The 70,722-nt window shown below is 38.3% G+C and overlaps 5 protein-coding genes across 21 annotated transcripts; 2 read left to right on the top strand and 3 right to left on the bottom strand.

Moving 5' to 3' along the window:
• Positions 1-974: 974 nt before the first annotated feature.
• Positions 975-3,638, bottom strand: LOC131333001 (uncharacterized). The gene is made up of 2 exons (XM_058367301.1): positions 3,624-3,638; positions 975-2,006 (listed from the first exon to the last, which is right to left on the bottom strand). The coding sequence occupies exons 1-2, from the start codon at positions 3,636-3,638 to the stop codon at positions 975-977; spliced, it is 1,047 nt and encodes a 348-aa protein (XP_058223284.1).
• Positions 3,639-7,817: 4,179 nt separating this feature from the next.
• Positions 7,818-12,894, bottom strand: LOC131333193 (uncharacterized). Of its 12 annotated transcripts, none has more exons than XM_058367584.1 (12): positions 12,535-12,862; positions 12,264-12,358; positions 11,296-11,399; positions 11,088-11,204; positions 10,612-10,819; positions 10,302-10,456; positions 9,874-10,235; positions 9,666-9,765; positions 9,150-9,209; positions 8,831-8,914; positions 8,633-8,749; positions 7,818-8,356 (listed from the first exon to the last, which is right to left on the bottom strand). In XM_058367584.1, exons 1-12 carry the CDS (start codon positions 12,567-12,569, stop codon positions 8,051-8,053), a joined length of 1,743 nt encoding a protein of 580 aa, XP_058223567.1. In that variant the 5' UTR covers positions 12,570-12,862; the 3' UTR covers positions 7,818-8,050. The 12 variants fall into 12 exon arrangements, with proteins under 12 accessions (XP_058223567.1, XP_058223568.1, XP_058223559.1 ...); XM_058367585.1 differs by having other exon boundaries at positions 11,296-11,379; positions 12,535-12,831; XM_058367576.1 differs by having other exon boundaries at positions 8,633-8,914; positions 9,874-10,456; positions 12,535-12,618; positions 12,748-12,894.
• An 8,658-nt stretch (positions 12,895-21,552) lies between these two features.
• On the top strand, positions 21,553-28,575 carry LOC131333150 (serine carboxypeptidase 1-like). Its single transcript, XM_058367512.1, has 8 exons — positions 21,553-21,952; positions 22,841-22,948; positions 24,102-24,376; positions 24,813-25,064; positions 25,189-25,295; positions 27,082-27,177; positions 27,755-27,863; positions 28,387-28,575. Exons 1-8 carry the CDS (start codon positions 21,571-21,573, stop codon positions 28,528-28,530), a joined length of 1,473 nt encoding a protein of 490 aa, XP_058223495.1. The 5' UTR covers positions 21,553-21,570; the 3' UTR covers positions 28,531-28,575.
• A 15,832-nt stretch (positions 28,576-44,407) lies between these two features.
• On the top strand, positions 44,408-51,941 carry LOC131333149 (serine carboxypeptidase 1-like). Of its 5 annotated transcripts, none has more exons than XM_058367509.1 (9): positions 44,428-44,745; positions 45,960-46,100; positions 46,615-46,722; positions 47,223-47,497; positions 48,763-49,014; positions 49,948-50,054; positions 50,161-50,247; positions 50,639-50,747; positions 50,996-51,941. In XM_058367509.1, exons 1-9 carry the CDS (start codon positions 44,706-44,708, stop codon positions 51,140-51,142), a joined length of 1,266 nt encoding a protein of 421 aa, XP_058223492.1. In that variant the 5' UTR covers positions 44,428-44,705; the 3' UTR covers positions 51,143-51,941. The 5 variants fall into 5 exon arrangements, 4 of the variants coding, with proteins under 4 accessions (XP_058223494.1, XP_058223492.1, XP_058223493.1 ...); XR_009201738.1 differs by having other exon boundaries at positions 44,466-44,745; positions 45,651-46,100; positions 50,161-50,239; positions 50,996-51,036; XM_058367510.1 differs by having other exon boundaries at positions 44,466-44,745; positions 45,883-46,100.
• Positions 51,942-52,707: 766 nt separating this feature from the next.
• On the bottom strand, positions 52,708-57,406 carry LOC131333028 (serine carboxypeptidase 1-like). Of its 2 annotated transcripts, XM_058367329.1 has the most exons (8): positions 56,995-57,406; positions 56,219-56,326; positions 55,858-56,132; positions 55,515-55,766; positions 55,087-55,193; positions 54,854-54,943; positions 53,443-53,548; positions 52,708-53,022 (listed from the first exon to the last, which is right to left on the bottom strand). In XM_058367329.1, exons 1-8 carry the CDS (start codon positions 57,374-57,376, stop codon positions 52,879-52,881), a joined length of 1,464 nt encoding a protein of 487 aa, XP_058223312.1. In that variant the 5' UTR covers positions 57,377-57,406; the 3' UTR covers positions 52,708-52,878. The 2 variants fall into 2 exon arrangements, with proteins under 2 accessions (XP_058223312.1, XP_058223311.1); XM_058367328.1 differs by lacking the exon at positions 53,443-53,548 and having other exon boundaries at positions 54,854-55,193.
• Positions 57,407-70,722: the final 13,316 nt, after the last annotated feature.

Raw genomic sequence — 70,722 nt, 5'->3', positions numbered from 1 at the left:
TTCAACATCAAATCCTTAAAGTAGTTGACAAATTAGACCAAAATTCCAAGTCTAAAGCCCCTTTCCTCGTTAATTATGTTTGATTTCCTTTCGTGCTAGTCAGCCAACAACCAGACGATGTTGTGATAATTTAAGCCTTTAAGGTATGTTTATTGTATTTTATTCCATAAGATGGTGGTGATTTTTTGTATCCTTTTTGATAATTATGGTAACTACTAGGTCAGGTGATACTAGCACATATTGCTCAAAATCTTCTTTTCTTCCATATGTTTACGCAAATATCAAACTTTGCACCCTCAAATCTTCACGTAGAACTGGTATGTTCAGCTCACAAAAATTTCTTGGGAGCTCAATTTTTGTTATTTTATCTTATTTTGTTAGAGGGTGGAGTAGGAGGCGATTACTCTCCGGGAATGACTAGGGGGTCCAAGCCTGAGGTCAATCCTTTCATTTTAGTGGCCCATAATAAGCCTCTACCGTCGCACCAAGACGAGAGTAGAACGAAGTCTCTGTCATGTGGCATTGAGTTCATAAGGACTATTACCGCAAGGCGTGTTCGACCCCTTGAGTTCAGTTGCTTTGCCATCTCGTTTCTCGAAGAGATAATACAAGGTTCAAGGGTTGGTTAAAAAGAGGAAATGAACTTTTTTCTGGAAAGGGATGGCAATATATCTAGCTAGTTGGTCTTGTGATTCCTTAAAAATATTACCAAAAGATATTAAAAAAAACACACACACAATGCATTGGAATTAGGCTAAGAATAGGCTAAAAACCACTGTCACAATGCTTATAAGATCAACCCAAATGTTCATTGATTTTTAGTCTCCAATACATTCTGTTCTCATTCTAGAATTCATGCAATACTAAGTTCCTGAATGTGTGAGACTTCAAACATTCGCAAAGGGACGACGATATTTTCGCGACGAATAAAAGAAACAACATGAAAAGAAACTCAAATAAGTCTTAACAACGATTCATTTGCGCGAAAACCCGAAGCCATTGGCAAGTGCATGAACTGCAGGATTGAATGCCAGTCTCCCTAAAATCCCCTGCTTGTAAGGTAAAAACGTCTTCTTCTTCAAATCCTCCGAAACTGCTCGATTCACCGTGTAATGCATCTCATGAGCCGAAACACGTCCCCTTCTCCTCAAACTCGACCCCGAATCGGACCCCACTGCCGATCTCAAGCTCGAATACTTCACATTTTCGCGTCTCGTGAAAAAATTTGTGTATTTCCTCAGAGGATCCCTATCGACTGCTCGCCCTTCCGACGCGCTCCTGAACAAGAAGAAATCCTTCAATCTCCATTTTCTTTTGTTTTTCGAAGACGAAGACAACAAAGCCGGCGCTTTCGAAACGATTTCGCCAGTGTTTTCTGTTTTTTGTTCTTCTTCCCACGGGTACTTTGAAACCCTGTAAGGGGACACTGATCTTGCTCCTCTACAGCCCGAATTCGAGGATGTCGACAAAGAAGAGACTCTCTCTCTCCCTCTCTCATTCTCGCTCCTTTTTTCGGTACTATTTGGAACTGGTTTTCCAAAAGGGTCGAATTCTTTCTTCTTTCTCGGCGAGAAAGCGCCACGAATGTCAGATATCGGAAACCTCTTCCGAATCTGACACTCGTCCTTCTTGCCTCTTACTTTGACATGAGGTGGAGGCTTCAACGGCCGGATTTTACCGCAGTCGAAGAGCTCTTCGGCTGGGAGAATTCTCGATTTCTCTGTTTCCTCACTCACGTCGAACGCGAAGTCGTCCTCGCAAGCATCCGTTGGTTTCGATGATTTCGGCGTACCGGGTTTTTCTTCCCAGTCAAATGGGACTACTGCAACGCTCCTGCTTATTACGGAGACATCATCAAAATTGTTGTAGAACTCAGAAATCCGTCTGGGACTCGTGGGGGCACTTAAAAAGTGCTCGCCAAAGTGGTTTTTGGGTGTTGATGGAGCAGTACTCAAATATGGTGTCACTACTTCCATCTTTGTTTTCTTGGTCTCTGTATCTCCTTTCTTTTTGCAGGGAGAAGCAAAAAACCAGAGGCATGAAGACTCTCCTGAGGTAGAGGCTATTAAAGGAGGGAGAAAGAGAGGCTATTAAAGAGCAGAGAGAGAGAGAGAGAGAGAGAGAGAGAGAGAGAGCTGTGATCAGCTTCCATAGACTATAATAACCTATTTTAGGCTCAATAATCGTGGAGGGTTTTTTTTATATATGTTTAATCAACTTTTTTCCGTATTTTTAACTTTTGCGTCAATTTTTGTAAATGATTTATTGCAGAAATTGATATTTACACTCCTTTTTTGTGATTCACACTATTTTTTTTTTGCTTTTAGCAAAAAAAAAAAAAATGCATACATCAACACTAAAAAAAAAGAAGTGTGGATAACAAAAAAAAGAAGATGTGAATATTAATTCCCGATTGCTTTCTCTTGAGGAGATGAATCCAAAAAGTAAAAATTATGTTGCACATCATTTTTTTTTGAATAAAAATAAAAATAGCTCAAAAAAGTTTGATTTTTGAATTATTTTGTCTTGATTAAAAAAATAAAATAATTAGTTATGAACCTATTTTTTTTTACTTTTTAAATTTCTATTGCCGAGAAGAAACAGTAATCCACAAAAATTGACCCAAAACTATCAAATGAAAAAACAAATAAATATAGACAAAACATAATCTTCCAAGATTATCAAATCAAAATAAGACTATGCAATTATATTCACCCTTTTCAGACTCTGATTTTGTGGGCCCTTCTCAGGTCTACTAAGATGATATAAATTGATCACCTCATAGGACTTGCAAATTAAAAATATGTCCGGAAAAAGCTCCATAAAGAATCAACAGACACGACCAAATCCTATATTGTTATGTAAAATAGACAATTTATGTTTGGAATGATATTTAACCTTCCCAACCCCCCCCCCCCTCCCCCCCCCCCCCCCCGCCCCCAAAAAAAAAAAAAAAATCTTATTCATAGTCCTATTGATACCCAATTGAATTTCACAGACCAACATGTTTCTTTGTTGAGTGTCCTTCAAAGTGAACACTTTATATCGTCCAGGCCTTGAGTGGGCCACCAGAATACGAGTACATAATATGGAAAAGAATCAATAATAAGGTTAGTTCGGTTGATTGATGTGTTTACTCTTCATACAATTGATTAGGGTTTAGGCCGAAGAAAGTAGTTCTTCGTGAATTCTTTAGTCTTATCGTGAATGACTTGTTTTTGTATGAAAGTCGAGGTCCGTGTAAGCTGAACCGAGCACCTCTGCCATCAAAAAAAAAAAAAAGTTGAAGAAGATGGAAATTTTAAGGAGATGATCCCGATCGAGCCGAATATAATTGACCTGTGGAAAGTCTTAAAAGGCATGCAGTAAGCCGCCTTTTATTACTTTTGTTGCGATATTCTCCTGTTGTGGAGATTATGATTCATGTTTTTGGAGATACACATTAATTGTGTTGCATGCATGTTGTGCGACACACGTTTATGAAGCTGGGGCACTGGTGGGAGCAAGAGCATTAGTTATATTAAATTGGTGTGGGAGGGAGTACAATAATGCATTGCGTGCTGCAGTTGATCATCCATATGTGTCTTTACAACCAAGTTTTTTTGATTTCTAAAATTACGTACCTTGCAATCCACCATTTATATTTACGAGAAAATCTTATTCACGGAGGAGCTTTGAATAAGGTTTACTGCGCTCAATTTCAGGACGATCCGGATTAAAAACAAAACAATTAACGGGAATAGATAGTAATTAATGGATAATTTGTTACCGTTAATAGATTGTTTTTAATCTGGATCGTCCAAAACATTGTTGGATGGCTGAGATTGTACGAAGCCGGGAATAACTTATATATTCATAGCTCCGTCGTGAATAAGTTTCTCTCTATATTCACACGTTGGGTTGTGAACTTGTTGTTTAGGACAAAGGAGCAAATTTCGTCTTGGGATTGGATTGGTGGTAAGACCTGAGACTTAGAAATTTGCTTCCTCTTCGCTCCGAGAATGTTGCACGGAAAATAGATTCCCAATAAAAGTGGAGTGACGTGAAGTAAAGGAAATTAGTGGGAATTATTTTTTGTTTTTGTATTCTCTTAACAAGAAATGTTGCAGGAAAACTGAAATTCCTACCTCTTGGCAGGGCTATTTTGCAAGGTGAGTGGAAAAGTTGAAGTTATGAGTCCAACAATTTTTTTGGTAACTGAACACAGTAAGAATTACGGAAAAGTTGATTCTCCTTCCTTTCTTGTCCTTTCCGTGTAACTAAATAGGGCAACGATTGTTCTCCCGTCCTCGAGCGAGGGTTCTCGAGGGAAAAAAAAGTTTTACATCTTCTGAGAACAAAAAAGAATATATAATTTACAGTAACATTTTCTTACATTATAAACAAAATAAAATTTTACCGCCCCATAATCCACAACGTAGTTTAACTTAATATTAAGTCTGTGGTAAAATCTATCGAAATCAAGTTAGGATGTAAATTCTATCAAAACGATGAAGTTTTGGGGTAATGGACCTCTCAAAACAGTTTGTGGCCCAATGGTATTTCCTGGTCAATTTGTGACTTAATGGTATTTCTTGGTTCTTCTCTCGTGGGAGGTCACCATTCGAGCCCCATCAGGAGTGTTTATGGTTTAAGATTATGGACAACCTTTAAATCTTCTATAAACTGACTTACAAGTTACAACCCCACCCCACCCCCATCCCACCCCGGCCCTAACCCATCACTAGTTACTCCATTATTTTTGTTGTAATAAAAGAGAGGATCCAAATCCCAATGGGCTTCTTTTTGGGCTTCCCTTTTAGCAAAGTAGAACTCAGCGAAACAAGTTACTCCACAATTTGCAATTCCACCAGTGCCTTCCAAAAGTATCAGTACAAGTACAACCCAAGAAGCCCAAAATCACAGAAAGACAGAAGGCTGCAGGCAGAGAGAATCTATCAGTCGCTCTCGCTTTCAATTTTCACTCTACACTCTCATGTTTGCAAATTAATCTTAATAGCTTGAAATACTTTCGAAAAACACTCTCATGGTTGCGGTTGCGATTGCGCTCCTTCTCACACTCACATGCACATTTTCTAACTTAGATTTTGATCAACTGCAACAATCCCATAAACTTTAGTGTGAATACTTCATTTATAAATATACGAATAATCTAGTTTTTTGTTTTGGGTAAGTTAATAATCTAGTTAATTGTAGAATTATGATCTAACCTTAATTATATTTGTATCTTTCATAATATAATAGACAACCTAGTTTCAAAGCTATATATGCCAATATGCCATCTATTTTTAAACAAATTTCGAATAATCTTATTTTTTCATGGTTCTGTAGTGTCGGTCGATGCGATGCACATTACTTCGTGCTTGTTGCCTTGCTCCATTTAATAATTGTCAAGCAACGCATTGCATATGCACAACCATGTCTCAGTTTTGTGGGCTCATACACAAGTACGAAGCATGTTCTGAATACTTCAAACCACATTCTTTTGTTGGTTATTTTTAAATTTCATCTTTGTGAAATTTTTGGCCTTCTAACAATGACTTGACCAGCACTATGTTTTGCCACTTAAAGCGTGGCTGGATAGTGGTCACCCTACCCTATGGGAAAAAAACAATTTGTTCTTTCCTTTAAAAAAACTTGTTTGGTGGTATATGGGGGTAGAAACATAAACAATAATAAACCTTGGGACCATTCCTCCACGGTCAGCGAAAAGTAGGACCACTCAGTACTCCATTTGGGAATGCGACAAAGATAGGTTCCAGCCAAGACCCATCTGGTAGCTGAATCTTGCAAAACAGTCCCATATCCATGTGTACTAGTACTACTAAAGTACTAATACAACTAACAGTTATTAATTTTACTCGTACAAAGTTTTTCTCACATGCATGCTTTTCAATTCACTCGTGGGATCCGGGACATCGGGCCGGGGAGACCACTACGTGGCTCCATGTACTGTCGTACATTAATCACATGACATTTCTAGATCTCATTACATCTAGCCTCCGTTTGTTTGGACTGAAAATATTTTCCGATTTTCTTATGTTTGGTTGCACATAATACCCTGTAAATCATTTTTCTGGAAATGGACAAAAACAAATTACTTACTTAATTACCATAAGTTATTTTTACGGGTTGTGCTACTTCCCCTGATTGTTCCGATAGGCAACGATAATGGATTTGGTGGCTTATTAGTCACATGTGCCCAAACACCAAAAAACAAAAGTTCTATAAATCTTTTACATTTACACGTAAAAGATTTTCCATAAAAAAAAAGTTACGTTGTAAAGTATTTTACATCGAAACAAACGGAGCCTATGCCAGTTCGGACACATTGAGTACACTCCATACAGATATTATAAATTTTTACTGAATGTGAGTTGGGTCAATACATTTTTGATGTGATAAATTTTCTATCTAGTAGACTTAGAAATAAATGAATCACATTTAGTTACTAAACGACATCAATTAGTTGCGATAATTTTTTCGAATCAATCTATTTCGTGTTTGACTTAAGTGAGACGGCCAAGATACTTTGATCTATTGCTGTTTTAGAATGATCCAAATTGTTGGTCTTTTGTAACAAAATTAGAAGTATCCCCTTGCTAACGACTATGATTGTATTCAAAAGCTAGATCAGGGCAATATAAAGAGTCAAGCCTCATTCAAGTTAGAACACATCAAATTACTTGTCTGCTTATAGCCAATGGGTTTCTAGTTCACTGACACTTTCTCACCTCTTTCACATGAAAGATGAGGGTTTGATTCTCGCCAGGAGCATGAGTGCTTGCTTGATATGGTGGTTGATGTCCTTTGGGCTTGCCCTGCCAGTATGCCCCATAGTGGGTACACTGGCCTGCCCGAATTCTTGGCTATCGGAACCCTTCCCCATCCCCGTAGAAGTTGACTAGACATCTATCGAATGACAAAAAAAATTACTTGTCCCCTTCTGAAAGTTAAAATTCTCAAACAGAAAAAATATTGGGCAAACGAAGCATTACTTACTAGTGCGTACAAACTCTGAATGGTCCTCACAAGTCATAAACATGCTTCCTATACTGGGATGAAAATAGAGTGCTTTCAATGATTTTGATATTTTTGACTCAAAAATACAAAAAGAAGGAACATGATTACCAAACATGTTCTTGTGTCTTTCACTCAATTTCTTGATTGAGTTCCAATGACCGACAAACCAAATACTTATGAGACACTTAAATGCAGAAATACCAAGCTCAACCTGTCTTCAAATCTGTATCTTTTACTCAAATAAAGGCTTCGTTTGTTCCGATATGAAATGTTTTCCCGTAAAACATTTACTCATTTTATTTTGACTTTCATTTGAGGAGGGTGATGAGGAGGGGTTGGAGGAGGGGGTATTTTCTTGTTTAGATTTCCCAAATATTCTCGGGACCCACCGACCTTAAATGTTCAGACTAAAGCCATAGCTGACCCGGCCAGAGAGAAAATATCGGTCCGTCTCCATGTCGTGGGTTTCGTCACCAGGCCCCAACCGAAGTGCAAGATAAATTGGAGCCCCCTAACTCAACCATTTGGTCCCAACTACCAAACTCAAGTCTGGTGAGGGAGGAGCAACCACCATGTTAGCTGCTCCAACCACTTAGAAGTAAGTTTGCCTTCTTTATAACTCCTTTCTTTGTTTTTGTTTTCTGTTTTTGCTTTATGGTTGGTTGCTTTGCTACAACACATCTAGAGTCCTTGGTTTCTTTGATTCAAAGTTCAAACCAATAGCAATATTATTGAAACACAACCAGATATAGCAGAGGGTATACAGAGATGAAAAAAATAGGGGGCAACCAATGGAAAAGGAACTTCAAGAATTTGCTCCATTCATGTGCAATTCTTCCCCAATAACAAAATGGTTACAAAACCCATATGTGGAAGAAAGCATATCCCCAATAAGTCAAATTCCTTACAATTGGAAATGCATTCTGCATTTTTTCCATTACTATGCACTCTATAGCTTTGTACAATCACAGATCTTCAATTTACCCAAAACTGTAACGACAAAACTTCCGATGAATCAAAGATTTATTTACGCGAAAATGAGGTACCTGAAATTGAACTCATATGGCATGACCTTGACGAATTGCGAAAGAGGTTCGCCTTTTCCTCTCTCAAGGCACTTAATTGCTTCTTTTCTGAGTTCACTGGGTAATTGGAGGCATATCCAATCAAGAAATGACCCCAAGTCCTTTGAAAAATCAAGTAGATACCAATCCAAGAGCTTTGGGATCCCTAGCAACTTCATTTTTGTCGAAATACCAACCGCTGCCTGTAAATACTCTTTTTTCGCAACTTCCAGTTCATTTTCTACCTCAGATGCAGTGTACACTCTCACCTTCACTCAACAAACTTCACCAATCAATAACAGCAACATCATGTTTGTTAGCATAAACAATTAAACATATAGTACTCCCTTCGTTTCATTTTGTTTGCCCTTTTTGACAGTTGTGCCTTTTGTAAATTCAACATTTCAAAACTGTGCCATATTACCGTCAATGAATAAGTTGCATTTCTTGGATTACTACAAATATTCGAAATATTCTAGAGAAATATTTGTGGGACCAAGCTTGGATGATCAAATGCACCCTATCTACCACATGCATCAACTTACAGCGGGGGAGGACCAGCTTCCACAAGAGAGTGCAAACGTAACCAATGGCTCAGATAACTCCAATCCAAAAGCGCTGCAAGCTGTCATCTCATCGTTTTTTGTACCGTTTGCAAAGGTCTGGTGGGAAGTAATAGATAGGGTACATATATCAAGCAAATTCCTTTCAAGTGACATGGAAAGGGAAGGGGCTCCACTTACATAATTGGAATGGTAAGGTTGTCTGAGAATGAAATGTTCAATGGTCATTGCACCTACGAGGTGTCCCCCCACATTCACTGTTGCCTGAGGGGAAAATAAGTACAAATCAATTGGTTGTCGTGTTTATATCTCATACACCTAATTGACATGTAAAGTATGGTATGCCTATATATGAATCAATGCTGTTATTTGTTTCTAAACAACATGTGTTAAATTTGGAAAACTGAGTCGGTTCATGGAGTAAGTAAGCTGTAAAAATTATTAGGAGCCAATTGACTAAATGCGAAATAGTTGTTATCGCTTAGAATTCAGAATTTACCTTCCGGATCAATTCAACAACCATCTCAGGGCTAGCTGGTATGCCATGCTCTAGAAATGCCTGAAGCAATGAGATTTAAAATTAAATGGTTACTTCTTCTTTTAAAAAGAAACTACTCGTAAAGAATGCACAATAAATCAGAATGAGATTAGGTTCACTAGATACACAAACATGATAGATAAGGAGTTTAGGTATTCTGTCAAACCGTTTCCCCCATTTGTTTACATTTTCAATAACGGTTTTGCACAACACTTGTTTAAAGTCTGCACTGGGAAAAAAATGCCGTCTTCACATCCTAATCATTTTGAGAATTCTAAACATCTCTGAGATATTTTCTCCTTAAAAAGTTGGTTGTTTCCCAGAAAGAAACTCTCTCGAGTACAGGTTTCGAAATTATTCACCAAATAAGCCCTCTGTGTTTTTGGATGATAAGAATGGCAGATAGAAAACAAAAGCGACATCAAACAAGCCCTTAGTTTGTGGAATTGTAAGTTGATAGAGAGGTCTGAATCATACATTCATCACACAGGAATTGTAAGTATTGATCCAGAAAGCAAGCTTTTCCTGGTGGGTGAGACCCTTTAAGTTGACCGAGGCAAGTTTCCGAAGGAGAATTCTGGAACCCAAAGATAGAAGGATAGATAGTACTCCAAGAATATTAACAGAAAGTATGAGAAAATCCAAAACTGAATAAACGAATCCAATTGAGAACTAGAAGACTTACTTAAGTCTACGAACAAGAAACACGGAGTTTGTTTTTCGGGTTGGATTGATTGAGAGAGCTTCAACTGCAAATAAATGTTTATATGGACCAATATCTCTCCTTCCAAATTCTGAACAGATACCATACGGATCCTTAAACCCTGTTGCCTCCCAATCTTCACATGAATTCAACGCCGATAATGAGGACAAAGTGTCCCATGTAGATCTATTGTTTGAAGGGCTCATTCTCAGGAAAATGCTGGACAAACACTTGAGAATATCTTCCGAAATTTTAGTTGGATTTTCAACTCCAGGTAGCCTTTGACCTTGAATAGCATTAGTTGCGGCTTCTTCACGTTCATGGTCTATAATTCTTGCTTCTAGCTGGACAATAGAAGTTGTTCGTTCAACAATGCATAGAATTAAAATTTTCTTGACATCAGAACAAACCTGCATTTTGTTAGGATTTAAGAGTCTCTCTGCTGGTCTAGAGTCAATTGGAGGTCTCTTTGCTCGGGTTCTGACTGCTGGTGCTTTCGAATTGAGCGATTGCTTTTCCTTTGTGGAATTAGTGCATGGCTGGTTCTCTTTCTGTTGCCCGTCATCTAAAAAACGAAATGCAGCAGAACAAAAGCAAGTTTCTCTAAGGCTTGTTTTTCAGTTATGTGCCAATTAAAAAAAAAAAAGTGAAATTTCACATACATCTGGAAGGCAAGACAATAGAGTCAATAGGAGGTGCTATGAAGAGTTGGCAGACTACCTTTAGTTTTAGGGGAAAACTTGAATTGCTTCTGTTTAGAATTCTTCATTGGGAGGTCATAGAAATCAGCTGAACTTTCCAAGTTCCTCTTTGAGGAACAAATGAACACAGCTTCTTGATATAGTCCTTGGCGTAAACGCACAACCAGTTCTTCAAGCTGAACAACCTCCTCTTCCAAAACAGCCACTTCAGCAACAAGCTCCAGTGTCTAAGAGTATCAAAATTCACCATTAAAATCTCAATTGTTGCGTTAAAATTTGCAGCCTCATTGGACAAATCAAAAATATTGTGTCAAAATTAATCAAATTCGTCATGTCATTCTTCTTTTTGATGTCCCCACAACATTGTTTTCATGTTTATTGTCTTATATTCCCGTTATTACAGAACTAGTAAGTTTATACAAATTGCACATTTTATTCAAAAGTATAAGCATAAAACTATGTTAATCAATTGCATATAGTGAAAATTTTACTAACATAAGAAGGGAGATAAGGAGGAAGGCGAGGAAGGGTGCCCAAGGGTCTGGCGAAAGCCCTCAGCAATGCCCTATGAGCATTCTCCTCGTGTCGAAGCTTCTTCTTTAACTTATTGACCTGAAAATAGATGTTGATCTTGAAAATCCATACAAGAGAAATTGGTAGTACCGAAAAAAACGCATAGTTGATGAGAAGAAAGTGTAGATACATCTTGTTGCAATGCTTTTTTTCTCTCCCTTGTTGAGCCCCTGCCGCTTGAGGTAGCTTTCTCAGCATCCATTAGCCTCCTCCCCTGCATTTCCACCTTCTCCTCTAAGCAATCAAAGACATAAAACATACACTTGCTATTTCTTGAATAAGAAATAAATATTTTTGTACATGCTTTTTTTATTTTTCTCTCTGTACGGAATAAAATTTATACACGAAAATGCTTCATTTTTTTTTTCCTGAAAATTGACATGACTTTGAAAACAAAGCCGAAATTGTGAGAATTAAGGTGTAATACTCTACAACAAATGAAGAAGACTACTTTTTCTGTGCTTTTAAAAGGCACAGATCAGAAATTCTCGATAAGCAGGAACAATTAAAATAAGGAGAGGAGAATTAATCCAGTTTTCCCTAGAAAATTTCATGGCCTGGAAGTTGGGGACAAATGCAAAATCTTCCTCGTTTTAGCAGATTGAAATCGAAACCAAAATTTTCTACTTCCATTCAGATATCAATGCCTAATGTCAACAACATGACAAACTCCACGGCCAACGGCTTCTACACTAGAAAAAAGAAATGGTTTATCGATTAACCAAGAGGTTAACTTGGTGGTCAAGACCCGTGACTTCGAATTTGCTCCCACGTAGGTTCTCAGGTTCAAAGCCTCCAGATAATAATCCAACTCTCACGCTACCAATTCACGCCTCTCTAGTGGATGAGATTAGTCTTTAAAATTTGTTGCCCAGACAGGCTTTGCCCCAGATTGTAACCAGGCCTTGCTAGTGGCCGGTGAGATTAGTCTCTAAAAACTTGTTCCGTAGGTCCGGAGACTCTGGACACCTGAGTCATCGAAAAAAAGGCAACCATTCTCAAGAACACACAAAACATGCATCCAGTACTTCAAAAACCCAGCTCAAATTCCACATATTGAATGTAGAATTACAAAGTAGTAATTAACTGAGAGATTACTTTTTCGTGCTTCATTGGAGACTTCATAGACTCCAAATTCTTCCGAACGCTGGTGTTGTTCATCTTCAATTAATCCGCAAACAGCCAGGGAAATCCTATAAACAACACCCACGACAATATTGAATGAAATAAATGAATAAACATAAATACCCATATCAGGAATTATGCATTAATGGATGCATTGAAGTAAGGATTTCAGACATTCGGAGGAATTCTCTAATTCCATCCCAAAAAGACAAAAATTCTACTGGTATATTCGGGTTTTTATTACCTGAATTCCTCGATCTGTGTGAACCGAATCAACATAAGCACCAGGCCTAGGAGATATGAATATGGATAGTGTGCTCTGCAGCAGCTAAAGTCGTCAATGGAGGGGTATCAGATGGTTCAGAACTAGAGGAAGAGGATGTGCTAATAAATATAGGTGGTAAGTGTAGGTAATACAGTATGCATGTATCTGTTCGAGAGAGAGAGAGAGAATTACAACTGTTAACTGTACTTTCTTCTTCTTCTTCTTCGCCATACGGAAAATTTATTTAAGAGAGAGGGAGGGAGGGAGGGAGAGAGAGAGAGAGAGAGAGAGAGAGAGAGAGAGAGAGAGGCTCTGGAAGATAAATTTGATAGCTTTGTGGAGTTGAGATGATTTTTTTTTTTTTTTTTGGAGATAAGGAAAAGTGGAGATGATTGGAACATCCTGGTTTTTGGGTTCTTTTTCGACTCATTCTGACAATGAAGTGCAAGATGCGAAAAAAAAAGTGTTAGGAAATGCAAATGTTAATGTACAGATTCAGATATAGATATATTCACAATTGCTTCATTCGAATTGTGAGCTTTAAATTTATCGTACGAGACTCACATGTATCGATTGATTCTGGTTATACTTTTTCCGTCCCAAAGTGATACTCCTTCCGTCCCGGTTTGTTTGTTCCCTTTTTGACTTTTTGAGAGCGTTTGACCTCTCAAAGAATTGGCTATAATTTTCAATTCGTAATGTTTTTAATATGCAATATGGATCTTGTTTGATAGATCTCAATTAGTTTTATTATACAAAATTTTTAAAATCATAAAAAAATATTATAAAATATAAGATATAAGTATATTTTTGAAAGGCACGTATTTCGACAATTGGACAAACAAATTGGGACGGAGGGAGTAATTCCCTTTGCAAGACGTGTAATTTTTGGATTAAGAAATGAAGTACTTTCGTTCATAATTTGTTAAATTTTTCGCACGAAATTAAAGGACTAATCGAGATCTTTAATTTGGTGCGAAGAAACTCAAAAAATCAATGTGTGAAAATACTTCTTTTTAATTCAAAAATTACACATCTTTTCACAAGGAACTATCAAAATGGAACAGATGAAATATCTGTATTTAGATATATCCATCCGTACTCAAAGTTTAAGAATTTTTAGTAAGTGAAGTCAAAAATTACATCTACATGCAATTAGTGATCTTTTTAATTTGCAAATACAAAATGATGCATGATAGCTTTTTCGTGAAAAAAATGAATTTAAAGCAAGTTGAGACAATTTATAACTTTGCTATGAGGTCAAAATAGAAAAAAAGAGCTGAAAAATATCATAGTATGTCCTGGTGAAAAATCAAATCTAGCGGAGTAGAAATGGGTCAAGTGACTACACCTGTACCTTACTTGCGCCGCCCATAAACATACTGTTCCCGCTCACAACGCGACGTATGCAAAGCTATCAAAATACTTCGTATTTTATGTATGCCTTGTTTATATCTAAACTATCAAAGTAAAAAACTTTATTCATGTATCTAGCCATGTTGAATTACGGAAATGTTCTTATTAAAAAGGCTTACAAACTACAGTAAATAATTAAAAGATCATCACTATAGGTGAAAAAATGGGACCATTGGCATAAAGTGACAAACGAATGAGTAAAACTGTGTTCGGAGCTTGTGGAACGAGAAATTTTTGTGGTGCTCGGTGGATACTACATGGCCCTGCTCATGTTAGCTCAATCGGACCGTGGAACAGAAGAAAAGAAGAAACACCATAGAAGGGAATTAAAGTGAGAAATTACAAAGAAAATGTTGAGGAGCGGGAATCAGGTAAAATAAGAGGAACTCTTTGGGTCTTTCCAAAATATAGAATTAGTGTATGAGGTTCTGTAGTGAACAACCCTGTAGTGCATTCTATAGTGCGTCATTCGAGCCGTTCATCTCGGCAATCAAGAGTTTAAATATGTTTGTTAACTCTTATAGGTAAGAATATACTTTGATCGAAAAGAGTACTCCAGCGAATTTGAATCATCTATAGCGAAAATTGACGGTCCGAATGATCACTACACCCATATAATTACTTACTCGCTACAAAGTCCTCGGATCCCGGTCCGCGAGTAGAGAGTGAGCTGTGGCATGCTGATGGTGATCAGAGATTCATCAGAGATTCAGAATACAGGAGATGGGCTTTGTGGACCAAGCCTATTATTATTATATTAAGAAAAAGATAGATCACCCACACACACGTGACGGTGACTCCAAAAGGCCCATCGTTTATATTATTGGTTTCACTGTATTTCCCATCTTATGAAAATGAGATTACACTTTGATACTCAGCACCCACGAGAGGGTTAATTTTGATGATCCGATTTGGTAATTTTGTGAGGTTCCTTTGCCGATCAGCTACAAAAGAGTTTCTGTGCTTTTTGTCTCTTCTGCACAAAACAAGTCAATGCGCTGGCTGTGGTGTATACCCATGGATTTGCTTCCTTTTAAAATATCAAGTTTGAAATCTTTTCAGGTGCTAACAATTCTTAGGACCAATCCATTCACTTTGTGCCACCTTCACTTGGGCTTCCCGCAAGTGGGTGAGGGATTGGGCCTCAAAAAAAATTTGAGGTGTGAGTAAGTTGATTCGAACACCTGAGTTATTCTCCAAAAAATAATTTAACTATGATCGACGTATTGAGAAAGCAACAAGACACAATGCTATAAAACAATAGAGAAATAAAACCGAGAACACAAGTCATAGAAATTTTTACATGGTTTTTCAATTGTGTAGTTGAGTATACAGATGTAGGACTCATACCAATTTCCAATATTTATCGAATGAAGAATAAAAAGTACAAATTATATCGGCTGCTTATAACATGTACTCTCCTATAATGTATTAAGGGTATGTTCTAGCTTATCAGAAACGCTCCCTTAGTGCTCTCTCTCTCTCTCTCTCTCAAACCCCAGCAGTCACATATACTTTCTTCTCCCTTCCCCGACCTCCCTAGGTTCACTACCCTTATACGGGGGCGGGAGGGGAAGACTATGGGAGCTCATTGGCGTTCATAATTGATTGGAGTTCGTCTGATGATCATCTGAGTATTTGTTATCTTTTTATTGGCTAGCACTTTATTTCTTTTTTAGACTGCTAGGGAAATATGAAATTTCAACAAAATATGCGTTAATCAACATGCCTAAGTTGAGGTGAAAGATATCAATCGCCTTGTACTTTTCTCGTTTTTCTTAATTTGGGTTTGTCCTAGTATGTTGTTGGACTTATATCAATACAATATTTTTTTCTTTTTAGAAAGAAAAAGAAAAAAGATGGGTATGTTTTTTTTTTCATAAGAGATGGGTATGTTGATTACAGTAGAATAGAGGAAAGAGGTGGGCTCCTCGTTAGCGACCGAAGGAATATTGGCTACATTGGTGAAAATATGACCCTCCACCCGAAGCCCAACAACCAAAGCTGAAATTGGGGTAAGCCCACCTAAATGTTGATATGGACCGGTCTTGCAATTAATGGTAGGAAATACTCCGTACTTTTTTGTTTCTAAATAAGTGTTCAGTTGTGTTTTTTTATATTATTTTAAAATTAATTGTATCTTTCAATTTATGCCCTTTTTTTTTTTCAAAATTTTGTATAATTAAACTAATTGAGATATATCAAATAAGATTCATATTTCATATAAAAAATAATATATATACTTTAAAAGATATAAATGATTTTATAAGGGACGGAGAGAATATGTACCAGAAACTTTAAAGGTTGGAAATGATTGATAGTGATTGTTTTAGTCGTGGGTACAATATAAACAACAATCATCCATGTCCCAGATTTTGAGAAATTATTTGGTTGTCCCAGACTATTCGTCTTTGTGGATGTTAAGAAAGAGAGAGAGAGAGAAGAGTAAAAAAAATAGGAAATGGATATTTATTTCACTTACTTGCATAATTCAAAGAGAGGAGCAATGATGTGAAAGAACGAATCTTTATTGGTCCATTTATTTCTCATAAAATCCCATCACTTTTTGTAAGGAATCATAATCATTTCTTTTCTTCTTCCGATCCAAAGGGTTTTTAATGTTTTCAGAGATGGAGCATAAGCTATTTCTTCTTCTTTTTTTCCTCACAAAGTAGCAATTTGAATTGCTATTTGTGGGTCACCTGATGAGAGCGGAAACAAAGATGCATGCTATTACAATAGCTATATTTAATATTTTGTGCTATATTTGGTAGGCAGTTCAGCTAGGCTCGTTATGCCAGTTTCTTTATAGATATATAACGCGTGTTTTATTATTGAAGAAGGAAATTTGAAGCTTCATGTTATAATATAGCTATAGCTACACAAATATCATGCCATCGGAGATGCTCGAAGTCCAGCAAAAGTTCAGAAAGGAAAAAAAAAAAACAATTACTCCCCTGGAAAACCCATTTTATTAGACAGTCAAAACACAACGTAAGATGGATGACAAACCCTTTGGTCTTCAGAAAATGATAACTCAATGGTTATCAAATTTGTGCACCATATCCGATACGATATCCTAATTGCGTAGACCAGCTTATTTGTGTATTTTTTGCTATATATGATTTGGCAAGGTAGACGATAGTTTATTAGAGTTACTTTTGTTATTACGTTTATATTCGGTATGACACATCACAATTTATATCCTATCATACTGAAAGTCTGAAAATGACATAATTCCTACCAGGTACTATTATTGGTGGGATACTATTAACAGGGCTGGCCCTGAATTTATTTTTGGCGCAAAGCTAACTCAAAGATGAAGTCCTTCATAGATCTGTTTGAGAGGCTTCCTAATTAATAACTAGATCCAATCTCCCGGTCCCTGCGAATTAGGAAAGTTCCAAACAATTAAGCACAAATTGTTCTGCTGGTTCACCGGCCATTGATACTTCTAAGGTGCCTTTTACGTATGTAGAGCTTTTAAAAGTGCCAAAAATTGAGATCAATTCAAAAGCACTTCTATATCCTCAATGAAAAAATAATTTACTTGGTGTATCTATTAGTTTAATCTTCAGAAAACGATAGGCTTTCCCCAGTCGCCGATTCTCGCGATAACAGTGACGTCTCACGCATGGATACCATTTTTATCATGCTACTAACACATGGTACTTGGTGTATCTATTTCTCCTTTCCTTCATTATAATGTTCCGTTCGACATTGTCTGTCATTTTATATAGATCTTGGAAATTACAAAATCTGATTTATCTTACCTAAGCAATACTGTTGCAACCTATGGCCATAGGACCTTCTCTTTGATCACACACGCGCACACACACACAAACACGTATACTGATATACATTTATCTCATACGAACATACATTCCACCAGAATTCTTGTTCCGATCGACTAAAGGATCGATGAAGGCACTACAATTCATTTGCATGCTGCCATTGGTAATGCTAGTATTGGTAGCTGGTTGTTGCTCATGCTGCGATGGATACTTGAAGATCTCAGATGTTATGGTGAAAGACCGTAATGTGTCGGTGATTCATTGTGTAACAAAAACCTGGCCCTGGTTTTCAAATCTGGTAATTGGATTGTAATAGCTAGGGGCTGTGTAAGTTTTTCTGTTGTTCTGTTTCTTCCCCTGGCTTTTGGTTGACATCGATCTCTTGTTATCCGATATATGATTGTCGCTTGTATAGGAACCGATCTAGGTGGGATGTATGCCCGTGTTGTGATCTATGTCTCTCTCGCACTCGGTCCTTTTAATCTTTGTACCAATTTCTAAGATTACTAGTATTATTCTCATTTGCCGTTCAAAAGAAAAAATCTTGCTTTCTTCCCCATTGCTAGTATTGCGAACTAGATTGATAAATTTGTTGGTCCAAATAGCAATCTAATAGAGGGTGAATTGGGTTTCGCAAATATAATCACAAATTAGAAATAGTTATTGCAGCACATTGAGCACACTCAGACATAACACAATAGATTAAAGAGTCACAGACTCACAATAAGGTAGAGACTAAACTTATTCAAATCCGAGCACATAATTATAATGCAACGTTTAGGCAATCAATTACTCTACTTAACTTCGATATAAATAGATTAGTAATGCAATTTACATATGGCAAACAGAAAACAAAGAGAGTAGGGAAGAGAGAAATCAAATTTAGGGATCGATTTATAGTGGAGTCTGCAATTTCATGGCCTATTGTCATTGTATAATCTCCAATAGTTGTTACAATCCTTTAGTTTCGCGGGTTCTAGACTACCTTTACAAGAAGTGTTTTACTCTGAATCCACTTCCATCTCAACTAGCAAAGACTTTGAGCACTAGTCACAACTGATCAAAGGATTTTTCTTCCCAAAAGTCACTAAAAAATATGGATACCATTTTTATCATGCTACTAACGCATGGTACTTGGTGTATCTATTCTTGTCTCTTTCCTAATAGTAATGTTTCGTTCGACAATGTCTGTCATTTTATATAGATCTTGGAAAATACAAAATTTGATTTATCTTACCTAAGCAATACCGTTGCAAGTTGCAACCTATGGCCATAGGACCCTTCTCTTTGATCACACAAACACATATACATATATTTGATATCTCATACGAACATTCATTTCACCAGAATTCTTGTTCCAACTAAATTAAGGGAAGAATTACTCATGGCCGGAGTAATTTTTTGCGGTCAAGAGTAATTCTTCGCTACCTGGCCGTAAACTCTTGGCCGCAAAGAATGACTTTTGACCGTAAATTATTACTCATGGCCATGTAAAATTACTTTTGGCCGCGTAGAATTGCTCTTGGCCGCCAATAATTGCTAGAATTAAAATTATTGGCGGCCAAGAGCAATTATTGGCGGCCAAGAGTAATTTTACGCGGCCATGAGTAATACTTTGTAGCCAAGAGTAATTTTATTCTTCGTGGCCAAGATCTAGAGTAATGCTTTGAGGCCAAGAGTAATGCTTCGCGATCTGGCCGTGAAGAATTACTCTTGGCCGCAAAGAATGACTCCTGGCCGCAAAGAATTACTTATAGCCAACAAAAATTACTCTTGGCGGCCAAGAGTAATTCTTTGCTGCCAAGAGTAATTAATTTTTATCGGCCATGAGTAATTCTTTGTGGCCAGAAGTCATTCTTTACGGTTAAGAGTAATTCTTCAGGGCCAGATCGCGAATAATTACTCATGACCGCAAAATATTACTCATGACTGCGTAAAATTACTCATGACCGCTTAACATTACTATTGGCCGCATAAAATTACTCTTGGCCGCCAAAAATTTTAATTTTTGACGACCAATAACAATTTTACGTGGCCATGAGTAATTCTCTGCGCCCTTCACGGCCAGAAGAAAACTTGGTCATCTCAATATTGCTTGCCATCAAAATTGGTCATCTCAAGAAAACTTTATTAGATGTATGTCACATCAAATGATATGATATTTAAATATTTGTAAAACATGGTTACAACAATATACAGTCAAAGATAATCAAGAGCATGTAGAAAAACAAATTAATAACTAAGAAGATTGGTAAATCAATCAGTTTCAAGAGGAAAATTTGTTAGAATAACGTCGCGTCATATGATACTCATATATTTGTAAGAACTTGGTCAAAATAAACAAACAATCTAGACAATCAAGAGCATGTAGAAAAACACTAATAATTAAAATCAAAAGAAAATGGTCAACCAATCTGTTTCAAGGTTTATAGTTTACAGATCCTACTCCATTGACCTTACTCATGCATTGCTGACTATAAATTGGTGTTGTGGAGAACAATTTTTTAGAGTTATTTTCGTTATTAGAGTTATTCGGTGTGATCAGCGTGTCATCTCAACTTGTTCCGAATCATAATGAAAACTAACTGATTCTTGAACAATTAATATATAGTACCATTCTGGGAGGATATTTCTCCGTTGTAAACTTGTAGTTTTTCTTTTCAACCATCTTAGTCAATATTATAATGGAAGTTTCTCCTTAATTTTTTTCGCACTTGTTAGTTTAGTTTAAGACCGTAAGATTTTAAGTCCTCTTAATTGAGGCAATTTGAATCTATTTGTTACTTTGTCTTCTCCTTAAGCGTGGACCATCCAGTCGTTTGAAGTAGGTTAGATTAAGCGCGTTTACATTCTTTATAGTTGGGGCAGTTTCGCTCCTGGCCCACCCTGCGTTTTTTCGTCTGGCCGCGCTAGGCGATTTTCAGTTCACAGGCCAACTTCCGTTGGGGTTCTCTTTCTCCTGCTTCTAGAAGAAAAGAACTGCAACAGATTTACAAATTTGGTAGAATCATATTTGATAAAAGAGAATTTCACTCGTTACAAATAAACTTGGATTCAGATGAATATGCATCTCCAACGAAACATTGTTCGATCATATGAGTTTTTATAGATGAAAGTTTGGTTGAATCATATATATTTGGCAGAAGACAATTTCTCTAGCTTGATAGATACAAATAACTTTGTACAGATGAATATCCATCTCTAATTGAAAGTTTGGTCGAATCATATTTTTCTTTGATCCTCTGGTTGAATCATATTCGACAAGAGAGAATTTAATTCTCTTGTTACAAATAAAGTTTGTTCTGATGAATTTCTATTGATGAAAGCTTGGTTGAATCATATATATGCGACCGAATATAACTTCAGTTGTTAAGAAGAATATCCATGTTCGATCAGCTCGATCTAGGTGTGAAGGATAAAAACATTGAAAATTACATATTAATGAACATTCAGATGGTTAAACAGATTTGTAATATGTCCCTTTTTGTGAAGAAGAAGAATATCCATTCTCCTTTCCTATATACAGTAGAAATGTTTCGTTGATTCCTGTCTGTCATTTTATAATACAATCATTTGTTGAACTGACATAAGGTACTCTTGGAAATAATCACAAAATCTGATATGTTTACCTCAGCAATACCATTGCAACCTATGGCCATAAGGGGTGCCGGGTACCACGTGGCCGTGCCTGCTCGGCACCCAAAAATTTCTCGGCCATAAGACGTACCCTTCTCTTTGATCGTCTCTATATATAACATATGATCTCATAAATACATTCCACAGAATTTTTATTCCAACCAAAAGGATGAAGGCACTGCAATTCATCTGCATACTCTTCTGTTTCCAACATTTAGCCTTCTTCCCCATAGCTAGCACTGCAAACCAGATTGATAACCTTAACAAGTTGATCACCGAATCCAGGACATCCGAAAATCCCCCGAATGCAGAGCCATGGGCTAAATCAGGATGGGCAAAAGTTTATTCTCCGGTGAATGTCGGGAATCAATTAGGGACGATGGAAGGTGACAAGATCGATTTTTTACCGGGACAACCTGAGGGAGTGGACTTCGATCAGTATGCAGGTTATGTGACGGTCAATCAAACGGCTGGAAGAGCACTTTTCTATTACTTTGTCGAGTCACCAAATAACTCCAGTACTAATCCACTTGTTCTGTGGCTCAATGGAGGTAATTTAGTTCCTAACTTTGAGTTCTTGTAAATTTATAAGTCCGAAACTTATTTCGATGTTTTTTTTATTTTTCATAAACTTTTTGTTTAGCTTTTTGTCGTAATTTTTGGGGTGAATCGTTCATCTCGACAAGAAGAATTAGAACAGTATAAAAATATGAACAGATGTTGAAAAAATTCAAATAAGACAACACTTTAGAAAAATAAGGTAGTTTAATATTTTTTTCATCTTTAGTGAATTTTTTTTTCATTCCGTTATAATTTTGTTCTACGTTTTAGATTCCTCTCTTCAAGAAGAATGATTAATCCAAAATATATGACATGAATCTAACAATAATTTAGAAAAGACGAACAAAACACATAAAACGATAAAGAAAAATAAGTTTCTTCTATTGTTGGCCGAACAAAATAGCGCTCCCTCTCTCTCTCTCTCTTGAGCCAAGTAACATAACGTGCGTGCGCACGGGAGCGCGAGCTGACCCTTGAAATTGGCTTACAAAACATCCCAATCTATTAAAGTCTATGGCGCGAAGATTGAGAAAACGAATACTGAGCTCAAATTGAGAATGGCAGCTGAGAGCTTTCCTGAAAGATTATGTGACTAAGATTGAACCAGACAAACAACGAAAAAATGAGGGTCACGTACGGCTATCGCTGGTGGCGCAATGCAGACCCGCCGCCGCCCCTCTCTAACTAGAGCCCCCAATCCAAATGCTATAGGAGCTAATTGCAAACACTTTGCTCCTTCATCACCTAAATAAATTCATTTCTTCGCCCTTAAAAAGAAAAGAAAAGAAAAGACTCCTTCAGTCCTGTTAGAGCTAGTTTATAAAGCCTATATTGACAAGGGGGCGGTTGGTAACGTTTTCATTTTAATTTACTTTCAGGCCCGGGTTGCTCATCCTTGGGATATGGAGCCATGGAGGAATTGGGACCCTTCAGAGTCAACAGCGACGGAAAAACACTCTACCGAAATGAGTACTCTTGGAACAATGGTAAATTCTATTCTCTCTCTCTCTCTCTGTAAAGACAGACAAAGACAAAAACGAAAGAAAGCATTTTCCTCCCAGGAATGCTACATACACTACACATTTTCACTACACCATCCACTACATTTTTTATGGGACTCATTTCGGGTCCACCAAAAAATACAGAAAAATATCCATAAATTTTAAAATAATATTTTTGGGGGCCCTGCAAAAAATCAGCTTTAACCGGTATTGGTAAGTATTATTTCTAAATTTATAAGAGTGAAAATGCTCAACTGCGCAGTTTACAATATACGAACCCATAAATAATATTTATCGATACCCATTAGAGCTGATTTTTTACGGGGCCCCCTAAAATATTATTTTAAAATTTATGGATATTTTTCTGTATATTTGTTGGACCCGAAATGAGTCCTATAAAAAATGTAGTGGATGGTGTAGTGAAAGTATGTAGTGTATGTAGCATTCCTCTTTTCCTCCACTAACCCAAAACGTGGGTGAACATTATCGGAGTATTTTGTATGGACTACACATCTAGTCCTGCTTTGATGATCAAAACGTACATTTTGTGCAAATTAATTTTGGTTATTCTTGCGAAAATTAAACTCAGCCTTTATCCCGCTTAACTTTTACCATTTTTTCGAGATTTTGTCCTTATTAAAAAAAATCTGCGCTCGTTAGTTTTATGCTAAATTTTTGTAGTTTATTGATTTGTTTCGACGAGAGAAATCGGAAAAGTAAAAAATCTTTACTTGTTTTTGCTGAAAATTGGATATTTTCCAAAACATCTCGGTAGAAGTAACAACTTTTTACTTTTCCGATTTCTTTTGTCGAGATGAATTAGTAATCCACAAAAGTTGAACGAAAAATTAACATGAAAAAAATTTGAATAAAAACAACCTTCAAAAAGTTCTTTTAGCTGAGTGGAACTTCACCTCAGTTTGATATGAGTAAATGCTTGATATGAACATATATCCAATTTTTGGTCTAAATTTCTAGACTAAAATGTCAAAATATGACAAGTGTTTCTAATCAAACAATTACTAATATCAGGTTGAGTTAATATTTAACGGGATTGGTTAAAAGACTAAGTCGTACATAATTCTTGGCTCTGATCGCACCGAAGACGAAGCTAACATTGTAAGCAAAACGTTGGCAGTGGCAAACGTGATTTTCCTAGAATCCCCTGCTGGAGTGGGATTTTCATACTCAAACACATCCTCCGACTACAGTACCGTCGGCGACAAGAGGACGGCGGAAGACTCGTATGTCTTTCTTGTAAATTGGTTAGAGAGGTTTCCTCAATACAAGAATCGGGATTTTTATATTGCTGGAGAGAGCTACGGTGGACATTATGTGCCTCAACTTGCTTGCACCATCCTCTCAAATAACAAGATCACAAATCAAACAGTCATTAACCTCAAAGGCATTGCTGTAAGTTCCTCAATCCCATGTGCTCATTTTATTTTGGGACCTATAGTACCTTTATGCTCCGATCTACCGGTGATACCATTGCTCGATCAGGTGCCAAAACTGTTTTTAACCAATCCATGACCACGACATCTGGTTCTTGTTGCGTATCATTCAAAGGTGGTCGTGACGTTGACTTAGGCAGGATGTTATTGGTAAAACAAAACTCTGTATGGTATGATTATGTTACGCAAAAACCATATTTAATCGGGTATCAATATAGGTTATGGTGCAATTTAAGACTTTGAGTTTGGGTATGATAGTAGCAAAACATGGACCACACCAACCGGGTTGCGATATCCCTCATTCAATTGATTCGTTGGGCGTGGTTAATTAATTCGCATACATGCTTTAACATATGATACTACTTTCTTTATTATTTACAATGTGATTGTTGCAGATTGGGAATGCTTATGTAGATGATAGTACAACTCTCCAGGGGGTTTATGACTATTACTGGACACATGCCTTGAACTCTGATGAAACCCATGCTGGTATAACCCAGAATTGTGACTTTGTTAATGGTAATCTTACAAGCCTGTGCATTCAATATCTACACCAAGGAGGTGAAGAGCTTGGAGGTATTGATCATTATGACATTTATGCCCCACTTTGCAATTCTTCAGCTCCAAAAACTCCTTCCCCTGGCTCTGTAAGCCTCCTATTCATTTACTTTCTTTTTTTCTTCCATTATTTTAATTTTAATTAAGACACCATTTTAGTCAATTGAGTGGCAAAATTGATATCTCACGACGTACGTTTTTATATATAAACAGGTCAACAACTTCGATCCGTGCACCGATAATTATGTTATATCCTACTTGAATTTACCAGAAGTGCAAAAAGCTCTTCACGCCAAAAATACATCTTGGTCACCTTGCAGGTATATATACATGCATATTCTCTTCTAATTTGCTTACTTTTATTTATATATATATATATATAGCGGTGGAGGAAAAATTGGATTACTCGGAGGGGCTGGAGTACTGGGTAAAAAAATACTCATTATGGAATTGATTAACAATATTGCCAAAGCTCATGGAGGTGTATTTGTATTTCGCGGAATAGGCGAATGTATCCGTGAAGGAAATGATCTTTACAAGGAAATGAAAGAAACCGGAGCGAATGAGCAAAATATTGCAGAATATCGAAAGTGGCTAATATATAAATGTATAAAGAAGATTTTCAGTGTTGGGCGGGTACCATGCATGTGGTATCCTCTCGGAGCATCCGGGCCGTTCATTTCGGTTTTAGACGGCTCGGATTTAGAGAGAGAAAGTGGAGAGAGAGTGTTGGGGTGAGAGGAGAGAGACTGTTTCAATCAGGACTGTTCAATACAATTTTGGACGGCCCGGATGTGTTGCTCTGGCACCACGTCAGCCGGGTGACGTGATACCCACCTGGCACCCAAATATCTATCTATCCATGTATCTATCTATAATAATATAATATAATATCTATCAATATATTATAGAAATGTATTTTAGCCTCCCAAGCCTCCAAATATTCATTCCTAATTTTGTAGATTTCTCATTTTCTTTTAATTTTTGAAAATTGAGAAGTGGTGTGCGTTTGGGACGGGGAGACTGGAGAGAGAGAGAGAGGTGATAAAAAAACGTGGGGGAGGGGCTGTGAATAGTGGAGTGAGATTTTAGGAGATCGGGTTTGAGTTTTATTGGAGTGTTACATAAAATAAAAGAAGAAAAATAAAACAAGAAAGAGAGGGAGGACGTGGGTGGTTGGGTGGAGAGAGGAGGAGTTTTTCAGCGCCGAGCGGGTATTGCCGACTTGGCACCCGCTCCGCGCATCTGAACCGTCCGATTCACATTTGGACGGTTCGGATTAAAACTCTTTTTCTCCTCTCATCCAACATTTTCTCTCTCCTTTTTCTCTCTTTAAATCTGAGTCGTTCAAACACGTAATAAACTGTTCGGATGCGTGAGCGGGCACCACGTGGTACCCGCTCTTCACTGAAAAATTTTCCTCGAGAGAGAGAGAGAGAGAGAAAGAGAGGGAGTTATGTACGAAACAACAAATATTTTCACTCCAACGTTTATTTTTCCCATGCATCAAACAGAACACAAGGCAAATGTAGTTGTCTCTTCGTTAACAAATAAAGAGAAAATAACTGATGAATTATATTTCATTCTTATCACAGATATTAGCATTTGTGTCCGTTCGATGGACGAGATAAAATAAGCTACATTAATTTTTTCGACCCTGTGCATCGAACGGGCACAACGCTAGTAAATATACTATGTAAATGTAGTTGAAGTCAAAAACCTCTCAACCCTCAATCCTAAATTCCTAGAATTTTGAGTTTTTAAAAAAAAAAAAAAAGAATGAGAGAGAGAAACGGGGGGGGGGGGGGGGGGGGAGTTGGGTATGGAGGGAAAATTTTCACACACATATGTCTTTCAGTGCATAGAATGAGACCAATGCTAGCATGAATCGAACACGTGACGGGATAATAATATATTAAATAATTTTTTTAAGGAACTAGCATTGTACCCATTCGATACACGGGGCCGAATTGATTTTTTTATCCCGTACATCAAACGGGCACAAATACTAGTTTCTCTATATGTGTATGTGTCGTTTTCATGAACTATTTATTATATGCTTAATTTGTTGATAATGGGAACTCATGTGAATTAATTTGTATGCAGTAATGTAATAAATCAGAATTGGGCAGATAGCCCATCAACCGTTCTACCGACAATCAAGCAGCTCATAGCTAGTGGCATTAGATTATGGGTATACAGGTTAGTTAGCCTGGGTTTCTTTCCAACTCATGATGATAATAAACCAACATTCTCTCTTTAAAAAAAAATTAATAATAATAATAATAATAAAATCGTATTGCTTTGGACAAGATATATAATTTAGCTTGACAGGCCTAAAGCAACATTTTTTTATGAAAGAGATATTTTGAGTTTACTTTGCTAGTGAAGATATTTTTTTTATGAAAGATTATTCTGAGATATTTTGAGACTACTTTACAAGATAATTAAAAATTCGTATTGCTTTGGACAACATTTTTTTATGAAAGATATTTTGAGATTACTTTGCTAGTGAAGCTAACAATGGAAGTGGTGATCGAGTTTGACACTTCGATCCATTGATCAGATAAAAACACAAAAATATTTTAAATTCTGCATAGGGTCCAGCGCATGCATACACCGAAATAAGGTTTATGCATAGTCATGATCAAAACTAAAAAAAATACTAACGGGAGAGAGTGGATATTATGCATCAGTGCATGCACTATGCCATGTCATGGTCTTTTTCATGTATCATATATGCCGTAAATAAAAAATACTAATCCTCATAAACTTGCAGCGGCGACGTGGACGGAGTGATCCCAGTAACATCCTCCCGGTACGCGATCAACACCTTTAAACTTCCAGTGACGAATGCGTGGCGAGCATGGTACTCTAGTAGGGATGAGGTAATATATAGATAGATTGTGTCTTTTGAACCAATTGCCAAAAATTATCAAAATCAAAACGCGGGAACGGCTCACCGAAACATAAACTCCATTTGGTCACTCAAACCTTGCAACATCAGAATTCAGTACTTTTTGATCTCCAACATTCAGTACTTTTGATCTCCAACACCTTAATTTGATCCGAAAGACACACACTAGTACCCAGGGGCAGATTCAGTATAGGCACAGAGGGGACACGTGACCCCACTAAAAATAGGGCTCCGAAGTAGGGCCCCCAAGTCAAATAAATTGCGATAAAATAGCCCAAAATCTAGACAATTCGTTGTACTATCCCAGTGGTAAGGCAACAAATCTAGACAATTCGCTGTAATATCAAAAAGCACATGTTGCCTTAAGAAATTTCTGGATCCGCCACTGCTAGTACCTGAATCAAAGTTCCATATCATCGATCGGTAGAGCAACATATTCATGTCATTTTCTAAAAAAACATGCATTTTGCTCTTATAATTGTGTTGGCGTGCAGGTTGGAGGATATGTGGTTGAGTACGAAGGGCTAGTACTAACTACAGTGAGGGGAGCTGGGCATGAAGTTCCAAGCTACCAACCAGAGAGAGCTCTAGCCATGATATCATCTTACCTTCGAGGCACACTTCCTCCTTCCTCTTAAAACCAACAATATTAATTCCAGTACTGGTGCAATCAAAATGATCAGTAGCTTCTGTTGTTGTTTTGATTGGCTTTCTGCATGTTACTTTTTTTTATTTTTTATTGTTTAATTAGTTATGATCTTGTTGATTTATAAGGACAAGAATAATTGCTCAGTATCGGACAAGCCTCTTGTTCAATCAAAACACTCACAATACTATCTCCTTAATTTGTTTGTGGTTACAATTTTGGGGCGGAGAAGAGAGATATAATAAAATGGGGAAAAGTGATGGATTGATTTTTAGGCTATCAAGCAGAGGCGGACCCACCTTGGGGCACGTGGGGTCACGTGTCCCCACGCTCTTTTACAAAAAATAATCTTCTTCAATTTTGTGTATATATATTTTATCGGAGCGGTTCCATGGACAACTATTTAGACACCTAAAAAAACACCTCATAGTTCCTGATCAAATTTTAATGATTCGAGCCGCTCAATGTGATCAGAACATGATTTTAAGGGTACTCGTGAAAAATCAGCAAAAAAAAAGACCGGGAATGGCTTGATCTAAGCAGTTTTTAGCTTAGATTTAATGTGGTTCAATTAAAAACTGCTCAAAACAAGCACTTCCTGATCATTTTTTTTGCTAATTTCCCGCATCCATTCTTAAAATCACATTCTGCACACATTGAACGGTTCGGATTATAAAAATTTGATAGGGAATTATGAGATTGAGATTTGGAGTGTTTTTTTAGATGTCTAAATAGTTGTCCGCGGAACCGTCCCGATATTTTATATGTCAAATACATGCAAGCAGGCAGTATCTGGTGCAATGGTAAGGTGCAGGCTTTATAAATGAGAGCTACTGAGAGTCTCCTCCCTTCTCAATGTTTCTTATTTTTTTATTTGTCCCCCACTCCCCCAAGTTCCAACGATTCTCCCTCACTCCCCTAAGTTTTTTAATAATTTTTTATTTGTTTCCCCCCACTCTTCCAACGTCTCCGATCATTTGTGTAGTACTCAATATGAACCCGCACATTGCATTTATACACTTTTGGTCCTTGAAACTTGTACTCGTAGAGTTAATAATAGGAAAATAGATGATGAACATTTGATAATTTTGTTTTAACGCATATAGTCGAGGTGTGTAAATTTGTCCAATTAACTGGTTATTAAAATACATATATACTTTAAAATTATTACTTTATCATGAATGCTAAAATTAATTTTGGTGTGAATGTGCTTAACTGTAACTTATATATTACGGTTACAAAAAAAAATGGTGCCCCCACTACGTTAAATTCTTGGGTCCGCCACTGCTATCAAGTGTTATGGTTTTAATTGTAAGATCTAGGCTTTTTAGGCCATCAGATTTTTTGGGCTTTACTCATATTGAATGAACTATTCAATCCTTGGTTGAAATCCATTTTTTCCTTTTCTCCCTTGATAAAATATTACTTTTATCGATAAAAAAAAACTACAACATTTTCAAATTTCAGACTTAGCAATCCAAGTATTTTCTCCATCACTCGAACACCGTCTAGCTTCTCCCCATATGGTCTCATCTGGTTCTCGATCGTCAACGTCTTCATGAAATATGATGAGATGGTCTCATTGTCCTCCATTTGCAATGCTTCAAACTCTCGTCGCAATAGTTGAAGCCGCACCTGAATCGTCTTCTCGATCCGTCGATTAGCATTTTGAAGGATATCCCATGGTTCTTTGGCAGTGGCAGCGATATAGATTTTCTCGAAATTATCCTCTTCTACCCCATGGTAGATTAATTAACAACATGGCTCATTGATCCTTCTTTCTCGCCATGCTTTTTGTGCGTATGCACTGCAAGCTTCGCTTCTTCTTCCTTGGAATACTCCACCTATCCCATGTCTACTGTGAATCCCATAGCCCTAGGGATTGCAAGAGCACTCACATTTTGATGCTCCAATTCTCATATTTCTCGTTACTTTTTAGAACTTGGCTTTGTTTATATATCTCTATATTTGGATGAGAATTTTTTATGCCAATGCTAATCTGTAGATGCCGTATGGCTTATTTAAATAGATATGCTTCTTTCATGAATTGAGTTTTGCTTACCCTCCACTTAATAGAGTGAACATTATTCTCATTTCTATTGATTAAAATGATGTGGATCCCACCACAAGTGATGTCATGCTTACCAAAAAGTGTATTGTATGGTAAGCATGAGATTATTTTGTGGTGAGATATCCATATCATTTCAGTCAATAAGAAGGAGAGTAATGTCCCACACTCTTTTAGCGAGGGTGAACAAAATTGCACTTTCCTTCCGTTGACAAAAAAGAAAAGAAAAGGTGGTAGCATAAAGAAATTGGTTTCTTTAAGTCATTTGAGCATGCACAGTCAAATACACTGTCTAAATTGCTTGTGACAACATCGTCACACGTCAATATCTTGTCTGTTCGTGTCTTGGGACGCGTCTCATGTCAGTATCTCATCTCGTCTCAAATCGCAAAATATCATCTAATTTTTCTCCGTCATGTCTCCTTCGTCAATTTTTCCTTCCTTTGGTGACGTAGAACACGTGGAGGCCCAATTTTCATAATCAATTGGACCGGTCGAAGCCTCAGAAGTCCAAACGTTGTTTAATTGCAAATTACCCAATCTAGCAACTTTCGGACGAGCTTGGATCGGGCCTAAACTTGGTGGGCTGACTTGTTTTCGCGCTACGGGCAATACTCATCAAGGTTGATGATCAAAGGTGTTTTTCGGCCTAATTTCTTCGATTAGGCCTTCAATTGGACGTTTTTGCCGTTTTAGAAAATATTTGTTTCGTTAATAATTTTTAGCGTATAATTCCGTAGAAATTGATTCTTTTTGGGAAATTCATGTTTTTTTTTCCTTTTTTCCAATTTTATTATTTTCCCCAAATTTTGGAATTTTTCATTTTTGAATTAGGGTTTGCTAGGGTTACACATTTTTCTTATAAAAGGGGTTGTAACCTAATGTTTATGCAGCTTTTTATCAATAATATTCAGACTTTGTCTATTTCTCTTGTGGATTCAAGAACTGTTCGTGGCTTGCTACGAGTACCTATCATTCATTTGATTAGTATGCAACTAATCTCTTTGTTAATTCTGCTTCTTTTGGCCTTGGTAGCCAAAATATTAGTCTGGAAAACCAAAATATCGTCACAGTCTCGTCTGGTGGGGTTTAAAGTAAAACCTTTGGAAAGCTTCTGGGCTTTGATTGGATAACTTGTAACTGCAGGGTGTTAACTGTGGTTGACCTTGATTTGCCTAAAGACTAAAGCGGCAGATCTGAATATCTGATCCAGGTGATTATTTTGATTTGCCTTAAACCCAGAAATGCTATTAGCAAAGAAGTGCACAAAGAAGACAACAAAGATCCTACTAGGCATTGCGGGTCCTACCATGTGGCCCCCACTTCTCCACTTGCTCCGTTTCCCGTTCAAATTACTCCTCAAAATTTGACCGCCAATTACTTTTCCAAATTTTAAAATCCCCAATTTTCTTTCATAAAATTTCACTGTCATTACTTCTTTCTTTCTCTCTCTCTCTCTCCCTTTTCAAGATGGATACCTGAAATTTGAATGAATGGGTGACGATGAAAGAAGAAGATCAAAATATTCAAAACCCACAAGAAGACTCCCTATGGGAGGTAAGAACCCTCAACCTCCTCCACGACTCCAAGATCAACAAACCCCTCTCTCTCTCTCTCTCTCTCTCTCTCTCTCTCTCTCTCTCTCTCTCTCTCTCTCTCTCTCTCTCTCTCTCTCTCTCTCTCTCTCTCTCTCTCTCTCTCTCTCTCTCTCTCTCTCTCTCTCTCTCTCCTTCCTTCCTTTTATGCATCTAGCATGACAAATTTCCTTAACTTCTCCTCTAGATTTGGCAAATAGCTAAATTAAAGAAAACAAAGGAAGCACAAGGTGCGATGGATGAGGAAGAGACCAATGGCGATTCCACAAGCAATTCTTGAGCTTCAAGACCCATCCATGAGAGAATTTACTCTCCGCAGCCTCAACAATTTTCTCATTTGGTTTTTTTTTTGTTGATAAATGTGTCATTTTATAACCAATCAAACTGAAAAAATACAGGGTGCAAAACCCACTATACAGACTGTTTTACACAAAAGAAAAGTATCCTACTACAAGCTCCCAAACAACTATACTAACTCCTTGTTAGAGATTTACAGATCCAAGAATTCTAGTAGAGATGTTCCAATGAGCACATAGTCTCATTTGGGTTTGGTAGAGTCATATTTTTTGCCTCTGAGTTTCTTGTTTACTTAGTTCAATTTTTAGATTTTCCATGCAAGTATCGGGGACCTACGTTATGGGTCTGATGCAATTTTTGATTTTCTCAGCCAAGTGCGGTTCCAGCAAAAGGAAAATCTGTTGTATTTTGTGTTCTTGCGTGATGATAATGGAATTTGTTAGATTTTGTTTTCTCGGTCAAGTGCGGATCCTGTTTGAAATTCACACCTGTCCTATGTTTTTTTTTTGTAATTTGTCACACTTTTCATGCTTGAACGCAAGTCTGCATATGTTTTCTCAATGAGAGGGAAGCTAACTGATTTCATGTAGGAAGTTGATAGTAATGCAAAAGGAAAAACTTAATTTTTTTTTTCTTTTTCTTTTTTAATTTTGTTTGAGCCATCATAGGTAGAGGTGCGCAATCCTCCATTGTAGGAAAGCAATCACCATTAAAGCCTAAGCACTACCGAGACAATACCAGGCGTCTCGTAGCCATTGAGAGAGAGCCGAGAGTAATCGTGGAGGGAGAGTCTTTTAGTGGTGATTCTTTTGATATCGGTGCTCTTTTTGTTGATTTAATAATTGAGCCACCAATAGCAGAGCCACCGATGTCGATGCGTGCACACATGCATCCTGAGAGGACCACTCCTCTCGGTCCAATAGTTTTACCAACCGAGACGGTGGAAGCACGTAATGCTTTCACCATTAAACCTGGTACGCATAATGCCCTTCCCTTGTTTCATGGGAAGGAGAATGAGGATCCGTATGAGCACGTCCGTCATTTTGAGGGGTTGGTGCGCACCCTGGCCACCACTACTCAATGGGAGAATGCTTGCCTTAAGCTTTTCCCAGCCTCGCTCAGGGACAATGCAGATAAGTGGCTGCGGATGCAGAAGCCACAATCTCTCAGGACGTGGGCTGCTGTCCGAGATTTATTTTACAAGAAATATTTCTCGGAAAGTAAATCGAAGTACTTGACTCGCCAAGTCCAATCGTATAAGCAGAAAGAGGGCGAGTCATTTTTAAGGTGCTGGGAGCGGTTCAAGGACTTGCTGTTGTCCTTACCGCATCATGGTTTCGTGAAACACCAGTTGGTGTCATTTTTCTATTTGGGCTTGAATGTTGCTACGGTCCAACAAATGGAGTACCTCTGTAAAGAGGAGGATTTTCTAGATAAGTCCCCAGACGATGCGTGGGACTTTCTCGAAGAGTTGGCCGAGAAGCACCGAAGTTGGGAACCTTCCAACCTCGGTGATAGGGCCATGGCTGCACAGGGACCCAGTGGGTCTGGCATTTTTCCTTCTAGTGTGCGAGAGCACAATGTCCAGTCTCAGCTGGACAAGATGGCTAAACAATTAGAGGACTTGAAGCTTAAGCAAGTCCATCTGGCGAATGAGGTGAGAGTCGAAGAGGTGTGTGCGTTATGTGAGTGTCCGGGGCATCTTGTCACTGCTTGCCCCGCATTTCCCATTGTCAAAGACGCATACCATAGTAACCAGGCTGAGGTGAACGCGCTTAACCAGCGTTGGGATCCTTATTCAAATACCTACAATTCAGGGTGGGCCCAAAATTCACTTTTGAGTTGGAGGGATCAAAAAGCCCCGGTGCAACCCCAAGCACCACCTCAGCTGCAAGTTCAGCAGTTCCGGCCTCCTCAAGGCCAAATGACCCAGTTTCGTTACCCACCTCAGCAGCAGCAGGGGTTCGGTCCTTCATCTTTTGGACCACCCCCAGGCATAAACCATCCCCCGCGGGATAAGCAGACTGATGAGATGATGAAGGCTCTCATGCAGTCTCAGTTAAGCTTCACTGAACAAACCAAACAGGCAATTGGTGACATTAGGACCCAATTGACCCAGTTGACGGCGCAGTTGGACAAGTCCAACAGGAGAAGGGAAAGTTTCCTTCTTAACCTTTAGTCAATGCCGCTGGTACCCATTATGTGGGCGATTCTTCTGGCCCAAGTAATCCGAATCTCAGTCTGGAAGATGCTAAGGCGATCACCACTCTCAGAAGTGGGAAGGTGATTGACAAAGATTTGCCCCCAAAGCAGAAATCGGTGCCACCCCCGGTGCCGGTAGCTATTCCAGCAGTCGTTCCAGACTTGGGAAGTGTTCCTGAGGTAGAGAAAGAGGTGGAGTCTCCTGAAGTGGTGGTGCCTGCAACTGCGGTCCCCGTGACTCCAACGCCACCCGTCGCTCCATATCCAAATCGCTTGGTGGCGAAGCCTAAGGTCAATGTGAACTTTCAAATGCTTGAATTATTCAAGAAAGTTCAGTTTCCTATTTCTTTGATGGAAGCCATTGACGCAATTCCTCAGTTTGCTAAGGTCTTGAAGGATCTGTGCACGTCGAAGCGGAGAACCAAGAGTCAGGACAAAGTGCTTCTGACGGAGCAAGTGAGCTCCATTCTCCAAACTGAGATCCCCACCAAGTGTAAGGACCCTGGTTGTCCCACCATCCCTATAGCGATCGTAGGCCAAAAGTTTGATAAGGCTTTACTGGATTTAGGAGCGAGTGTCAACCTGCTCCCCTATTCGGTATACTTGAAGCTTGGCTTAGGCGATTTGAAAGCCACACCGGTCACGCTACAGTTGGCTGACCGGAGTGTGAGAATTCCAAAAGGGGTGGTGGAGGATGTTCTAATTCAAGTGGACGAGTTTCTTTTTCCAGTCGACTTCATTGTCCTGGATACTTGTCCAATACCGGAGGTCTTTGAGAAGACTCCTATCATCCTTGGCCGTCCTTTTCTTGCCACCTCCAGTGCTGTTATGAATTGCAAAACTGGTCAAGTCCAATTGTCGTTTGGGGATTTGAAAATGGAGGTGGATGTTTTCAACGTGGATAGTCGGGTAGAGGATGATGAGGAGGTATATGAGGTGAGTTTGACCGACACGCTAGTGCAAGAGCATGTCGATAGTGTGTTGAATAAGGATCCTCTGGAGATAGCCTTAACCGCCGAAGAGGCGTCATTTTTAGATTCTCCAGAGGTAGGGAGTTTAATGGAGATGCTTGCAGTAAAGGATGTATGTGGCGCCGCTTGGAACCTAGTTCCTGAGCCGCTAGGTGCCCCATTTCCTAAAGTTCTCCCATCGTCAGTCCAGCCGCCTAAACCTGAATTAAAGCCTCTGCCGGACACGCTTAAGTATGCCTTCCTTAAAGGCGATGATACTTTTCCGGTAGTGATTTCCTTATCCCTCAAGGAGGATCAAGAGGCTAAGTTGCTTGCCTTGTTGAGAAAGCACGTGGGTGCAATAGGCTGGACAATAGCGGATTTACAAGGAATTAGTCCAACAGTGTGTACACACCACATTTTTCTAGATGAGGATGTGAAGCCTTTTAGGCAACCTCAGCGTCGTCTGAACCCCAATATGAAAGAGGTGGTTCGAGCTGAGGTGCTGAAACTTTTAGATACGGGTATTATTTACCCGATAGCCCATAGTGAGTGGGTAAGCCTAGTGCAGGTGGTGCCTAAGAAGGCAGGAGTGACCGTCGTGAGAAACGGCGAGGGCGAGCTAGTGCCAACCCGTGTTCAAACCGGGTGGCGAGTTTGCATCGATTACCGGAAGCTCAATGCGAGCACCCGGAAAGACCATTTCCCTCTCCCATTCATTGATCAAATTCTGGAGAGAGTGGCTGGCCGGGCATTTTATTGCTTCCTGGATGGGTACTCTGGCTACAATCAAATTGAGGTAGCCATGGAGGATCAGGAGAAGACCACCTTCACGTGCCCGTATGGTACGTTTGCCTACCGTCGCATGCCCTTTGGCTTGTGCAATGCTCCCGGAACCTTTTCAAGGTGCATGATGGGAATTTTTAGCGACATGGTAGAGAAGATCGTGGAGGCGTTTATGGATGACTTTTCAGTTTTCGGGGATTCGTTTGACGAATGCCTCGAGAACTTAGGAAAGGTCTTGCAACGGTGCGAGGAGAAGCAGCTTGTGCTTAACTGGGAGAAGTGCCACTTCATGGTGACCCAAGGGATTGTGTTAGAACACATTGTCTCATCCAAGGGTATTGAGGTGGATAAGGCGAAGATTGATTTGATCGCAAATCTTCCCACTCCAAAGTCTGTAAAAGACATTCGATCTTTCCTCGGTCACGCCGGTTTCTATAGGTGTTTCATTAAGGGATTCAGTGCTATCTCCCGGCCGTTGTGTCATTTGCTGTCAAAAGACACCCCATTTGTGTGGTCTAAGTCGTGTGAGGAGGCATTCCAGACATTGAAGCAGAGTCTCACTACTCCGCCAATTGTTCAGCCTCCGGATTGGAGTTTGCCCTTTGAGTTGATGTGTGACGCCTCTGACTATGCAGTCGGAGCGGTTTCAGGGCAGAGGCGAGGAAAAGAGCCCTGCGTCGTTTACTACGCGAGCAAGACATTGAATGAGGCACAGATGAACTACACCACTACCGAGAAGGAATTGCTCGCGGTGGTATTTGCCTTAGACAAGTTCCGGTCCTACTTGGTGGGTTCGCAGATTGTGGTGTATACCGATCATGCGGCATTGAAGTATCTGATGACCAAGCAGGATGCGAAGGCTCGCCTTATCCGATGGATTCTTTTGCTGCAAGAATTCCCCCTTGTGATTAAGGATAAGAAAGGGGTTGAGAATGTAGTGGCCGACCACCTGTCTCGTCTGGAGTTTGAGGACCCCACCTCTCATCTCCCCATTGTGGATTCTTTCCCTGACGAGCAGTTGTTCGCTGCTAATGTGTGCCCATGGTTTGCAGATATCGCCAATTATTTGGTGACTGGGCAAATTCCACCCCATTGGTCCACAGCTGAGAAGCAGCGATTTTTGAGAGAGGTCCGGCAATATATTTATGATGATCCATATGTGTTCAAGTATTGCGCGGACCAGATAGTGCGTCGGTGTGTCCTCGAAACTGATCAAAGGGAAATTTTAGAGTTTTGTCACACCGAGGCGTGCGGAGGTCATTTCTCCGCAAAGAAAACCGCCGCCAAGGTCAGTGAGTGTGGTTTCTTTTGGCCGAGTCTTTTTAAGGATGCGTACGTCTTTTGTAAGTCGTGTGACCGGTGTCAGAAATTAGGCAAGGTTGGCCCGTGGAATATGATGCCCCTACAGAACATTTTTGTGATAGAGGTCTTCGATTGTTGGGGTATTGATTTCATGGGCCCATTTCCGGTGTCATACGGTTATGAGTACATCCTCTTGGCGGTGGATTATGTTTCCAAGTGGATTAAGACAATTCCCACTAAGACCAGCGATTCTAAGGTCGTGCTAGAGTTCTTGCGAACTAACATTTTGTCAAGATTTGGCATGCCACGTGCCATTATCTCTGATCAGGGCACACATTTTTGCAATAGGTCTTTTGGGGCATTAATGAGCAAGTATGGCATCTCTCACAAGGTGTCTACTGCCTATCACCCTCAAACAAACGGTCAGGCTGAGCTAGCAAATCGCGAGATTAAAGGGATTCTAGAGAAGACCGTGAACCCGAATAGGAAGGATTGGTCACTTCGGTTGACCGATGCCTTGTGGGCCTACCGCACTGCTTACAAGACCGTGTTAGGTGCTTCACCCTATCGGCTCGTTTGTGGTAAGGCCTGCCACTTGCCCGTTGAGATGGAGCATAAGGCCTATTGGGCCATTAAAACGCTAAATGCGCGTTTACCTGAGGCGGGTGCCCATAGGAAGCTCCAGTTGTGTGAGCTCGAGGAAATTAGGAATGACGCGTATGAGAGTGCGAGTATTTATAAGGCTAAGGTTAAGGCATATCATGATAGAAACATTCAGCGCAAAACCTTTACTATTGGTCAGAAAGTGTTACTGTATAACTCGCGCCTTCATTTATTTCCCGGTAAGTTAAGGTCCCGGTGGGACGGTCCCTACGTTGTGCATAAGGTTTATCCGAATGGGTCGATAGATGTTTGTGACCCTAAGAATGGTAATGTTTCCAAGGTTAATGGGCAGCGTCTAAAACCATTTTTGGAATATGTAGAAGTAGGTGAACCAGATGAGGTGTTGGTCGATCCTGTTTATTCGGATGACCTTGTTGTGTAGCCGTTGGGCTACGTTCTGACGGGTAGCTTTCGCGTACCACTGTCTTCACTAAGAAGTGGACCCGGCCCCTAGCAATAGGGGTACCCTTCATTGACTTGGGTTTTGGGAACAATCTTTGTACACTTGTTCTTTTATTTATTGTTAATCTTAAAATCCAAAAAAAAAACAAAAGGAAATTGGAAAAGGAAAAAAATTAGCATAATGGTCTGGTATAGCCGTCTGGTCGAAGCTATGTATGTCGTACTTAGGAGGTTGGGTCTGGCGGCAGGCGCGTAGTTAGCAACGAGAATTCTGTCTGAACCATCTGACTTTAATGTTCAAACTCTGTGGAGATTGCTTTACAAACGAAGTGGTGGGTAAGGAATCTGGAAGCCCCAGAGGGAGTGACAGCCTATTAGATGATGGTACCACTTCTCAAGATATCGTTGAATCCTATGCATATTGTCCTTCCAACAAATAGGGAAACACAGTCTTTGGCCAGAGAGAAAAGTAGTACCCGTGTCTTTCGCGTAAAGAAAGTGGATGGTTTAATTTTTTGTCTTTCATTTTATTTCTTGCCTTCTTTATTTCTTTTAGTTATTTTTATTGCTGTTTTGGAGGCTAACATTTTGCAGGTTGTTCGATCCAAGTTGGGGGGTCTCCCTCTCTCTATAGTTTACTCTGCTTAGCCTCTCCTTTTCGAGGTAATATCTCTCCTCTCTTTTATGTTTCTATCCTATCTTTATTTTTTATGCTCTCAATGCGGACATTGAATAGTTCCAGTTGGGGGGGGAGATCATTTTGTTCATTATTTTGTTAAAAAATTGAAAAAATAAAAAAAATGGTGGAATTCTTTTTGCATGAGACTGAAAGGGGTTGAGATTGACCCTTCATTGATTGAGTTGAAAATGTGATAGTCATTGTTTGATTATATTGTGGTGGCATTGTAGTTCTTTTTACTAGCTTGTCGCGAAGAATTTGTCATGGCATTTTTTTTAGCACATTTGCACTTCACATCTGTTTGGGCTTTGGTTGCTTGTGAGCTGTGACTTGATTATTCTTGATGGCTTGTTTAGTGAAAACTTATGCCCCATATGAGTTTAGAGCCTTATCTTTTCTTGGAGTGGTGTCAAATAAACTCTTGTTTGTCATGAAAAAAGTAAATTCGTTGTTGATCTCATTATTTTTGTCGTCAAGTGTTGGAAATGTTTTGAATTGCCTACTTATCTCTTGGATTTGGAAAGTTGCATGGTTGTGTTGCCAATTGGAGAGGATTATAGGTCATCTTTGCTATTTAGAGCCGGTTCGTTTCTTCATTCACACATTTATCACTTATGAACCAATTTGAGCCTCATGCATACATCCTTTTTCTTGTTGAGCTCCACCATCTATATTGTGTCTTGAGAATGGTTAGTTAATGATGTGAAGATGAATTTTTGAGAAGGGGATGAGTAGAGTTGTGAATTGAGTTTTGATTGACTGGTGATCTTTTCCATTCAAAAAAAAAAAAAGAGAAGAGAAAAAGAAAAAAAGAAAAAAAAAGGGAAGACACCATATTATTGTGGAAAGGAGAAATTCTTGTTTTAAATGTGGGAAAGAAAGGTAGGAAAGAGAGATGTGGCGGAGTTGAAAAAAAAAGAAGAGAAGAAAACGAGGGAACGCATCATTATATTTGTCCTATGTGAGTTGTGGTTAGTTTATTCTCAGACACTTGAATGTTTTACCCTAACCTTGAAATACTTTCTTTTACCTAACGTTATAACCAGAATGAAAGTCCTATTTGATCCTAGGGGCAATGGGCTGTGAATTGGTGGATAGAGAGAGTTTCCAATACTTGGCATTCTGTTCATGAGATTGTGTGTCCACTTTGTAAAGCCTTCTTTTCGTGTCAACTTATGCAGGATACTTTGCTTTCATTTACATAATTTCCGCCTGCATATATTGAGAGTAATATGCACCTTGTTTTGAGTGATTTCATTTGTTGAGTGCATGACACAGTGAGATTTGAAGTCGAGACTCGGTCCAGAGAGAACTTTTGGTTATTTTTCACTTGTGACCGAAGCCCTTGTTCACACACGCTGAGTATAGGTGCCATGACTTATGTTTTTGACTTGATAGTATCTAGAACTGCTTATGCCTGTTATCTCCTTACGATGGCTTCATGTTCTTTGTTTGGGTATCATTAAGCTGTCTTACGGTTTTCAAATTTCATGTGAAAGGATTCTTAGTGTTTTGTGGGTAATCACTATTGAAAACCCTCACGAGACTTCACTCGTCCTACCGGGGCCGTCTAGGGGTTTAAAAGAACTATCTTTTTTTTAATTTGTTTTCTTTAGTTGCATTTTGTTTTCTTTGCTCGAGACTAGCAAAGTGTAAGTTGGGGAGTGTGATAGGAGCGTAAATGTTCTCATTAACGCTTCCTAATTTATCTTTGTTAAGTCTTTTTAATATTGTTACTCGGAATTTTAATACTTAATTTTTATATTGTAGGTATTTGGACAATTTGATACAAAAAGTGCGAAGTTGGAATTCTGAATGGTGCTCAAAGTTGGCTTGGTTGAGTTTAATCCGAAGTGCAAAATGAAATATTGATTTACAACTCAATTGGCCTAGGAATTATTGTACTGTTCACTGAAAGTAAGAGAATAGGACGTGGACTTTTGTTTACCACGTGGGCCCGTTGGTTCACAATTTATTTTTACTAAGTGATGGGCCAAGGAAGAAAGGGGCCACGGCTGGGAATTAAAAAAAAGAAAAAAGAAAAAAGAAAAAAAAAACAAGGGTTTCGGAAGATGAGATCAGCAGCTTATAAAAGCTGCATCATTCTTTTAATTCCAAAAAGATAGAAAACGGAGAAAAAGGGTTTCGGACGAAACAGGAAAAACAAGAAAAAAAGCTGCTGCTTCTGACTGCCGTGGAACATAATTAAGGGAGGCGATCGGTTTCGGCACTGGGGCTCCCATCTTTTGGTTCGCATTTTGTTCATTTTTCTTCTGTGTATTTTTCCTTTTCAAGTTTTGTTTAGATCTTCGCACTCCGGTAATTCGTATTGATTTCTGTTTTTTTTATTAAAGTTGTTCATTGATCCTTATTTAACTTAGATCTTTTATTTATTTTTTTACTTCCAGTGAAAAGCATGATGCAAGTTAAGGTTTATTTTACTTTTTGTTTAATAATGTGTGAGTAGTCTTATAGGTAGGGTCGCGGGGTGATTAGCATACCGTAGCTAATTCGGGCACTGCTCCTTTTATCAAACTATTAAATTAAACGATTTTCGATTGAAAAATACTTTCTGCGGACGAATCCGGGCATCGTCGGAGCCCATGTGAACGGGGGTATGGGGGTCCAAAACTCATTCTTCGCTGCGCATGGGTATACGACGACCATAGGGTCTCGCATCTTGCGGGGTATCTTTTTCAATCTAAAATTAAACGTTTTTAAGAACTCCAAACAGAGCAGGTTAACCCGGATTAGTTACAAGTGCTATGAACCTACGATTTTACCTCCTTTTAATTTTCTTAAAAAGCACATTCAATTTTCCTGTTTTAGTTAATCTCTCAATCAAATCGGAAAATGGTGGCTACCTAAGAGCCCATTAAACTAGTTAAGCCCGAGTTTTAAGTTAGCACACATCACCGTCTCTGTGGATTCGATTCCGGACTTACCGGATATTGTGCTACGTCGGTTTCAGCCCTACGCTTGGGGCAACCCATTAATTTAGGACTAGGAATCGGTCAAGCACTATATATCCTGACCAAAAGCCCTATGAACAAAAACGAGAAACACATTGAACTGTTCGAGGCTCGACTTGGTAAAAGACTCATTCAAGTTTGATTTAGATACTAAACGAACCGAACTTGAGCCTCAATTTAGGCTTGTTAAATAAATGAACTAAACCTGGACCTAACAATATTTGGCTCGATTAGGCTCGCAAACCTCGACTAGGCAAGCTCAGGTAGTCCAATTTTCCTTGAGCTCAAGCTCGACTGGAATTCATTTAAAAACTTGACAAACGAAGCCAAACATTCTAAAACTCAGCTTGATTTGGCTCGTTTGCAACCCCAATAACAAGTAGTTTTCAAAAATCCAAAACACGCTCAATAATCGGAAACAATGGATGTGAAGTTAACTTAGCTAACAAACCAATATGAAAAATGGCAGTGATGTCTTCAATTGGAAATTGAAACTGGAAACAAGCATTAAAACCACAGCATTGCCTTTAGGAAGCAACAGTTAGACTTTCTGAATTGATAATGCAGACAAAAGAGTTTCCTGCAAATCTATTTGGGCAAAATTCAATGCCTTGGTGTACAGAAGCTATGTGATATCTAACCTCTTCAGCTTGACATTTCAACAAGCAACTTATGCACATACATTGACAACTTATAAAAATGTAATCTGCAAATGCTTCATCAAGATAACTAAATTCACATATACACTACAATTTCTCTAAACAATAAATCAGGAAATTAAGACTATTCCGTAAAATATAAGGCAACTGATTTCAGAAAAATCAAATAAATTTTAACATATGGAATAAAATGAAGAATGAAAATTTGGGCAAAATGAGTCATTTTCCGTTGTCAAGCTTGGGAATGCAGTTCCAGATCTCCCTTTGTAGACGAACGACCGTGGCAATGTTGTCGAGAGAGGGACGCCCAGAGAGAGAGAGAGGATGAGTGGCAGTGGGTGGCGTCGTTTGTGAGGGACAAGCCAGAAGTGGTGACGGTGTTGGTCGGGGATAAGCTAAAAGTAGTGGCAGTGGGTGGCGTTGGTGGTATTTGGGAGAGAGAGGTATGAACCTTTGAAAAAAATGGCCGGGAATCGCTGAGGAGGTTGAGGGTTGTTTCCTCCCATGGGTAGTCTTCTTGTGGGTACAGCTTTGTTCTCTTTACAACTTAAAAAGAATTTTTCAAAAAATTCCCCCTAGATTTCCCCTACTTTCAACATTTCTTTCTCTATCTCTCTCCACTTATTACCCCTACTATTTTTCAAAAGACTTTTCAAATTCCAATCCAAACAAAGCAGAATCTTTTTTCGCCGTCACTCATTCATCCAAATTTCAGGTATCCATCTTGATGAGAGAGAGAGAGAGATAGAGAGAGAGAGAGAGAGAGAGAGAGAGAAGTAGCGGCAGTGAAGTTTTATGAAGGAAAATTGGGGATTTCAAAATTTAGGAAAGTAATTGGCGGTCAAATTTTGGATGTAATTTGAACGAGAAATGGAGCAAGTGGAGAAGTGGGGGCCACATGGTAGGACCCACAGTGCCAAGTAGGATCTTTGTTGTCTTCTTTGTGCACTTCTTTACTAATAGCATTAGCATTTCTGAGAGCAAGTTTATCAGTCGGGAGTTATACTACCTCGTAAATAGTTCACAATTTTATTTTATCTATCAATTTTTTCTTTCACAACTACATTAATACTATTTATTTTACCTAACATCAATTAAAATATATATTTTATTCCCTCCTTTCACCAAAACCCAATTTGCAAATTGGGAGAGAGAGAGAGAAAGGAGAGGAAAAAGAATAGAAAATTGAAAAGCTGATGAACAGTGTCACGGTACCTTTACCGACAACTGTTCATGGATGTTTTTTATCTTCCCACTTAGAGAATCTGGTGCAGCTACTTTTTAGACTTTTTCCTAGTCAAAGTATCTAATTTTGCATTTTGGCTGTGCTGGTGTTGATGCTCTGAAGGTGATTATTTTCCCTCTTTACTTCCTGACCTTCTTCTTCCCTTGGGCGATGGAAACAAAGACGGATGCTCTGTGTTTTTTCCGATTTGTTCCACTTCGAGCTGCGCGTCGCAGCGTGAGGCACAGCGTTTGGCGTCGGGAGAGTCGACTTTGGCTTCGACTCGTATCGGCTCACCGGAGAAGATGAACAGTTCAAAACAGCACGTGGGTGAGAATAGATCTCACTCGCGGAAATCCGGCGGTACATGTGGGCTATCGCGGCGGCGTCGTATCTTCTTTGGTCAGGTACCGTTGGCTTCGTCTCGGCACACTTTTATTGATAAAGCACACAAACGATTACAATACTCTCACACGTCTCTCGAAGAATTAGTTTCTGACGACTAGTATACTGATCAAAATTGGTAAATTAAACATCACCTAAAACATGATCAAAAAAATAAAAAAAACATCGCCAAACACGAGAAGGAGACCATCACATAGACGTGTTTGATTATTCTTGCGGCTTATTCCCTAGAAATAAGTACTAAAATATCGTATTTATTTCTGTACAGAAACAGATCTTGATTACGCAATGTTGATTACTTTCACTAAAATACTCATTTGATCTTTGTTACTTTTTTTGAGAGTTCACATCACTTTAAATTACCTATATTTTTCAATTTATACTAATACTTTATGGGATTTTGAATTTTTTAAAATAAAATTAATTAAAATTTATCATATAAGATCCATGTTGTATATGCTAACTACTATTAATTAAAAACTTACAAAATCTCATCCAATTATGATAGAACGAGAGAGAACCAAATTAGGTCGGAGGGAATTGATTATAAAAAATAAAATAAAAAAGCCAAATAAGTAAGCACCTAACTATTTTTTCTTATCGTAAATGTATTTCACATATTTATGAGAAAACTAACGAATCACTAATAAGCTTAATCACATAATCGTTCAATAATAGGGTACGTTTGATATTTATAATAAAGATTGAGTAAAGAATTAGGGTTTTCTTTTCTTTGACTCCTTTTCTTTTATCTTGTGAGTTCAATATCACTGGCCGACCGGCGTCAATTCTCCTTTCCTATATTAGAATGTTTCGTCCATTCTTGTCTTGTCATTTTATAATACAATCATTTGTTGAATTGACTTAGTCTTGGAAATTACAAAAAATATTATTTGTCTTACCTCAGCAATACCATTGCAACCTATGGCTATAAGACCCTTCTCTTTGATCACCTATATATATACGAGTATAACATATGATCTCATACATACATTCCACAAGAATTTTTATTCCAACCAAAGGATGAAGGCACTGCATTTCATCTGCATACTCTTCTGTTTCCAACATTTAGCTTTCTTCCCCATAGCTAGTACTGCAAACCAGATCGATAACCTTATAAAGTTGATCACCAAGTCTAGGAAATCTGAAAATCCTCCGGCGAATGTCGAGAATCAATTAGGGATGATGGAAGCTGACAAGATTGATTTTTTACCAGGACAACCTCAGGGAGTGGACTTTGATCAGTATGCAGGTTATGTGACAGTCAATCAAACGGCTGGAAGAGCACTTTTCTATTACTTTGTCGAGTCACCAAATAACTCTGTTACTAATCCATTTGTTCTGTGGCTCAATGGAGGTAATTCAGTTCCTAACTTAATTTCTTCTATTGTTGGCTGAACAAAATAGCACTGACTCTCTCTCTACCAACTATTGCTCTACCGTTGAACCTAAGTAACATAATGCCTTGAAATTGGCTTTCCAAATGTTCCAATTTATTAAAATCTGTGGTGCGAAGATTGAGAACATAAATACTGAGCGCGGATTGAGCGCGGAAGCTGAGGGCTCCACTGAAAGATTATGTGACTAAGGTTGAACCAGTCAAACAGCAAAAAATGAGGATCGTGTATGGCTATCGCTGGCGGCGCAACGCAGATCTGTCGCCCTCTCTAACTAGAGCCCCCAATCCAAATACTAGTGGAGCTAATTGCAAACACTTTGCACCTTAATCACCTAAATAAATTCCTTTCTTCGCCGTTACAAAAAAGTAAAAGAAAAAGAAAAAGAAAGACTCTTTCAGTCTTGTTACGAGATAGGAGTAGTTTATGTAGCCGTGTTATCTAGATTGATAAACAATAGCATTTTATTTTCAGGCCCGGGTTGCTCATCCTTGGGATATGGAGCCATGGAGGAATTGGGACCCTTCAGAGTCAACAGCGACGGAAAAACACTCTTCAGAAATGAGTACTCTTGGAACAATGGTAATTCTAATCTCTCTATCTCTCTCACTATAAAGACAGACTAAGACGAAGACGAAACAAAGCATTTTCCTTCACCAACCCAAAACATGGGTGAACATTATCTATTTCGTATGGGCTCCACACGCAGTCCTGCTTTGATGATCAAAACTTACATTTTGCATGTGCGAATTAATTTTGGTTATTCTTGCAAAAATTAAACTCAGTTTGATACGAGTAAGTGCTTGATATGAACATCCAATTTTTGGTCTAAATTTCTAGACTAAAATGTCGAAACATGACTAGGGTTTCTAACCAAACACTTCTTGATATGAGGTTGAGTTAATATTTAAACGGATTGGTTAAAAAAAACTAAGTTGTACATAATGCTTGGCTCTGATCAGTGAAGTGAGGCTTAATGTGGGTTCCATACAAAGCGCATAGTGTTCGCATACTTTTTAATTGGTTGAACAAAATAAATAATTGCACCGAAGACGAAGCTAACATTAGCAAAATGTTGGCAGTGGCAAACGTGATTTTCCTAGAGTCCCCTGCTGGAGTGGGATTTTCATATTCGAACACATCCTCTGACTACAAGACCGTTGGTGACCAGAGGACGGCTGAAGACTCATATGTCTTTCTTATAAATTGGTTAGAGAAGTTTCCTCAATACAAAAGTCGGGATTTTTACATTACTGGAGAGAGCTACGCTGGACATTATGTGCCTCAACTTGCTTACACCATCCTCTCAAATAACAAGATCACAAATCAAACAGTCATTAACCTCAAAGGAATTGCTGTAAGTTCTCCAATCCCATGTGCTCATGGTTTTGAAATATGATAAAATAATTTGTGCTCAATTTGTAGTATACTTGTAGTGTACTTGTACAACCCACTATTCAACTTGTCCCTGATGCCAAAAATCAAGGTCTAATTCCGATCGCTATGTAGAGTAATAGAGTATATAACCCTTTTTTTTGTCCTATAATACCTTTATGCCCCGATCTACCGGTGATGCCATTGCTCAGGTGCCAAAACTGTTTTTAACCAATCCATGAGGACCATGACCACAACACCCTGTACTTGTTACATATCGTTCAATACTTGCGTACCACGACATTCTCTATCCCGGAATCCTCGAATGCTGTTGTCTACCAGTGCCCTTCAATTATGTAGTCGTGCCTCATTTATTTGTAAATTGGATATTCTCACCACAAAGGTCATGCTACTAGATTAACCTAGGGGCCGGACAAATACTTTTGGAATCACAGCTCCCTACTCTCTTTCCAATCCTCTACACTCTACGTAGGGATGAAAATTTCACCCAAAACTAATGGGCGCTCGATGTCTCGAACTGCTCTGTTCCTATAAGGGTTTCTTTCTAGAAATTTCTTACACATGGGGCGTTTTTTTGTTTTAAAATCAAACTACGTGTCCAGTTTAGGTTTGGATTTGGTATAAAGTACCTAAACTGAATTCAAAACTGAGCCGAACGCAAGACCATCAAAATAATACTCTGCTTACCAAAGACCTTTTTCTTTTCTTTTTTTATCGGCCAACAAGACCTTGTTAACCAATGGGTATAGGAGTTGATATATGCATATCCGGAATCAGAATTCATTTTCCAAGCTTCAATAGTGTAAATCAAAGGCAGTCGGGTCGCGCTGTTGACTTAGGCATGATGTTATTGCAGGTTGATCTTTTCCAAGTTTCAGCATATAGTTTTTTCCCCTTTTTCTTGCGTTGTTCACATTTATAAATTACTAATATCTTGGGTACCGTGCGATGAGAAACAGAACTCCGTATGGCGTATGGGATGATTATGGTACACAAAAACCATACTTATCGTGTATCAATATAGGTTATGGTGCAATTTAAGACTTCGAGTTTGGGTGTGATAGTAGCAAAACCTGGACCAAACCAACTGGTTGCGATCCCTCATTTTATTGATTCATTGGGTGTGGTTAATTAATTCGCATACATGCTTTAACATATCATACTACTTCTTTATGTATACATTTCTTCTATGTAACTAGCACATTCATTTTAAATATGATTGTGCAGATTGGGAATCCTTATATAGATGATAGTACAACTGGCAAGGGGATTTATGACTATTACTGGACACATGCCCTGATCTCTGATGAAACCCATGCTGGTATAACCAGGCATTGTGACTTTGTTAGCGGGAATTTTAGCAGAACGTGCAAACTATATCGAAACCAAGCATTCGTGGAGCATGGAAAACTTGATCTTTATGACATTTATGCCCCACTTTGCAATTCTTCAGCTCCAAAAACTCCTTCTCCTGGCTCTGTAAGCCTCCTATTCACTTACACTCTTTTTTTCTTCCATTATTATTTTTTTTTTTGGTTATACAGTTGTTTAGTTTTTATATTTTATTTTTTTGAAGAAAAGGCAAGAACGTTTACTACTATTATACAAACAATAACCAAAAATGCTATTAGTATTAGATAAAAGGATTAAAATGTACTTTAGTCTCTCTCTCAGCTGCAAAACAACATCCAGACAGTCAACATATAGATACAGAACTTTGCAATGTTTTTGAATATGGGGCGGATCTATAAGTACAAGAAAAATAAAATGATAGGGTATAGGTGAAGTGGAGATGTTAAGCAAGAATATTATTAAATTAATCTCTTAGTAAATCTGTAGTTCAAACAAAATGGAGAAAAAAATCCACTGGTCGGGATTATTATGTTTTTGTTAGTCTCAATTATCACCCATAATCCGCTAACTCAAACTAGTGCTCTAAAACAAGGAATTAATGGGCTATTAATCGCTGGCGGGGCCTATCCAATTAGGTCCGACTAACGATTAATCGCCAATTACTGATTGATATGCACCGATAAATCGCTTAAAGGTGGCCGACCACCCTACTAGCGCCTAGCGACTTTTAGGACTTTAGAACATTGATGCAAACAAAGAATGAGTGAAACCACCACCTAGTTATGACACTTTCAAAAATTGAAAAGTTTTCTCCATGAACGTAAACATCTTTTTTCCAAATGGTCACTAATAATCACTTTATTCTAAAATGCTGAACTATCACCAAATCGGACCAAAGTTACATGAGAGATCCCAATGCCATGACTTAGTCCATGACAAAATTAAGAAACCATTTTCAGGAAGTAATATACGAAAGGAATTAGAAATTGGATGCCAAAGATCACAAAAAGAAGAATTTTAGTCAATTGAGCGGCAAAATTGACGTTTTTATATAAACAGGTCAACAACTTTGATCCGTGCTCCAATATTTATGTTGCATCCTACTTGAATTTACCAGAAGTGCAAAAAGCTCTTCACACCAGAAATACAACTTGGTCACCTTGCAGGTATATTTTCTTCTTTGATTACATCATACATCCATAATCTATATATGTTGTTGCAATTTACTTGTGCTTCGTAGATGATGATGAAGTCCACGTGATTTGTATGCAGCAACATTGGATGGACGGATAGACCATCAACAATTCTACCAACAATCAAGCAGCTGATAGACAGCGGCCTTAGATTATGGGTATATAGGTCAGTCGATGTTTTGTAATTGCAACTCATAACAAACTTACTGAAAAAAAAATACAAGGGAATTATTCAACTGAATTACCGCTAGTGCTAACAAAGTGGTGAGTTTGACAGTTTCGATCTATTGATCAGATAAAACACAAGTATTTTATATTCTAGGCAGGGTCCGGCACATGCACACCGAAAGTAGCTAGGTTTTTGCATAGTCATGATCAAAATTCAAAAAGTACCTTGAGGCAAGTAGATCGGTATCGTAGCTAGCTAGTTCACGAAACTCCAGTGTACACTGGATGGTGAGAGTGGATATTCTGTATCAGTGCATGCACTATGCCATGGACTTTTTCATGTATCATACCGTAACTGAAAAATACTAATCCTCCTCATAAACTTGCAGCGGCGACAATGACGGACGGATCCCAGTAACAGCCTCTAGGTACTCAATCAACACCTTAAAACTTGCAGTGAAGAATGCGTGGCGAGCATGGTACTCTAATAGTGATCAGGTAATAGATTGTGTCTTTTGAACCACTTGCCAAAAATTGTCAAAATCAAACTGTGGGAACGGCTCACCGAAACGTAAACTCCATTTGTCGCTCAAACTTGCAACATATATCAGTATTCAATACTTTTGATCTCCAATACCTTTGATCTGAAAGACATACACTAGTAGTTGAGTCAAAGTACCATATCATCAGTAGAGCAACGTTGGTCATTTTCTAAAAATCATTTTCCTCTTATATCGTGTTGCCAGGACGTTGGCGGATATGTGGTTGAGTATGAAGGTTTGGTACTAACTACGGTGAGGGGAGCTGGGCATCATGTTCCAAGCAACCAACCAGATAGATCTCTAACCATGATCTCATCTTTCCTTCGAGGCACACTTCCTCCTTCCTCTTAAAACGACAATTAACATATAAAAATCTGCAGTGGACATTTAATTTGAACCGCTTGGTTGAGATGGAAGAAGAGGAGATTGCTGATAGGGAGGAAGCTTTGAAGAATTGCATTGAGGTAGAAGAGGGTGAAGTTTCTGATGTGGAAGATGATGCTTCCCTTTCGCTGGAGTTTTAGGTTCCCTTTTTTCGTTTGCCTTGCGGTTTTGCTTAGGTTTTTTTGTGGTTTGGTGTTTGGCTTTCCAGTTTGTTCGGTTTTTCTATCTGGTGTTTTGGTTTTTGGTGTTGGCGTTTGCGTTTTGGTGCTTTGGGTTAGTTTGGTGCTTTGGGGTTTTGTTGTCTTGTTAGGCGTTGTTTGTGCTGTCTCTTTGGGGTTTTGGCGCTTCGGTTGGTGTCTTGCCTTCCTTTCGGTCTCGGGTGGCTTCGTGCCGGTGTGCCCTTGATCCATTCAATCTTTTATAAAAATTAATAAATCTTTTTTGCTGATCAAAAAAAAAAAAAAAATGTAGTGGACTTTTTTTTTTTTTGATAATCAATGTAGTGGACTTTTGAGAACCAACATTTCCCCTAGTGCAATCAAAATCAGTTTGCTTGATGATCACCACAATCACCTCTGAAGCATATGAAGAGATGGGAAATATGTATCCGAGGACCAAGACATGCATTTAAATTAAACATGTACGTACGTCGTTTCTGTTGTTTTGATTGGCTTTCTGTTACTTTTTTATTGTTTGATTAGTTATGATCTTGTTGCTTAAAAAAATAAAACGGAATGATTGCTCAATATTGAACAAGCCTTGTTCAGACACTCGCAATAAAGGTGGATATGATTGAAGGAGAGATTATTTTAGGAGGACAATTATTAGTTGTTTGATTTGTTTAGTTTTGGATATATGGGAGGGGTGGATAAAGAGCTCTCTCTCTCTCTCTCTCTCTCTCTCTCTCTCTCTCTCTCTCTTGAGAAATTACCTAATTTATTTTGATTCGCTTAAGAAAAATTCACTAATTCTAAAAGATCACAATAATTAATCTGATCAATAGGAAAAAAACTGAATGACAAGGGCTTCTTCGAGAAAACATAAACTCTCCTAATGCAGCAAAATTCTCAGTTGAACTCTCATCCTCTTGTTTTTTATAACAAGCCTAACAACTAATCTATCTATACTGTATACTATAAAAATGTTTATAGTTACCTAAAATAAAACGAAGTTCTCTCATCAACCTGTCACTTCTATATGGAATTTCCTCATTTTTCCTCATTTTATTCATTATTCTACACTTTTACAAAACGTAAAATATTTATTTTATTTTGCTCGTAAAGAAAACTAATTTCAATCAATAACATAACAAATACTCCTTGAAACCTATCTTTTTCTTTCTTTCTTTTTTTATTATTTATTGGTGGGGAATTTTCTTAGTTATTTTGAGAGAAAATGGAGTAAATTCCAAGAGCCATAATGCGCCGATCCACTGATGTACTGGACAAGCGGAAAAAAGTTCTCACCGATATTTTTTTCCGTCCTCGTGCATCGAACGGGCAAAGCTGCTACTAAAACAACGTAATGCAATGTAAAACAATAACAGAGACAGCATTGCTTTAATTTCAAACGTACGTACTTTGATTACATTTTCCTCTTCTCTTTCACACACTTCAGAGGCCAAGCATCGGGTTTTGGATACAATAGTGCAAAAAATATTGGTTCGAAAAGATAACAAATCAAAGTAGTAAAATTACTGTTTTTTAGTAAGGAGGAGGAAGTGTGCCTTGAAGGAAAGATGAAATCATGTTTAGAGCTCTCTGTGGTTGATAGCTGGGAACTGTATGCCCAGCTCCCCTCACTGTAGTTAGCACCAATCCCTTGTACCCTACCACATACCCTCCAACCTGTCATCACAAATACAACCAGAGAATGTTACTCCGTAATTTTAAGAGCATCTCTAGCAACTTGTCCAAGTTATTTTACCTTTTTGAAAAATATATGCTCTTTCGCTTGCAGCATATATCGTTAAAATGTCCATAAATAGCAAGCGTTACTCTACTGATGTAACTCTTAACATCAATTTTCTACTATCGGATCAGAGGTACCGGTCCTACCAGACATCAATACTCGGAGGTAGTGATGTGGTAAGTTTGCATGGGTTGCAAAAATAGTACTACTACTACAACACATGGCTCTGCTAACATTTGATAAGATTTTTGGCTCACCACCAATGGCGTTTATGCATTAATTGGTGAGCAATTGCGCGCCAAATGTTGGCTTTTGTAATGTTTGTCAACAGGTTCAAAAGAAACTATGTATATTACCTCTTCGTTGGAGTACCACGGTCGCCATGCAGTCTCCACCGGAAGTTTAAAGGTGTTGATAGAGTACCTAGAGGATGTAATCGGAACCCGCCCGTCTATATCACCGCTGCAATTGTTGAAGTGGCCGGAATAATATTTTTCAGTTATACATGGAAAAGGTTGTGGCATTGTGTAATGATACTACATTATATATATATATATATATATATATATATATATATATATATATATATATATAGGAATTTTCAAGTGAGGGATCTCTCATTTTGTTAAAATGAGGGACTTTCATTTCCCGATCAAATTTTGAAAATCCGAACCGTTCAATGTGTGCAGAACGTAATTTTAAGGGTTCCCGCTTGAAATTAGCAAAAAAAATGACCGGAAAGGGTGTCATCCGAGCAGTTTTTTTGAACCGTTCAATGAAAACTGCTCGGATGAAGCCCTTCCCGGTCATTTTTTTTGCTGATTTCTCACAAGGACCCTTAAAATCACGTTCTGATCACTTTGAGCGGCTCGGATCATCGAAATTCAATCGGGAAGAGGAGTCCCTCATTTTAATAAAATGAGGGATCCCTCACCGGAACTCTCCTTTCCCGAGCGAATTACGATGATCCGAGCCGCTCAAAGTGATCAGAACGTGATTTTAAGGGTACCCGCGAAAAATCAGCAAAAAAAATATCGGGAAGGGCTTGATCCAAACGGTTTTTTATTGAACAGTTTAGTAAAAAATTGCTCGGATCAAGTCCTTCCCAATCATTTTTTTTGATGATTTTTCACAAGATACCCTTAAAATCATGTTCTAAACACATTGAGCGGCTCGGATCGTCGCAATTCACTCGAGAAAGGGGAGTCCCGCACGGTAAGGCCGTGCGGGATCCCTCATTGGATCCTAAATATGTGTGTGTGTGTGTGTGTGTGTGTGTGTGTGTGTGTGTGTGTGTGTGTATATATATATATATATATATATATATATATATATCTCACCCTAGATATTTTTTCAAAAAGTATCATATGGGTCAAGTTAGATAATTTATCTTACCTGTAGGATATTTTTTAAAATCTGAACCATTAAAAATATATTTGCACAGCTAGGATTGAGCCCTACGCATTGCTACAGGGCCCTCGGTTCCCAAGTGGTGAGGGTTTTATCCGTCGCTCGTAAGTATCACTCTTATAATAGAAAGCGTTGCTTCATACCCTTCATTTGTGTTGCCGGCCGTCCGGATTATTATACCATAAGGAGAATTCAATGGAATTTCATCATTTGAGCACCAAATATTGTAGGAGTAATTTTTTTTTTATCTTTTCCTCAGTAGTAATTTTTCTTTTAAAAACTATATTGTACAAAATACATGGAATTTTTTTTGTTTCCAATAAGTTTGTTATCAGTTGGAACAAAACATCGACTGACCTATATACCCATAATCTAAGGCCGCTGTCTATCAGCTGCTTGATTGTTGGTAGAATCGTTGATGGGCTATCCGTCCATCCAAGGACATCACTGCATACAAAATCACGTGGAATTCATTATCATCAACGAAGCACAAGTGAAGCCATCCGTGCCGAGATGAACGGACCGGCACTTGCTTGGCAGGAGGGTGCTTGGCTTGGCAGCATCCCCGGGTATCAAAAAAGAAAATATACCTGCAAGCTGACCAAGTTGTATTGATGGTGTGAAGAGCTTTCTGCACTTCTGGTAAATTTAGGTAGGATGCCACATAGTAGTCGGAGCAGGGATCGAAGTCGTTGACCTATTCATAGGAGGATATGAAACCAATTTGGTGGTCATAGCGAGAAAATCAATCTTGCCCTTCAATCTTTATAAAATTTTTTCTTTTATGATCTTTTCTTTGTCCATATCTAATATCAAATCAAGAATCAAAATTTCTTTTCTAGAAATGTAGAAATTTAAGCAGTAGAGGCTAGAGAGTGAGTTAGTCGTGGGCAAGAGTCGAAACTCTTGATCCTAGACGACGAACTTAACCAAGCACCCAACCAACTTGGCGAGCTTATACAAGTTGAAATGTTTTGATGCATGGTGGATTTATTATGTCAATGAATAGGAGGCTTACAGAGCCAACGGGAGGTGGTTTCGGCGCAGAAGGGTCGCAAAGCGGGTAATAAATGTTGTAAATATCAATATCTCCAACCTCTGCATCTCCTTGGTCTTGATATTGATAGCACTGGCTTGTAAAATTACCATTAACATAGTCGCAATTCTCGGTTATACCGGCATGGGTTTCATCGGAGTTCAAGGCGTGCGTCCAGTAGTAGTCGTAGATCCCCTGGTTACTGGTGTTATCATCTATCCAAGCATTCCCAATCTGCACAATTATTTGAACCTAAATTGAGAGAGCAAGTTGTTTGATTAAATTTTGACCACCATAAACGCGAGTCATTGATCGATGAACTTACGGCAATTCCTTTGAGGTTAATGACGGTTTGATTTGTGATCTTGTTCTTTGAGAGGATGGTGTCAGCAAGTTGAGGCACGTAATGTCCACCGTAACTCTCTCCGGCAATGTAGAAATCTCGGCTTTTGTACTGAGGAAACCTCTCGAGCCAATTTACGAGAAAGGTGTACGAGTCTTCGGCCGTCCTCTTGTCACCGACCGTAGTGTAATCGGAGGATGTGTTGGAATATGAAAATCCCACTCCTGCTGGGGATTCTAGGAATATCACGTTTGCCACTGTCAAACATTTTCTCACGTTAGCTTCGTCTTCGAGTTTATACAGAGAGAGAGAGAGAGAGGATAATTTCATTTGAAATAATTACCATCGTTCCAGGCGTATTCATTTCTGAAGAGTGTTTTTCCATCGCTGTTGACTCTGAAGGGTCCCAGTTCTTCCATGGCTCCATATCCAAGGGATGAGCATCCTGGGCCTGGAAAACATTGTGATCGATTGTTTATCAATCTCGCTAAAGAACATGAGAAAAACTTGTTTCCGGCTGTTTACAGCACTCAATCGTGACCGTCCAAAAGTGTTTTTGACGGTCCGGATTTTAATGAAATTTTTTCGGAAAAGAGTTAATTGTGACCGGTCATAATTGAAAACGAATCTCAGCTATTGATTATGCGAATAGATGGTTGAGATTGGTTGGTGCTGATTGTTTACAGAACAGTCGGAAACAAGACAATCTCAAAGAACATATACGTATCCAAATTTAAATACGGTCAAGAGTAAATTAAGGAGAGAAATGATGGAAAAGCAAGGTACTGCTTATAGTGATGGCGATACAAAGATTTTTCTGATCAGTGGCATCGAGCGTTTTTCATTCAATATCTAGATGAAATCATTCATAGTAGGTTATTTTTTGAATTAAAGGTAATAGACTGTGAAAGAATGACCTGCTTCGTAAAATGAAAAATAAGTACTTATAAACTAAGAACCTTAGTGGAACGGGACCTATGTAAAGAGTTACGTCACTTGCTTTTTGTACAGAGAGCTATATCATGGGTATACGACAATATATGGTTAATTCTTCACTATCTTCGTCACTAGTTAATTTCGGGCCATAAAATTGAGTTAGGTACTGAATTATTTACATACCTCCATTGAGCCACAGGACAAGAGGATTGGTATCAGAGTTTTTCGGAGACTCGACAAAGTAATAGAAAAGTGCTCTTCCAGCCGCTGGATCCACCGTGACGTAGCCTGCATACTGATTAAAGTCCACTCCCTCGGGTTGTCCCGGTAGAGCATCGATCTTATCAGCGTCCATCGATCCTGATTGATTCCCTAGATACACGGGAGAGTACTCTTTGCTTGCGAACTCTATCGCAACCCGTGTCTCCGCATTCGGAGGGTTTTCAGATTTCCTGGACTTGATCAACTTGCTAAGGTTGTCACCCTGGTTTGCACTACTAACAATTGGAAAGAAAGCCAATTGCTGGAAACAGAGGAGCAGGCAAATGAATTGTGGTGCCTTCATCGTTTTAGTTGGAAATAGGAATTTTGGATTGAAGTTATTGTCCAATGCAATGTGGGACAACATATATATAAACCACCGTGCAAGCGCCGTATGAAGGATGGTAGGCTGGTTCATTTGAAGAGAATTTTTTTTATAATCAGATCTGAATCATGTCGTACATGAGCAGGCTTCGTAAGATCCAATTGAATAAGAGAAATTGAATAAACCGTTATCTATTTTTATCTTATTTAATTTAAGATATATAAATAGGGGTGATCAAGGAGAAGGATCGTATGGACATAAGCAAGGAAAGAGTAGTAGTCTTCGTGAAAATAAACTTTAAAATATACTCCGTATATGTTTATGACAGCTCAATTTCACTTAAACATTCCGACGCCCGCCCATCTAAATGTTTTTAAAAAATTTATACTCGCCCTCGTGGTATTTTCTAGCAAAAAAAATTAGTCCTACTATGCTATTTTATGTTGTCTTGGAGATACTTCTATCTTTTGGAATACTATTATCCTCGTATCTTTTACTTGTTGAGATTGATCAATAATAAATAGATACTCGCCCTCGTAAATATTAGTCCTACTATTTTATGTTGTCTTGGCAAGACTTCTTTTTTTAGGAACACTATTATCCTCAAGATTGATCAATAATAAATTGAATAATCGCTTTTGTATGATTTTTGTATTTTGTATTGACAAAATTTGTCATTTGCTTACATAGGCAAATAAAATAAAATAAAACATTAAAGTTCGCCTACCCAATATGAAAAACTTACGTCAGTCCCTAGCTAGCCATAGGTTACACTATTTTTTTTGGGATTACAGTGGTATTTTTTTTATCAGCAAAGAAACGATTTCTATATCATTAAAAATTAAATGATACAAAATAAGATAAGACAGATAGACTCGAACGGATTGTACCAAGAGTATTAGTAACATGGAAAAAAAAAAGTTGTCCATATTTTTGTTCGCAAGTTATAATGGTGACCTCTTGAGAATCCGGGACTAGGGCAAGTCTGTCAAGTTTGAAGATCATAAATAAATTAATACTAGTGTAACCAATGTGCATCTATTTGCGCGCCCCCCGTTTTAAACGACAGAAATTGCATTTTATTAAGACGGCAGAAATAGCATTTTATTAAGGGAGAGGGGAACAATTCCAACCAAAAATAGCATCTCTATTTGCCCCTAGGTACTGTATCTGGAACGGATCAAGAAAAATTAAACTAAAGAGCTACAAAAATGATCACATAACAATAATAATAAAGTACGCGCCATACTCCAAACCCAACCTAGATTTTTGGCATTGTACATCGAGGATAGAAGCTAAATGCAAGCCACAGACAAAATTTGAGGCGAAGCAAAAAGCAGAGTTCAAAAGAAAGAAAAGAACGGAAACAAAAAGTACTACATTCAAATCAATTTCTTGGCAGCATCTAGAAAAGAACTCAATCTTTCAGCATTTTCAGAATCAGAACATAGAAGAAGGCTCCAAATCACTGTTTGCATTTCAGATTCAACGGAATCAACGGTATATATACACGAAAAATAGGGTGATTGGATCAAGCACTCTACACATATTAGATGCCGTTGATTCCCGCGCAGATCCCCTCGTTTTTTTTTATAAAATTTTTGGACGGCTCGAATTGACCGTCCAGTGCAATTTCAGTATCAGAAATGATTCGTGCACAGCAGCTGTGTACAGCAGTATGTGCACGTAGCACAGCTCTTTCAGTATGGAACTGTCAATCCCTACAGCTTGATTGTTTATTTTGGGTTCCAGCCGACATTGGTTACATTTTTAACCCCTTTAATCGGCATTATTGAAAAATTAAAATAAAATTTTAGCATATGCAAGACTAATATTAATGAATGCCATAAATCGAGATATACCCAAAAAAAAAAAAAAAAAATGGTAGGACCCACGTAAAGCCGAGAATGAAGTTGCTACAAGAAACTAAGGCTTAAGTTCTGCTAAATTTTTTGAGCTTTTTGAAAGTTGTCCTTATTAAAAAATAATTCATATATGTTAGTTTAGTGCCAAACTTTTTTGGATAGAAATCGAAATAGTAAAACAAATTTACTTTTATGTAAATATTTTTAAAAATATCCAAGATAAAGCCCAAAAGTCGCGAAGAATTACTCATGACCGCAAAGAATTACTCATGGACTCTTGGTCGCAACAAATTACCCTTGACCACTAAGAATTACTTTTGGCCATGAAGAATTACTCATGGCAGTAATTCTTTGAGGCCAAGAGTCATTCTTAGTGGCGAGAAGTAATTCTTTTCGATCGAGAGTAATTCTTTGCGGCCAAGAGTGATTGTTCACAGCTATGAATAATTCTTTGTGGTCAAGAGAAATTATTTACGGCCAAGAGTCAAAGAGTAATTCTTTGTGGCCAAAAGAATTCACGGTCAGGATATTTATAAATTTTTTTATAACATAACCCCCAAAGAATCAATCGTGGGCCAAAGGGAATAAATCTTGCTAGTTGAGCAGCTTTATAATGGACTTTAATTTCAGAGCGATCTGTTAACTTCGGGCCGCGCAGGGACTCTCCTACTACTTTCATGGGCCAGGTGGCCTTGTTTGTTTTGAGGCGTCAAAATCTCTGGGCACGGCCTCAAAAAGATTCTCTCTCTCTCTCTCCATTCGTTGCTTTCAAAAATCTCACTCAAAATCCAAATTGAACAAGAATGATCAAGATTTAGCTGATGCAACCCGCTCTTCATTATATCACATGGTCTAATGCTTGGTTTTAATAAAAGGCCTGGTTTGATTTGCGGATTAAAATAGACACAATTTACAATTCTTGTACTGATCGTTCCTACACTATTTACTATGGTACCAATGGATTTTGTTTGATAATTCTCGATTAGTTCTACTATACAAAGTTTTTACACTTATGCAAAAAATTATAAATTGAAAGATATAAGTAATAAAAAATGATGCGAATTTCAAAAATTAACATCCTTTTTGGTACGAACAGAGTATCAGAAGAGGTGTAGTCCACTTGATACTACACACGAGAAAAACAAGAAAAATCACAGAAAAATCCCCATCAGCTTCTCCACTTTCTCCCATTTCATATTTTTGGTTTTCTTCCCCTTCCACTCCTTTATTACCCACCTCTCTACTTATTTGAGAAATTCTTTATATAAGTGGTAATGAGGGGAGAGAGAGATAGAAAAATTTATTAAAAATTGTGCAGAGAGTAAAAAAATTTCTTAAAACTTGAAAGTGAACACAATGATTCGCATAATTGTTGATGTGCTACCTTGCATTGCACGGGTACCCACTAGTATTATAATTCAGTAGCAACAAAGGCCAATAGTATTCTTTGTAGAAGGGCATAATCACCTTTCAAAATTTACATAGAATTGAAATTTTGATCTGAAACACTGTTATTCTGGCTTCTAAAATATAAAGGTTTTATCATGCTCTGTTTCAAGTTTTCAAGTATTTCTAGAATCTCAAAATTTGTTGATAGAAATTTTGACAAACACTGCCAACTACATTTTAAAATCTCAAATTCCATGATATGTTCCTAGAAGTTTTACGCAATCGCTCGCATAATGTGAGTTATGTAACTACTTTATACTAAATCAAATTAAATCGAGCTTTAATTCTCACTCAATTGCGTTATTCTTTAACAACTTACGTCTATAAATCAAAATACCGGAATACAATCTTGCAGAAAGCTAAAAAGGTCACATATAGATAATAGAAACACAACTAAAGATGAAATTACCTACCATAATTTAGTACTAATACATAGGATTCAAACCATGCACACACCATAACAAATCGTAAAAAGTCATAATATATCCATATAGTATGTTCTTTTATGGATTTTTGCTTGAATCAGGTCCAACAGAATGACCAACACCGGGACTGTGTCCTGGTCCCGTGGGTACACCATCTTCGCTTCTTGTGACACGAACATCAACACCACCTTCGCCGCAACAACCACTGCCGCCATAGCCACTTTGCTTCTCACATGAATCACTGGGATGAAAATCTGCTCCATTTTTTCCACGGTGATCGCAGTTGTTCGGATTAATTTTCTCTGCCTTGAGTTTTCTCCCCGCGCAGGAAATGATTCCAGCAGATAAAATTAAAACAAGAAGGAAAACAGAAGTGCATTTCACCTTGCTCTTGGCCATGGTTTCAAAAGATAAAAATCAATACAAGGGAGACTAAGGGTATAAAGGGTGAAAGATTAAGCTTTGCTTTGGAGGGTCTAGTTGTGTGTACTCTTACTTGGGAGGGTGGGTATTTATAGGCTTCAAAAGTTTTTGTGGCCAGTGGCCACTAACCAAAAAAGTTCCTCAAATTCATGTGTGTGACGACTAACTCTATAACTTCAATTTCTGATTTCTGATTTCTGATTGATAAGGACCAAATAAATTGAGATGGCAATTTCACTGTCCACTAGCGAGGCCGGAGGGAAAAGGGAGGGGCAAGTGAACTGGAAAAAAAACCCCATTTACACTGGCCTAACACAGGAACTGATGGCGCAAGTTGTAAAAACTGTTTTTATATACTTTTAATAACTGACAGAAAAAATTTGTAATACTGTTTAAAACCAAGAAAAATAGTACGTAAGCATTACATTTCACTTTTCCAGTAATTAATTGCTGAATTTTTCAATAATGAATTTTGGAGCAATTCCACCCTTCTGTGCCAAATGCCATGCCAAAGCTAAAATTCGGCATCAAGAATGGCATTTTGGCACCAATGGACGGACGTGCTCTTAAGATTATAAGCCACAATGGTGGGTATTTTGACTTGAATAACGTTTAGATAAACAGCCTTATCATTTTGTACAAATTGGGTTGCTTGCAGATCAATACCTTGTTTTGAAGAGTTCTCTTATTTTGTGTACTAATATCTTTTGTAATTTTTTTTTTCAATTGTTACGATTTTTTTTGGTAATGAAGAGTAGTCTTCAGGCCAACTTGCACACACCGCGGGACTAATCTCTCCAGCTCTCCACCTGCCTTTGCTAACCCAAAGGGTTTTTACGTATGGGGTGGCCCCAAGGGCTTTTCGCAGTGCAGATGAGTCGAACCTGGGACCTTGGGATGGTAAGTCCCTCCGTCCTAGCTGATCAACCAACTGCACTACCCCTTGAGGTTGTTACGATTGTATTTGGATCAAGAATTTATGTTAAGATTCATACAATAAAAGACCATGATTTGATGAAGTTTTCTTCCCCTTAACAAACCTTTCTGTGACCTCATGATCCAAACTCGATGCACACAAGGGCGGCTGCACTACGAGTGAGGGCATTCAGGAAAACCAAATTAAATAAATAAAACTATATATATATATATATATATATATATATATATATATATATATATATATATTTATCACCGCTAAATCAAAGTCCTGGAGCCATACTCATGATGATAGGAAGATATGTTATTTCAGAGTCCAAAGATTTGTTGCCAAAATAAATTGATGTGGATTGCCATCTGTTCCACTGTTTGAACATGTCCCCTGCATTTTTCATTGTATTTCCTCTTACAGCCCAACATTGAGCAACCACGCGCCCCCGCAATGTCTTCCTATTTTCTAAAAAGCTTTAGACATATATATAGTGGTATTACCATCATCATACTTTTGTGTGTACGAAGAAGCAAGAATTGATGTGAATTGGACAAATTAACAAGATAATTTCATATTCTCAATCATGAGGGGTTAGTTAACCATATGGTGACACACCCGAGAGGTAAGATTTTGCTTCTTCCTAGTTCGAAACCTCTCAAGTTTTATTGTTTTTTGTGGGACCAATTTATACAGGACTTTGACCCAATTTTAAATGAAATCATCTGCTATAGTGAACGGTGAAATTAGTCTCCCCAATTATTAGTTGGGCTGTTGGGAAGTCGAGTCCCTGCAGTGAGTACTGCAGTTTGCAAGCCCCAAAAACTACGTCGTTTTGGGATAACTTACACGCTACCTGACCCTCTCTCTTTCCCATGCCAACATCACTCCTCTACCACAACTTTATGTGTTACCAAATTCCCCTCCCCTCCTGTCCTTCTCTCTGTTACAAATCATCCCTTTGGAAAAGAAAAATTTACCCAAACCACCTAGAATGTACGCAGTACACTGCGAACTTGTGGTGATAAAATTTTGTTCGCCTTGGGATTCCTAAATCAATTCGAACATGAAACAGAAAAAACAGATCAGGAAACCCACTCCCTGAGATTCAGAAATCTAGTCGAAACTGAATAAAAATTTCCAAATTGAAATTTCATTCAGCGTGGCGTGTGCTTATCTTTATAATTGTTGCAGACAAATTGGTGTTGAATGCTTGATATATGTTAGGACCGAAGGGACACCGCGTACACAAATTCACTTAATGATTTCAAAGAAAAACTCCTTTTGAATATATATTCTCACAATATATACAAAGATGAAAAAACCTCCGGCAACCACATGTTGGTTCCTCTCCGGGAGGCCATAGACCTCTCACGCTCGACTCACCCTCTCTCTCTCACACTATGGGCTTGTTTGATAACCTAAATTCAGCACTTAATACTGAATCAATTAAGTAATAAGTGATTCAGTAGGTTTGATAACCACATTTCATATTACTTAACAAATTAAGTACCATTTAAAATATAGGCTAAAAAGTTGAAAAAAATTAAGTAGCTTTGAGCTACTTAATTCTGGCTGAATTTTTGTGTACTTACATTTAACCGTCATACCACCACCACAACCACTTCCACCAACACCAACACCTCCACCACTACCACCACCTCCACCACCACCACCTCCACTACCACCACTTCTCCTCCACCACATCACCACCACCACCACTCCCTCCACTACCACCACCACCACCACATCACCACCAACAACTCCACCACCACCTTTTCCTCCACTACCACCACCACCACAACTCCACCACAACCACCACCACTACCATCACTACACCACCGCTCCACCACTCCACCACCATCACCACCACCGCCACTCCCCCACCACTACCATCACTACACCACCACCACCACTCCACCACCACCACCACCACTTCCTCCCCCCCCACCACCACCACATCACCACCACCACTCCACCACTACCATCATTACACCACCACACACCACCGCTCCTACCACCACCTCCACCACTCCACCACCATCACCACCACCGCCACTCCACCACCACTACCACCACTACACCACCACCACCACTACCAGCACTCCTACTACCTCCACCACTCCCCCACCACCACTCCACCACCATTACCAAAAGTATATTGTGACCGTTAGTAAATTAAGATAGAATTGAAAAAAAATTAATTCATCATTTTTTAATTCAGTACTTAATATATTTATCAAACAGCTTTTCAGCTTAAAAATTTCAGCATTCAGTTTTCAGTACTTAATTTTTCAGCTTTCAGTTTCAGTTTTCAGTTTTATCAAACAGCCCCTATGTCACACTCTAACCCTAATAGGGTTTACAACTATATATAAAGGATTCCAAGGGTAAATACGCTCAACACCCAACACTAAGGGTGTTACACAAAATAATCCCACCACTATGGGTGGACCCCAACAATATACTCCCTCCGTCCCAAATTTTTTGTTCGGTCCGCAGAACGGAGTGTTAAAAATAATACAGTACAATTTTTGTAAGAAAAAATCAAAAGTTTTTCAACAACTTACTAGATATCAATGAGTATTTTTAATTTGTAAAAAAAAATTCAATTTTTTTTTTTTAAAATTGCATTATTTGTAACACTCTATTTTGCAGATCAGACAAAGAATTTGGGACGGAAGAAATACAACATTAGATTTTTGTACTCTGCTGAGATTTGGATCCAAATAGATACTTAAAATGGTGGCGTCGAAAATGTGAAGTTAGTTAAATGAACGGTGACGAGACTTTCGCAATGCAGATTGGGTGAGGACGGTGGCGCCAAGGATGGATTATAGTCGCAAGCGGCAAAGCACAGAAGGAGATATGGACGATTTTCGTTGGTGAAATGCAGAGGAGAAATCGGATCAAAAAACAGAAAGAAGTGCAGAGGAGAAAGAGGGAGAATTTGGTTCAATGGTCAGGATTCAGTTTGGACACTTGCCAAAGCACTCGATAATTTTCCACGCATCACGTTTTTCACTTTTTCTCCTCCTCTCCCTTGGCCGTGTGTGGCATGTAAGTTTCGGGCTGCAAACTGCACCCTTTTTTGCTCACCGCAGGGACGAGGCTTCCGGACCGTTGAGGTACACGTAAATTGACTTGAGTGATCCTGAGGTATCAAAAGAATTTCATATTTCTCAACAAGTACTAGATAGAGCAGAAAAGACAGAAGAAGTTTAAATTGAAGCAAAGTAGTGGGAGAAATTTTTGGGTGTCGAGCGGGTACCACATGGCGGTACCCGTCGGCGATCCTAAGCTGTCTAAACGTATTTTGAACGGTCCAAATTTATTCATTTTCTCTCCTCTCATCCAACCACTCTTTTTTTTTTTTTCTCTTTAAAATCCGAACTGTACAAAACATGGTTGGACGGCTCGGATCACCGACGCACATGGTACTCGCCTGGCAGGCACCCAAAAAACTTACTCTAGTCCTAGAACACACAAAGTGTTGGGCAAGTAATTTCTACGCCCACTTGGTGAGGGAGACGTTTCTGGTGTTCAAAGACCCTAATCATCCTTTGACTGTCTGCCGAAGATGAAGATACTCATCATGATATACAGACATTATATCTTGTGCTGAATCTATATCGTTTGTTTTGGCAAGATTTTATTCCTTCTTAGTCCATTACAGAAAGATGTGTAATTTTTAGACTTAAAAACATTGTTCTATTCAAAAATTTTAAAAATTTACGCGAATTTAAATAACTAAGATATCTAATTTGGTGCGAAAATAGCAAAGGATTTTGCTATGTAATTTGTCTAACAGTAATACATGAACTAGATCCCATGAAGTATATATGAACTAGAGCATGAACATGTGAATTTGCCAACCGAAGATCCATCCGAACGACTGGCTAGCTACTACGCCGAGATGTTGTGATGCAGACTCAAGACCTATGAATCGATTAATCAATTACTTTGATTTCTCAAAAAGAAGTAGAAATAAGGTTCCCTGTTCACGATCGATCTCTCGTTTATGCTCGCATTTACGTTACCTGAAATAAAAGTCTTGTACACTGTTTTGTAAAATGAAGATTCAAGTATAACAACAGCCGAAAAATGTGCACTATGAAATTCAAACCCTTAATTATAGTTTTAGGAAGGTACTGCAACCCTCCATCCCCCAAAGGAATCCATGAGGGCCATTGTCTGCTGGTATGATTAAAAAAAAAAAAAAGAATGTAGGGCACTAACCTTGTATAGAAAAAGAGATTCTTGAAAAGAAAATTATCAGTGATTCGGTATGCGTTGAGATATGTACCAGTCAAACCACAACACATACAATATTGCACGAAAAACAACTACGTAAAGAATACAAAAAGAAAAGACACAGAAATTTTGACGTGATTTAATTTCTAACTATGTAGTTCATATGGGGGGAGCGTATTGAAAAATCAAGAACAATACGAAAGCAATCTCACAACTCACAACATAGAGAAAGCTCTATGTATTCTTTTGTTCAAACTCAACCAAATTGTCCCAAGGCTTAAAACTCGATTTATTTACAAGCAACCTAACCTTAGGAAACTAGACTAGAGAAAAATGAATCCATACAATTAGAAACTAACTAGTCTTTTTCACCAAGCAAATATAAAAGGAAGCTAAATCAACTAAATCAGGAAACTAAATACTCTATCTACATGATTAGTAGTTTTACTAAATATTTCTCAAACTTAAATTAATAATTTTTACTAAATATTCTATCAACATGATTACTTGATTAGTAGTTTTGTACCTTAACGGCTTATACCAATTTTTATTATGTATTAAATGAAAAAAAGTACAATAGATGATGCGTAACATGCATCATAATATGGAGTTTACTTCATCAGTTACCTTAATGCTCGAAACAAATTGAACCCAAATAATCAGCGAAACGCAAAGTATGTCAAATTAGAGTCCTTCACGAACCCAACACAGTGGGGCCTAGTTGGCCGTTGCTAGGTAGCCATTAATTGTGTGATCATATCAAAATCTACGATGAAAATATTGACTTTTCGTGAGCTATAATCATGACTTTTGTTGAAAGAGCAAAAAAAAAAGAAGCTATCTAATATAAGTCCATATTATAGGCAATCTGATATATATATATATATATATATATATATATATATATATATATATATATATATATATATATATATATATATATATATATATATATATATATATATATATATATATATATATCATACACACTACATATTGTAGTATTTCAATCATATCCCAACCAAATCAAGACTTTTTCTTATTATATAAGGCGATGTTATTAATCATATCTCAACCAAGCCAAGACTCTTTTTAATTGGCCCTTGGGGTTATGAAAGGTAGAATGTTAGTTGGTTTGTAAGTAGTCCCTATGTCCAAATTTAATAGTCCATTTTGAGAGTTCGTGCCACTTTTTAATTGATTATATCTTGTACTCCCTCCGTCCCCTTTTTAAAGTCCAATAATCATTTTGGGATGCCTCTTAATAAGTGTCAATTTTGTAAAATTAGTGGGCAAAAGTTGGTATATTTTCCATTTTGCTCCTAAAAATAGATTCTATTTTAAAAAATTAGTGAGTAAAAGTGTAATGATGATATCTCCATAGAGGGTAAGTAGGGAAAGTAGAGGTAAAAGTTGATGTAAAATGTGTAATGATGATATTTTCTTAATAAGTTGGAGTTACGAATCGGGACACTTAAAAAAGGACGGAGGGAGTAATTTATAATGTTTCATGTGAGTTTAGAAACATTGTATTATAGAACTAATCGAGATATATCAAATAAGATCCGTATTGGATATAAAATTCATTACTGATTTAAAGATATAACTAATTTTTTTATCCGATTAAAATAGAACGAGTGACTATTAAATTGGTACGAATGGAGTAATTAGATTACTAGTGCTATTGACACTGCTCCATCAGCCCAAATTCAATAGCCTCAAATCACAAGATGATCGCACACAACCGTTTTTATTAGCTGTCATGGTTCACGAATTTTGCCTTTCACTAATGGAACACCCGATTAAAGCCGGATCAAAGCTCGGTATACACTTGCTCGAATGCAAGTAAGAAAAGGATGCCAGTGAGGCCCAATTAATTTGTCAATTGTTTGGCCCAAAAATGGGCAGCCTTTAATTTCTCAAAGTGAGGCCCAATTAACCTTTTGCCAAATTGGGTCAGCTTAACCGTTCGTTCTATTTTGGCCCACTAGTTAAGAGAGACCAGATGTGGCTGATCGTCCGTCGTCTTCGTTCTGCTTCCGTTTGAAATCCTCCAATTTTTTTCAGCGTCTGGTTAACCTGCCACCTTGCTCAGCAGCGAGTCAGCTCAACAGGTACCGGTTTCTCGACTGCGGTGTGAAAATTCTTCAAAAAAATTTCGTCTTTTATGAAAATTCTTCAAAAAGTTTTCATCTTTTGATGTTATTAGCGAAGATGTAGTACTTAAATGTCGGTCTATTTTGACGCGTGATTGTAATTTAGATTCACTTATATATAGGAAATCATTAATTTCAAGAGTAATGAATTTTTTTTTGTTGTTTAAAAAAATTGAGAAGAAAAAAATGAGTGGCGAAGGTAGGATTAAGAATCTCAGGGGCCGAGTCATAACGGAAATTTTTTTAATGTCAAACATATGTCTATTTCTTACCCAACAAATAAGCCAAAAAAAAAAAAACACAACTACCACCATACTTGCATTCCATAGTCAAAGGATAAACCAAAATACATTTTTCAAGATTGATTATCCATAAAAATAGAGCAAAAACTGTTTCTAAGACACGAGATACAGTTTTGATGGAAATGGCAGGGACGGTACCTGAATGATTCAAAAACATAGATAGCATTCGTCGAGGGTCTCAGTTCTCGAGAAAGTGATCTATTTTCAGAGCGTTTTTCCGGGCGTTGCGCCTTGAATTGATTAAATGCGTGCGATTAGAGCACAGCGCTAAAGAGCTTAGTCGTTCAGTTACAAATCTAATGCCCTCTCCATTCCGGATTCTACTTTGAACGTTGTTCGATCAATTTGAGACTGGAAAAGGAAGCTCCATATGTTGTTATCTGACCCTCTTTTCCAAGCAAGCCAAGAAAGCAAAAAGTTCATCCCGCAAGTCGTTATGAAACAAGAAGAAAGGCGAGTGCTGTTGACGAAGGTTTTTTTGAGTACTCATTCCTGATGGCTTGATTGAAATAGAGTGCTTGGGCTTGCGATTGAGAAGATTCGGATAGAGAGGTCTGTGTCAATTTAGTCAAGCTCGCTTCGCATCCCATGCTTTTCCCCCAGTCACTTCGGGAAGACTACTTCTCTGAATCCACCGCATGTTGTACGACTAAGAATGTGGCGCATTTACGACCCCATTGCAGATGACATTGATATCGTGCTTCGGGATGCCTGGAGATCCAGGGCTAATTAATCTTCTGAGAGTCTCATTGAGATTCTTGAGTCTATCCCACGCTAAACAGGTAAAGGTTTAAAGACCTTTCGATTTAAACCTCGCCTTCCGGTCCAGAAAGTCCGTTGGTTTGTATGTCCGCTCTATAGTCAGAAAGTTCTGGTCCCTTCTCTGTTTTTGAAGAATCTGTTGATGAAGCCAATGTTTGTGAAGCTTCTGGCGCAAAAGCATCAACCTGCTCTCCCCAGACCGACTGCCCGGAAACAACAACTGACTGAGCTCACGTCACCCGAACCTCATGAAGAAACAACACAAAGAAAAGATACGAACACATTGAAGGTAGTATTTGCCCCGGAATCAAACGTACTTCATGCCTTCTGTATGCTCTTCCGGATAAGACATAACGCTGAGCCATAACAGAGTGAACAAGGAAGAGTCTTTAGTGTTGGTTGTCCATGGCTCGATTTGTTGGGACATGCTTTCCCAATATGGCACTTCAATAAAGTTGAAGAGAGCTAGCTATTGACTGAATAGATATTCTAGCTCGCGAAAGCAAGCATCTGAACAAGGCTAGTCCCCTATGGGTCAACGAAGCAAGCCTTCCGACTCAGGCGGTTAGGAAGTTGTTACTTAGTGGTTCGCCGACAGCCTACTCAATCAAGGTAAGCCGACCGTTCAGTCTGGGAAGGTTCCCGGAGTAGCTCTTCCTTCTGATATTGCCAAATCGATGCTCCGTCTCTGGGAATCATTTACTAGGTTCACAGATCAGTTGTTCGTATGGGCAATTAAGAAGGTTCTTCAATGTATGCAAACA

This window comes from Rhododendron vialii, chromosome 7a, assembly GCF_030253575.1.
Source record: "Rhododendron vialii isolate Sample 1 chromosome 7a, ASM3025357v1".
Taxonomy (NCBI): Eukaryota; Viridiplantae; Streptophyta; class Magnoliopsida; order Ericales; family Ericaceae; genus Rhododendron; species Rhododendron vialii.
Note: the sequence above shows the minus strand (reverse complement) of the source record. Positions and strands in the feature narration are given on the sequence as shown.

What these genes read in the sequence shown, in the direction of transcription:
- LOC131333150 (XM_058367512.1), top strand. Translation starts at nt 21,571, where the DNA reads ATGAAGGCACTGCAATTCATCTGCATACTCTTCTGTTTCCAACATTTA. An exon ending in TGTTCTGTGGCTCAATGGAG is followed by an intron (nt 21,953 to 22,840) that starts GTAATTTAGTTC and finishes ATTTACTTTCAG; the next exon opens with GCCCGGGTTGCTCATCCTTG. An exon ending in ACATCTTGGTCACCTTGCAG is followed by an intron (nt 25,296 to 27,081) that starts GTATATATACAT and finishes ATTTGTATGCAG; the next exon opens with TAATGTAATAAATCAGAATT.
- LOC131333149 (XM_058367507.1), top strand. Translation starts at nt 44,706, where the DNA reads ATGTGGGCTATCGCGGCGGCGTCGTATCTTCTTTGGTCAG. An exon ending in TTAACCTCAAAGGAATTGCT is followed by an intron (nt 47,498 to 48,762) that starts GTAAGTTCTCCA and finishes ATGATTGTGCAG; the next exon opens with ATTGGGAATCCTTATATAGA. An exon ending in ACAACTTGGTCACCTTGCAG is followed by an intron (nt 50,055 to 50,160) that starts GTATATTTTCTT and finishes ATTTGTATGCAG; the next exon opens with CAACATTGGATGGACGGATA.
- LOC131333028 (XM_058367329.1), bottom strand. Translation starts at nt 57,376, where the DNA reads ATGAAGGCACCACAATTCATTTGCCTGCTCCTCTGTTTCCAGCAATTG. An exon ending in TTAACCTCAAAGGAATTGCC is followed by an intron (nt 55,767 to 55,857) that starts GTAAGTTCATCG and finishes ATAATTGTGCAG; the next exon opens with ATTGGGAATGCTTGGATAGA. An exon ending in ACAACTTGGTCAGCTTGCAG is followed by an intron (nt 54,944 to 55,086) that starts GTATATTTTCTT and finishes TTTTGTATGCAG; the next exon opens with TGATGTCCTTGGATGGACGG.
- LOC131333193 (XM_058367576.1), bottom strand. Translation starts at nt 12,569, where the DNA reads ATGTTGATTCGGTTCACACAGATCGAGGAATTCAG. An exon ending in CTCCTTATCTCCCTTCTTAT is followed by an intron (nt 10,820 to 11,087) that starts GTTAGTAAAATT and finishes TGATACTCTTAG; the next exon opens with ACACTGGAGCTTGTTGCTGA. An exon ending in GAAGCTGGTCCTCCCCCGCT is followed by an intron (nt 8,357 to 8,632) that starts GTAAGTTGATGC and finishes TGTTGAGTGAAG; the next exon opens with GTGAGAGTGTACACTGCATC.